General features: G+C 41.8%; 1 protein-coding gene and 1 long non-coding RNA gene across 5 annotated transcripts; one reads left to right on the plus strand and one right to left on the minus strand.

Annotated features, from left to right (window-relative positions):
- Positions 1–2,322: 2,322 nt before the first annotated feature.
- pfkpa (phosphofructokinase, platelet a) lies at positions 2,323–32,685 on the minus strand. 4 transcript variants are annotated; one of them, XM_020645387.2, is made up of 22 exons: positions 32,431–32,685; positions 28,824–28,897; positions 27,580–27,657; positions 26,613–26,802; positions 26,025–26,190; positions 25,086–25,130; positions 24,857–24,965; positions 23,480–23,575; positions 21,747–21,839; positions 19,303–19,428; positions 17,374–17,438; positions 17,029–17,098; positions 15,990–16,136; positions 14,454–14,524; positions 13,783–13,870; positions 11,952–12,104; positions 8,250–8,414; positions 8,032–8,093; positions 6,948–7,059; positions 5,038–5,137; positions 4,060–4,165; positions 2,323–3,107 (listed from the first exon to the last, which is right to left on the minus strand). In XM_020645387.2, exons 1-22 carry the CDS (start codon positions 32,522–32,524, stop codon positions 2,951–2,953), a joined length of 2,367 nt encoding a protein of 788 aa, XP_020501043.1. In that variant the 5' UTR covers positions 32,525–32,685; the 3' UTR covers positions 2,323–2,950. The 4 variants fall into 4 exon arrangements, with proteins under 4 accessions (XP_020501043.1, XP_020501042.1, XP_020501041.1 ...); XM_020645386.2 differs by lacking the exon at positions 23,480–23,575 and adding an exon at positions 24,489–24,584; XM_020645385.2 differs by lacking the exon at positions 11,952–12,104 and adding an exon at positions 10,250–10,402 and having other exon boundaries at positions 32,431–32,684.
- Positions 32,686–39,772: 7,087 nt separating this feature from the next.
- Positions 39,773–42,432, plus strand: LOC109992664 (uncharacterized). The gene is made up of 5 exons (XR_010664871.1): positions 39,773–40,290; positions 40,464–40,564; positions 41,878–41,924; positions 42,002–42,146; positions 42,286–42,432. It is a non-coding gene; the product is annotated as an uncharacterized lncRNA (long non-coding RNA).
- The last annotated feature ends 29,657 nt before the right edge of the window (positions 42,433–72,089 follow it).

The following is a 72,089-nucleotide window of genomic DNA, read 5'->3' on the forward strand; positions in this document are numbered from 1 at the left end:
CCGTCTCCCTTTGCATTCTTAAATCAACCCAAATTATCGGATTTACTAATTTCATGCACAGAGGAGAAGAGGCCAGCAACATGAACGCTGAACCAGGAGGTGCAGATTGAGGTGGGGGGGGGGGGGGTGGTGTGAGGCTGAATTAACCACGCTGCTTTAAGTTAAGGATGATAATTATTCCAGGAGGCTCTGTGGGGAGTAAAGGTGATTCAGGTAGCTTCTTTCTTCAAATTACATTTCACGTCGCTGCGCTGTAGCTGAGCGATGTCTCAGCCCAGTCATATACGCATGTAATTACTTGCAGAGAAGACAGAAAAAAGGTCCATTTACGACGGGAAAGCGGCCCAATTACATGTACACACAATTAATACACCCATGGGAAATTGAAATTGTCCTTTAAATGATAAGATTAATTCCCAATTATGCCCCCCCCCCCCCACACACACACACACACACACACACACACACACACACACACACACACACACACACACACACACACACACACACACACACACACACACACACACACACACAGTTAATCTACTTTGGAAGATTTAAGCCACCATATAGTGTCATTGTGAGGAGCAGAAGTGGACAGAGCTGATGGAGGGAGTCGTGTCATAATGTACCCGATGAACCCGGGCTGCAGGGAGGACATGGTGCTCTGTCGCCATCTGCTGGCCCAATGGTGAAGCATGATGAACTGTGCAGTCCAGCTGTGCAGAGTGAGGATGGTTGGAGTCTTTGTTTTTTAAATCACTTCTGAGCTCCTCCTGATTTTATCTGGAGGAGGTGCGTTTGTTTATTGTGTTTCTGCACCTCTTACCAGACGTCTGTGGATCATGGAGGAGTCAGAGGAAACATTTATGGAAGTTTTCTTCACTATTTCAGCCTCCACTCTGCAAAAACTCTAATCTACCATGTGTTATCTATACTGCCTTTTACCTGTTCGGGGCTGCATGGGGCTGGAGCCAATCCCAGGTTACACCCTGGCCTGTTCAACAGATTTTATTCCATCCTAATATCGATGTAAGCCCTAAAATCTCTTCTCAGTCGGGCCCTGGTTGTTTTGTTCCTCTGAGAACTCGGCTGTTTATTTTGTAGACATCTTCTGCTTGTCTCCTTTTACATCTTGGTAGTTCTGTCTCTCTCTTTGTAGTCCTCTTGTCTACGTAGTTCTAAATATCTCTGTGTAGTCCTCTTGTCTCTCTTTGTAGTTCTGTCTCTCTGTGTAGTCCTCTTGTCTCTCTTTGTAGTTCTGTCTCTCTGTGTAGTCCTCTTGTCTCTCTATCGCTCTCTTTGTTGTCCTCTTGTCTCGCTTTGTAGTTCTGTATCTCTGTGTAGTCCTCTTGTCTTTCTTTGCAGTTCTATCTCTCTTTGTAGTTCTATCTCTCTTTGTAGTCCTCTTGTCTCTTTGTAGTCCTCTTGTCTCTCTTTGTAGTTCTATCTCTCTCTGTGTAGTCCTCTTGTCTCTCTTTGTAGTTCTATCTCTCTCTTTGTAGTCCTCTTGTCTCTCTTTGTAGTTCAATCTCTCTCTTTGTAGTCCTCTTGTCTCTCTTTTTGTTTTGAATCTCTTAGTAAAGTTGTTTGTGCTTTCTTTGACCGACTCTTTTATCCCTTGTTTGCTTTAGGGTTGTTTTCTTGTCTCTTGACGAACTTGGCTTGTTTCAGAAATCATTTTGTGTTTCTTGGTTGTGAGCTGATCTCTTTTTGTACCTTTGAAATAGTTAAACTTATAGATGTTTTCTTTGTGATTCTCTTGTCTCTGTCGTCATTGGTCTTTCTTCCTCGTAGTGAACTCCAGTTTTTTTGAGTCATTTTGCTTCTTTTGTTGCTCAGCAGTTGAGTTGTTATGGTGTGGACTTTAGATGTCACCTGAATTTAGTGTAATCATCATTTCTCAGCTTTTAACCCCTTATGAACCAGGATCCTCTGGTGGAGCTCTGCTGGCTGTTCCAAGGGTCCAGGCTGAAAACTAAACGGGGGTCAGGTCTTTACTGTCAGGGACCCCAGACTGTGGAACCCTAAACCCTATCAGAGGAGATCAGACCTGCAGAGTCAGACCAACTTTTTATTTCTCCACTCAAGACACTATTTTACCGAAAAGGTTTTACCCTATGATATTAATCTTGTATTGTCTGTTGTTTCGCACTTTGTTACCTGGGTTGGAAAGTGCTATGAATCTTAAATCCAGGTGTGGACAGTTTTATCCAAATATGAAAGTTAGAGTTTTTAACTCTCCTCAAAGAGAAACACAAAAGGAAACTCTCCATTCTAAATGAAATAATTAAATGAATCCAGAGACACTTTTCATCGGGGTCTACTTCTCAAGTCTGATTTTATTCAGTGGGAAACAGAACGTCTCTTACATTTCTAGCGTGTTGGTGCAACTTGACAGACAGCTACTCGGTACAGCTGTGCCTACACTTAATAGAATATATCCATGTTCACGAGCAAAATAAACAGAGTTCAAAAGATAAATATTAGTTTCAGTGGAAAGCACAGCAGCAGTATGACTGTATTGCATCAGTGTCACATAAATATGCTGAACCTCACACCGGTTCTAGGCAGAAACACACACACTGGTTTTACAGCAGACGCAGTGTCTATTCTGACCTCGTGCAGCTCCGCGCTCGGAGCTCTCCTAAGTAGCCGCAGACAGAGAAAAAAGTGCAATTTTTAAAACAACAGTGACACTAAAACATCCAGGGCGACGAGGACACGCAGAGAGGACGTGTGTGTGTGTGTTTGATATTAGAAACACTGCAGAGGCTAGGTTACAGTCATGATTCTGTCAAAACAAGAGAGACGAGTGACATCAAAGGAAAAGACACAAACAGAGAATGAACACAGGTTGTTGTTACTGGAGCTCAGATCGACGCCTCATGGATCTTCAGTCTGACACACCGACTGGACTTTAAAGGCCACCGTATGTTTGTGGCGTCCTTCACATGGCTACTGAAGCGTCCGACTCTCTGGGCCGGTTGCGCACGACGTGCTCGAGCTGCCCGGAGTCTGACACGTCGTAGCTCGTCTTGTATTTAGCCAGGATCTTCATGAGGGGACGCAGCTTCAGCCACCACTGCTCCTTAGGGATCCTGTGACTGCAGAGAGACGAGCGAGACTCAGAACGGCAGAACCTAAACATGTCTTTAAGCACAGGAGCGGTTTAACCTGCAGACACACATCATCTGCCATGTCCGTTCTGTGTTAAGTTAAAAGTTCCTGCAGATGGTGAACCAAGGCCTTTTGTTCTGCTGGCAGCGCCCAATTTCAAACATTTTCTAAACCACAGGCTGTTTCTTTGTTCTAATAATCCTGACTGAACAGAGATTTAGTATTAAAGGAGCAGTATGTAACTCTGACACCTAGTGTTTAAAACGGGTACTGCAGTCTAAATTCTAAACATAGTAGAGAGCTGTCTCCCCCCCCTCTCTAAAGTCTCACACAGGTCACCATGTGGTGGACACTGAAGCTTCAGTGTTTCTCCAGCTCTGCATGGGTCTGTAAACCTTTCTGTGTTCTAACCTCTCTCCATTTTTCAAAAGCATCTCCAATATTGATCCTAGTTTGAGCACGTTTCTGCTCGTGGAGCTTATTAGAAACATGCAGAGGCTTTTTAGGTCAGGTACAATCACTTCTATCTGAACCACTTCTCTTGACCGCTTCCATCACTGCAACACCTGTTGACCTGATAACTGCTCTCATATCTGACAAACTGAGGGGTGTCCCAAACAGCCGTGTGGGGGTGTCTTTAAACTGCCTACCTTCTCTGGTCCAAACAAATCCAGAGCATTCAGGAGCAGAATCTAAAGTTAGAAGGAGGACATACTGGCTGCTGCATTGTTGTCAGAGAAGCCAGCACTTCAACATAGCATGTTTCCTTAATGTCTGATCATATAGTAAGATACCTTTATCATTTCACTCTCTACACATCTTACTGATTGGACCTTTACATTTTGATGGTCACAGGTGGTAAAAATCTGATATTTACAAATGATTCAAGATGTGAATGCATCAATTATTCATCGTGTCGTCAGAGACTTTCATACGTACACAAAGTCAGTGCTCTCTTTGAGTTGAACAACGGGCTGGAAGACCAGAGCCCTGCGCCGCATCCCCAACAGACAGCAGGTGTCCTCGGTGTTCGCAAACACGCGACCTGCACAGAAACACATCAGCAGTCAAGAGGTGGAAACACAGGAACTCACTTTGGCTCTCCTGTTTTTCTAGTTGCAAACATAAAGTCACGTAGAACAGACAGTCTGCAGCAGGAGGAGGAGGAGGATGACCTTCCTCTTTGAGGATTGTTAAGAAACTCTTTGCATGAACTTAGAGGAGAGTTGTGCAACCAAAGAAGGATGAAACAGAACTTGTGATGACTAGAAGGCAACATAAACAACAGAGACACAAAGAGATGTGGGGCGAAGCAGGAAACAGAAACGTGTGAGTTTATTCTTTCAGCCAATGCTCCAGTATTTCCAATCCAGCTGTCAAACATGAGTCATGAACCGGAAATAATGTAGCATGATGGCTGCTGATAAATCTGTAAATGAGGACATGTAGCGTCTTTGCCAAACAGAGGAGACGAGACAGGCTGTGTCTGTGAGGGTTTGACAGAGTGGTGACACAGACAGAGAAGGACGTGGAGCTAAAACACAAAGATGTAGATGGTCATGGAGCCAGCGTGTAATAAAAGATTTACCTTCATCTTATGTCATCCATGTGTTTTGGGAAATAGACATAAAAAAAACAAAGAGGAGTTTCAACTTGTATCTTAGTGTTCAAACACATGCAGTGTGCTTTAAGACAGACTCAGGAGTAGTTTCACACAGCTGTTAGTCTTTTCTGTATTTCTTGTTAACTCATATATTGATTAATGTAAACGATCGATGAATAACTAAACCACTTCAGCGCTTCAGACGGAGTGACTCCATGACGGCTCAGGGTAAAGTTGGGCTTCACACCTCTGCAGGGGGGGGCGGGGGATAAACTACCACAGGCTCTATAAACAGCTGTTGGAATAAAGCTCACCCTGTCTGAACGTCTCCGTCAGCTTCTTGGTCACCCACTGCATCGCCTTGGCAGAGATCTTGGTCCCAAAGTTCCGGTCGAACGGAGACGGCGCTCCTCCCTTCAGAAACAATCAGTGAGTCATTTTTAGTAGATGGACCGATCTCGATTTGTTAATCTTTCATTTCATTGAGAGTTTTCTGTTAATTGTGGTGACTGACTCAGCCCCGTTGTTTCAGAGAATTCGTCTTAAGATTTCTAAAACTTCACATTGATGTCTGTCATGTTTTTTTTTTAACATTTTCTCCATGTTAACTTTCAGTGTTCAAAGATCTGCATACACTGACTGCCAATTTCCACATACACTGCCAGCGCTGTTCGCTGCCCCTCTAGTCACTGGTTGCTTTTCCACAGCGAGCGTCACAGCCCGTCTCCTGAGCGTGCCAGCAGCGAAACTGACTGTTTCAAATACTCTGCGAGTCTATTTTCGATAGAGCACGCTGCAGGTACGCGTCAAGATGGACAGAATTTGACAACCCGGACAGGAAGTCAGACAAGATAACACACAGAGCGTCCGGTCAATGTCAAAATAAAATCCAATATACAGACTCACGATCGTATATTTCTTCACTTTTCAACATGACGTCAAAACATTCTCCAAATGAACAACAAATCTTCCTCGGAAAGTCAAAGCAACATGTTGTTTCCACATGTTTTTTGTTTTGCGTGATCTCGTAGTTCTCCTGTGATGTGTGTACAGCTGATCATGTCAGCTCTCACGCTCCATTAAAGGACCCAGTGGGGCAGGGCGTGCACCATCCGACTGAGCAAAACCCAGGCTCTGACAGAACGCAGCGCACACAGACTTTGTGGAAATTGGCAGTAAGGGAGCAGCTTGTTTTTAGCACCCTGAATGTCCATCACCTCCCTCCCCCCAGAGATATTCTTTTAATAATTTATCCCAAACACAAAAAAACACAGTTTGGCAGCTCAGCACATTTAGCTTTTGTCCAGCTGAAGGAGGAGGCTGATGAAATATATCTCGTAACACTGATGTTCTTACTCTTCAGATTTCCAGCTTCACTCTTTATAAAGACGCTAACTTTAAAGAGTAAGCAGACGAGAGCAGGTCAACCGGAGAAACCCACACACTCATCCCTGTCCTGCTGGGCGTCTCTACTCCGTCTGCTCTACTCACTTTGTAATATCTCTTAGAAGACTCAAAGCTGCTTGTTTGTGATCTGCACGTTTGATGCAATAATGAGGACGTTCATTTTTATATGATTTAATGCATTCATATTCAAACAGCGCTGGAGAAGCAAACACTGTTTGATTGGCACTGCAGGTTGTTTTTTTGCACTTTCCTGCTTTGAAGAATTCACCATTTTTATTTTTGTTTCATCTGCTCAGGTTTGGCAGCTGCTGGAGCCAATCCTTCTGTGAATTAGCCTTCAGTGTGGTGGAAATGTTTTTTCTCTTTCAGAGATGTTCCATCCTCAGTCAAGAAACAGGAAACAATGAGATGAATATTCTCCAGATTCAAACCCTGAGCCACTGGGACCCCCACCACACTCCACTTCTCTTCATTCATATTTAAAACGATGAATGTCTTGAAGTTGTTGAAGCAGCCGCGCTAAGTTTAGAAAATCTTAAAAATCACAAAACTTTCATTAAATGCTTTTTGTTTCCCCATTACTCAATGCAGATGCAACCCAATCTCCCCTCTGGGATCATCAAAGATTTGTTTGATCCACTTTTATCAGCGATATTCTCGAGACACACGCAGACAAAATACAACAAAGCCGCTCCTTGTAAAACCGGGTCATGCATATTTATGATACAAATATAGAAAATAGTTGAACAAACCTTCCTCAGTCTGGACAAATTGATCCCCCTGACGCTGCTACAGAAGGAAACGTGTGTGTGCGTACCTGCTGCATGTGTCCCAGCACGTTCTTCCTGGAGTCGAACACCCCCCTCCCCTCCTCAGAGTACAGCTGGTAGATGAAGTCTGTCGTGTAGTTCTCGTTACAGTTCTCGTTCCTAAACACACAAATGAAGAAACGGAAAACAGTTCAACATTAAAGGCTCCCACTGTCTGTGATGCTTTCAGAGTTTTCTGAGTCCTATCTTCACTTTGTTTACATCGCCCGGACGGCCGGCTGACTCCTCCCCTCGAGTATAAAAGTTGTTTAATTGAGGGACTAGAGAAAAGAAGAATAACATACTGTACTCACTGCTTAACTGTGTTTCTAGATCACGCTCATTTCAGGTAAATTTACATGCAGTGTGAAGATATGAGCATAATAAAGATCACTAGCATTAGCATGCTAACACAACAATGCAGCGCGAGTTGTTTTGGTTTCATGCTGGTGCTCAAGGGCGACATCTGCTGGATGAAAAAATCACATATAAAGCCTTTAAAGTCTACTCTATCAGTCCTAACGTGTGGTGTAAAATAAACACCGACATCGTTTTTAAAGTGACATCGAGATGAGCTGAACTGAAGATGTTAAAATCATGACATCAGCATTAGGTCAGTTTACCATTAGGGCTTTCACACTTGCAGAAAACTGCTGATATTTTCAGAGTAAGCTGTATGTGTGCGTGCGACCAGATCGACTTCAAAACAAATATTTTTTTAAGGAAAAGTTGCAGATTGTTGCTTTAGTTTGGCTTTTTTGGATCATCATTGTCTTGAATAAATACTCTGTTGGATGGAAGGTACATATTAAACAATTAAAGGAACACAGTTATCCAACAAGGTGGCCTATCAGGGCGGCAGCAGCAGACCTGCAACTTGTCAGTTGTGTCTGGGTTCTTTGAGAAGAGACGTTTGGCTTTACTGGTTCAAATGTTTGTACATCTGAAACAAAAATCAAACCTGGCCTGTAAGTGGAAGAACTTCGAGGCTGAAACAATCTTACAGATCCATGAGGTTTTCATACCGTCAACCTCTGAAAAACTAGAACTGAGGCTTTAAAAACCTGTAAATGTGAAGGATCAGTCTGTTACCTTAGGACCAGTCCTCTCTGAATGCTCGTCTTCATTTTCTCAGTCAAATGCTCCACATTTGCCTGTGGGAATAAACAGTAAGCGTTAGTTGTAGGACGGCAGACAGAAGTGAGCCTGAGAGCCCTCTAGTGGTTGAAGAGAGGAATGTCAGGTTGACAGGGAGTCGAGTTAGGAATCTGGCTCCATGTTGGACGTCTCAGAGATGATTGGAGACCTACCTGCAGGTCCTTGATGTCGAACGGCTCCTCGTAGATGTAAGCAGCGTCGGCTCCAGCAGCCAGGCCTCCCACGCTGGCCAGGTAACCACAGTAACCTCCCATAGTCTCAATGATGAACACGCGTCTCTTTGTCCCGCTGGCTGACTGCTTGATGCGGTCACAAGTCTGACACATGCACACAAGCTCACAACGTCAGTACACATCAAGTGATTATTACAACATAAGCTAACGCAGGGTAACATACCCACAGAGTCACGTCAGATTCTAATATAGAGTCTAAGGAGCGCCATAAAGGGATACTTTATATCTTTATTTATTTAACCTTTATTCAACCAGAGGAATAAAACATGTTGAGATTAAAAATACCTGTCAAGTGTCCTGACGGAGACAGAGTTTCTGATAAACAACGAGCTGCCTCACATACAAATATAATTAAGATATATAATTATTAAACTTTTAAAGACACAAAAAAACAAATTTAAACGGCAAATATCTGTCTGGATCACCCACAATTATAAATAATATATCAGGGGGAACAGCTACAGCCGGATGTGTTCACCACCAAAAGTAACTTAACAGCCTCTAAAAATCATCCAATCAGAGCAGCTCGTTAAGTCTCAGCTCTTTTTGTGATTAGCTTTTAATTATACAACAGTTAGATCTGAGAAAGATATCAGCCGATATATCGGTATCTGATTTCTCTCTCCCCAATATCGGCCAAAAGAATATCTTATCAGTCGGGCCCTCCTTTATATACTCCCATTTTTACTTTATGTGCCCCTTATTTCTCATTTAATATTTTCCTCTTAATGTTTCCGTCACAGTAAAATCACGTTATGGCACTCCTCTGACTCGGTTGATTGAAGGTCATATCGTATATATTTTTTTTAAAACATGTTCACATCTTAATCTGCACGAGACTGAACTCCCTACATTTAAACCACTCTGGGCCAACATGCTGCTTTAACTGGACAGACTGGAGTCCTGCATGAGGTCACAAGAACACATCAGAGAGTTCATGAATAATTTCAAACATAAATGTTAAATGTTGTTAAAACTATATTTTCTACATGACGTGACAGAAACACTTTATTGTGTGTGTGTGTGTGTGTGTGTGTGTGTGTGTGTGTGTGTGTGTGTGTGTGTGTGTGTGTGTGTGTGTGTGTGTGTGTGTGTGTGTGTGTGTGTGTGTGTGTGTGTGTGTGTGTGTGTGTGTGTGTGTGTGTGTGTGTGTGTGTGTGTGTGTGTGGCTGGACGAAGTTAGTGGATCTACAGAAGACGGACTACAGGAAGAACGGTTACAATCAAAGCCAGAGATCTTCTGACTTGTAGAGTTGTAGTACTCAAGACCGGCCAAGACCTGTCATGAGACCACTTTTTGAAGGCCTCTGTCTCTGTGCGGTTTAGTCTTTAGTTTGTTTTTTGGAGCTGTGACTTTATTCTGTACAAAAAGGTGACGCTGATGCTGTTTTTCGTGTCATGTTAATCCTGCTCTGAAACATTATCATCATGATGACTCTAAATGGGACAATAATTTATATCATGCTGTATCATACTATATCATACTAGTTTTAAGAAAACTTAAAACTAGTAACTTTGACCAGGAAGTCATCGTGAAAATGTTTACGAAAAGGAAATCAATCAGACTTATTTAAGTTACCAGTGAAGAAGCCCCCTGCTGGCCATTTGAGATAGTGCAAGTTTAGGTAATTTACTTCTTAATTCCCTGAGACGGCCTTTGATTATTTTGTGTCTATGATCAAAATGGTCTCATAAATATCCCATTATGCAACCTGTTAGCATCTCTGGAGCAGTGGTGTACCCCTTCAACGTGTAAAGAAATATACATTTAGGGTTATCTTACACCTAACCCTGACAGTAACCTCATGTTTTTAACATAACAGTTGAGTGTGAGCATTGGACCATTAACCCTTCACGTGTTTGTTTGTGTGCGTGCATCTTATTCAAAGGGGTCAAAGTCGGCGAGTCGACTGCCTTACCTCCACGATGGCATTGAGGGCCGTGTCGGCCCCGATACTTAGATCTGTGCCCGGCACATTGTTACTTATGGTGGCAGGCAGCATACACATCGGGATGCAAAGCTCCTCATAGGTTGCACGAGCATCATACAGCTGCAGCAGACTCTCAAACGCCTGAAGCGGCAGTATATGAAAAAATGTATTAGAGCCACAGAAAGGCCAGGACACCGAGAGAGAGAGACGTGAATCTCTCTCCATTTGTTGGAGCGTATCCTGCCATTCCGGCTCTTTCCGTGTGATAGCGGCAATGGCTTCCCTTTGGCAGAAAGTACAGGAGGATGGATGAGTGAAAAGAGACATGGAGGAAGACAAGATGGTGGCAGAGTTGAGCCACATGAAGTAGGAAGGACAAACGAAGAAGAAGAATGATGGAACAGACAAAGAAAGAGATGGGACAGAGGTCTGAGTGTTTGTGAATCTCGGCAGCAAAATGCAGTGACGCTGCAGAGACCACAGCATGTTGGTCGGTCTGCTGTGGAAGGTTTAATGATGGCGAGACGAGCACTGATCCAAGTCTGCATACAAATGAGGAGGATGAGAAATGATGACGATGGCGGCAAAGCCGAGAGTCAGGCTTAGAAATGTTTCTCTTTTTACTTCTTTAGGCCCTATATTTACATTTTTGGGGGTCTGAGTGACAGATAGGTACAAAAACTGTTACTACAGCCAGCAGGATGGAATGAGATTGCAACAGAAAATAAACCCAATCCAACTGAGTCCACTAAAGGAGTCTGGTTCACCACAGGCAGACTCAGATTGTTGAAAAACAGAATGACGTCTGACCATCTCACATCTAAAGACAGCGTGTCAGCAGCTCAGAGAGTTTTTAGTCACAGACTGGAGACTGGATATCTTACAATTTTTAGATTATTTCCCATCATGCACTTGGTGGTAATGTACAATTAGAACTTTTCGGCAGAAAAAACTAAAAAGGAGGAGAAACTGGAGGAGAGAGCCAGAATGCCTCCATGACATGCTCTGAACATGTTTGCACCTTTTTGCCGGTCAGACCCCAAAATATGATGAAATAAGGCCGAGGTTTAAGTCTTCAGGTTGGACCCTCTAAGTTAGTGTTCACTTTGAGTTATTATCATGATGCTTTTAAGTGAGCAAAAGGAGGTTGGATTAATTATACGAAATACTTTCTCCCCACAGAGAAAGTCAAAAGATTTTGAAGTTAGTTGAGCTCCTTCAATCCGAACTACGGAGCGTTAAGAGTGTATGTTATTGTACTAAAAGATGTTAGACCATGTTCTGTAAGTGCATACTGTAACACCTGCATGCTGTTAATCAGTCGTCTGGTTGTTAATGATGTGGGTGAATTCAAACACACAGTCAGGGAGGAGTTAGGGCAGGCAGAGCAAACATGGCGGTCACGGCACTCGTGCAGCTCACAGCATGCCTCCATGTTGTTGCTTACTTACCTGAGAGGGAAAGGAGGGACGCTACTCTGACGTGGAGCTATACCTTTACATGTTTCCTTTTTTTTTTGTTCAAGTCAACTCCACTAGTTCCCTGACAGTCAAATGACTGAGTCAGCGATTTCTCCCTTCTTGAAACATGATTGGCCGGCTGGTTCTCGGAGTGTTTTGTGTGTGCGTGCTTTATATCAGGGTTTGTGTTGCTAGGAGTATCTACTCTGGTTGCCCGCCCCATCACTTACAGTAGTGATGGCGTTCAGAGCCGTGTCAGCGCCAATGCTGAGGTCTGAGCCCGGCACATTGTTGGAGACAGTGGCTGGGACCATGACCATGGGCACACAGAACTCGTCATATTTCCCGCGCGCCGTTAACAATTCCAGCAGTGACAGGAAGGCCTGCAGGGCAGAGCCAAGGGCTTTAGTGTCTGCAGGGGGGGGGGGGGGAGTGTTTGGATGGAGGGTTTGGTTGAGAGGTGCTACTTGCCACAAAGGAGGGGCGGGGGGAGGGGGACAAAAGTGAAGGGTGCCAAGGGAAGGAGCCAGGTCTATCACAACGGACAGCAGCGAAACAGACAGGTACCACTCCACATTGTACAACATTATCTCTCTCTCTGACTCACTCACACACATACACAGACACACTCAGACACACTAACACACACACTAACACGCTTGTTTACTTGCATACATCACAGGAAAATAAAGCCAGTGAGCGTCTAAACGGGATTGCGTGAAATGGCTGGAAAAAAGCAGGTGCTCTCTGTTTCCAAATCACATCATTTATCAAATCAAAGGTTAAATAATCAAAAAGTCTTATGACTTCTGTTTTTGTCGTTATTACCTTAAAATCACAGAAAATCAACAGTGAACAAACTTTGACTTAAATTTATTAGTTTTTTTCAGAGACATGACTGAAGCATGATTATGTATGAAGGACAGAAGACCAAAGAAACAAGTGAGAAAAAAAATGTTCTGATAATCCATTTTTAAGAGATCAAATATTTCCTCTCTCCTGTATATGATTTATTTACAGCCCCTTATTTAAATTATTTTTAGTCTGTGAAGCAGGTGAATGTCAGTATCTGCCCTGTTGACAGACATCAGCACGGTCTGCAAATAATATGGCCTGAGCCGATATGCTGAAATCTAGTTCACCTAAGGAATGATTCAGAGAAGAGGTTTTTTATCGGGCAGATGAAGTCACCTGTTGGATAACATCTGACTTGTTTTCACGTCAAACATGAGAGAAAACGTCGGCATTGTGGGAGTCTGACACCAAAAGACGTATCGGCTAAATTGTTATTTCAAATATCGGTATCAGTGTCTGTCCTGATTTTCTCAATCAGTGCATCGCTTCAAAAAAGTGTTTCAATCTTTTTTAGCCTGTTTTTAGTCTCATTAATCAGCTGTCAGGTGAAGCAGTTTTTTTAACAGGTCAAAAAAAACCGCTGTCAGGATCATTTTCCGGTGCTACTCTTTTTTTGTAGTCGTAAAAAAAACAGCCTTGAAATTACTCTCTCCAAATCGACAGGATATTTAAGCATGGTGTGTTTTGTCTTTCTCCTTTATTACAGCTGTCGCACAGGAAGTGACCAATCAACAGACCGCTGTGCGTCTAGCTCCGCCCTTTCAGGGTCGGATTGGTACACTTGGCACCCCAACAGAAGAGAAGCAAAAAAGTAGGATTGTATGGATCAGTTTTTTTGGTACCATTCCCAACATTTAGTTGAAACGCCAAAATACAGAATCAAACTGAACATGATCGCTTGGTGGAAACAAGGCTTAAGATAATCACCATATTTTTTTCTCATTGCCTCTTTGGACTTCGGTAGCAGAGCCAGATGTCGGTGTGTTGACATAATGTGAACAGTTTGATGGAAATGAGCCAATCACAATGTTCACTGTCTTTTGCTGCACAGTACATCAAGATAGCAGTCAATTAAATAATACAAAATGCTTAAACAGTTAAAATTTAACTTCAATAATATTTGATCATAACAAGGTAAGGCATTAGAATTACTGGTATGAATTCTCAAATTAAGTATCGATCGAAGAAGAAGAATATGAAACGTACCTCAAATCCTCCGACAATTAGCAGCGCATTAATATTGTGCTGTCTCATCTGCTCAGCAATTTTGTCAACATGCTTCGCAGGAAGTGTTCTGGAGGGAGAAAGTGGAAGAGCTCGATGAGTGTTAGTGTAAAGAGAGGACATAATGCCGTAGTGTACAAAGTGTCTGTGCATAACGAATAGGTGTTAGAGTGTTTACAGGTTCAGCAGGAATGTCTGGGTCCTCCTCTGTTCTCGTCAAATTTGAGCCAGTCTAATCCGTCCCTTTCAACTAAAACATCTGAGAGCGATTTCACACCTAACCTGTTTGGTTTGGTCCAAATAAACTTGAGTCAGCTTGCCAAGTTAGAGCGCTTCGTTTGCGCTGGTGTGAAATCTGTCAATCAAACCTTGGTGCGGACCAATCAACAATACAGACACCACTCGGAAAGGTGGGACCAAGGTGGGTCTGTGGTAATGATATTATTCAGGTAGATATTGGTCGCCCTGATGTGCAAGAAACAGCGCCCTTTTTCCATGAAAAAATAGGAATTAAAAGTGCATCTTATACACCATATTTTATGGTGAACTTTAACTGATTTATCTTTCTATTGTATGTTTTTCTTATCTGCCAAAACTATTGGCTCAGCCGGCGTCTTTACCACCCGCGAAGGCCAAACGGTCACTGACTTCACCTTTTGGTTCCCAACAGGGATCCACCTTGTCCTGTCCATCCTCCGACATCAGCCCACTTGATCTCCTTTATCTGAGGGGAAGACAAGAACAACATCATCTTAAATACTTATTGTACTACTTAAAACTAGAAACCAACACTAACTGAATTATCTTCATGCTGGTGGCGCAGTGGTTAGTGCATGCCCCATGTATGGAGGCTATAGTCCTCATAGCCGGCGCCCCAGGTTTGAGTCCAGCCTGTGGCTTCTTTCCCGCATGTCATTCTCTACTCTCTCTCTCTCTCCCTGATTTCAAGCTCTATCCACTGTCCTATCTTTCCATAAAGGCACAAAAGCCCAAAAATAAATAATCTTCATGCTAACTTAACTCTGACATTCAGTGTTTCTGTGTTGTTGCTTCTTTGACGTCACACCTTCGCTCTCCCTGACCCTCTAAAGTTCAGTATCTGAAACCTCCTCCTGCAGTCTGAGCTTGTTAGCAGGAGAGTTAATTTTCCAGACACACTCTCTTACATTTAACGGATGAACGGGACCAGAGAGACCTCAGAGGTGTGCTGCAGAGAACACCAGAGTATAGAAATCCATTACTCCCGCTGCTCTAATCTTCTCAGGGTCAGTTGGCGCAGCCCGACTTCACATCCAGCCGGGACTCTCAGGGCGTTTTACTAACCAGTGATGCTGGAGACGTTTTCATGAAGATAAATGGCCCGCTCTTTTGTTAAACGCTGCTCTTTGAATGAAGGGATTTACTGTGTTCCACTGGGAAAAGGTCAGATGAGGATACGGGGGAGGAAACCAGTTTAACCAGTCATACCAGGAGGAGAAAAAGCATCTTATATTACTGAACAGAACAGGTCTGGCTTTGATACTGAAATATATAATCTATTGTCTGATTTTATTCTTTACTCAACATGTGAGACTATCTTCACATGAGGTTCAGGACAGAATCTTTCAATGCTTTATTATAGGAAGCTCTATTACAGTCTGCGCTCTCTGTTGCCCTCTTCTGGTTCATAGTGGTACTGTGATGGTTTCAGGAGAGGAGGACTGACAGTGTGGGGAAGGGGTTTACATTAATGTGGACAGATTGTGCCCAGAGTTCACCTGATTATAGCGATCGTGTCAGACTCTCATCAAGCTAGGATAATTCTCCTGTCATTGATTAAACTTGTAAGTTATTAACAATGTGTGTTGTTTACTTTGTGAGAGAACATTTGATGAGACATTTTTACATTTTTATTTTAAAAATTAAACCTCCTTAGTGTTGATGGTAGAATCACAAGATAAAACTTGAAGTACTTTGTTTATTGAGCTAAAGTGAATGTCCAATCAGTGAGCTGTGTACTGAGTGAAATGATAAAGGTATCTTACTATCTGATCAGACATTACGGAAACATGCTATGTTGAAGTGCTGGCTTCTCTGACAACAATGCAGCGGCCAGTATGTCCTGTGATTGGATGCTTGCTGTTGAGAGGAGGGATTTAGCACAGTCAGTTTTAGCTCATGTACCTGTATATCAGGGATGTAGTACCCACCTGTCCTTTGTAGAATCCCTCAAAGCCGTCACTGACAGCAAACATCTTGTGCCCCTCGGAGATCCCCACCCTGACAGCTGATCGAACCGCAGCGTTCATCCCCGCTGCAGGGGCTCCGACGTTCAACACAGCGACGTTGAAGTTGCTCTGCAGGTGTAAAACAAACATGAAATGAGACTTTAAATGTCTTATGATGACACTTCATACAGAGAGTATGTTCCAGTTGTTGGCGGATAGTTGATCAAGCTCTGCAGAGTAAATCAATAAATACACTCGGGTCGGCTCTCAGCTTCACGCTGGGTCTACAGTGGTCATCATCCCAGATGCAGGGGGAGCAGACCCCTGAGGCGAGCTGCACAGCATGAGGTCTGCCTGCCGTGCAGCCTCTACACTTCACTGATCTTCAGTGCGAGCCGCCTCTGCAGCAGGCTGCTACAGCTCCTGGCAAGGTTGAACAAGTCATCCCTCAGCGGGGGGGCCAGGTGTCATCTAATATTACCGCACAGCCGAGCCGTGCACACTGAGCTCCGTGTGGAGCCTTTCACTTGAATTACAGGCTGCTCAGCACATAAAAGGCAGGAAGGTAAGAAGTGTTTGTCATGAGCACAAAAACACCAAAACATAGCTGTCCCTTCAGTGCAGTGCCTCCAGACTCCACAGATAAAAAAAAACAGTCGGCCCAACGTGTAAACGTTTAGCAATTTGGTCAGTTTTGCTATCAAATCAAGAAATGCTCACATGTGAAATAGAGTAGTCATAAAACTCCACATTAAAGTCTAGTGAGTGAGCCTTGTTTAGCCTCAAAGTTACAGCAGCTTCATGACTGTTTTCAGAAAGCTGAGTCATTATTTGTAGGCAGATCCTTTGAATAGTGTTATAAAAAATTCAGCATCTCGAGGCCTTTAGGAGGCTAACTCATTGACCTCTAAACAACCAGCTCTCCGGGCACGGCGCAGACTGCTCCTGTGTGGAAAAACAACCGCCCACTGTCACTGTAAGACGTGCCAAAGGGAATAATAGGCGTCGTGTGGTGACTCACCGTTGGTAGTTCACATTCTGGTTTACGATGAGCCAGCAGTTTGTATGTCCTCAGGTTGTTTTCAAAACTCCTGCAATGAAACATGGGAACATGCAAGGCTGTTGAATTAACAACACGGTGTGTTTTCACTGCCATGCACAGGACAAGTCACAGAGTAAGGTCAAAACGGAAAGCTATGGTTTGAATCATTTGAGAGTGGCTGGAGAAGTCCTGTGTGTAAACTACAGACTGATGGTGATCTAAAGCAGCACCGTGATCCACTTTAACCAACAACACCTGCCTTGAGTCAACTAATGCCGATCCTCTAAAATAAGGAGAGATGGTAGGACTTGCAGTGGTTCATACCTGCCCCGAAGCTTCACCGCCTCCTCAAACCTCTTCTCATCCATGGCCTTCTGGACCTCCTGAGTCTGATGAAAACAGGAGAGAGGTTTTTTCTTCATTTTAAAACAAAGCCACTTGGGCTGTGTGTGCATGAAAAAAAGCAACAAGTCGTCATTTAACAAAGGAATTGATACAGGAGTCATTTTCAATATGAATCAAAAAGAACAAACAAAAGTGAACGAGTAAGCATCCAAAAATGGAATTAACGCAGCTTTATACGTGTGTGTAGAACATTTCAAAATATAAGATCTCTAAAACAAACACGCGTCCTTTAAAGCTGTGGTTCCCAAGAGGTGGGTCGAGACCTAAAAGTGGGTCGTTGAGACATTTCCTGTGTGTCTTGGTATGTGTCAAAGTCTGAACGCTTTTTAAACGTCTTTGTTTTGTTCAGTTTCTTGCTTCTGTCACAATTTATGTATCCTCTGAGGTCAAAACTTAGCTAAATAAATCAGATTTATATATGAAAAATGTCAGAAGTCTGGTTTGCAGTTTTTCATGGAGGAGGTGGTGGTGGGTCCTGAGGCTAGACGAGTTGAGAACCACATTAATAACAGATCTTTGCACGAGGATCTTAGGTAGCACATTTAGTCTGAAGAGGACCACAGCTGGAGACGAGACATGACGGTAAACAATTAAATAGTGGTCGCTAAGAGGAAGCCAATATAAAGAAGCTAAAATAGGACGGATGTGTTCACAATCTTTGGGCCCAGATAAACGCTAAGCCACAGCATTTTTCTACGAGCTGCAGTTAGTGGAGAGATTTTTGGGTGACACTTTTGTACTGGGAGTTTGAATATGCACACTAATCTGTTTTCACACATGCACTCTGGAAGGTTTCTAGAGATTTTCAGGAGGACTGCTCCTGAAATCCTCCTGACCTGGTTGTTCGCACATGCATCTCACAGCGGGAGACTATCCCTGTCGGACGGGAACGGGGTCAGAGGGTCTCCTGAAGTAAGACATGATTTAAAACCAATGACGCAGAAGTGGCAGACGGGGATGCAGAGTCTGCTACACGACGCTATAAAGAGAATATGTGTCTTTGTATCAGTGCTACGTGTAGTTGAAGAGAATCTCAATGTGAACTAAAGAGTGGAGAAGAACATACTGGAGAACAGGAAACATGCAGCAGCAGGTTCATTAGAGCACAGAGATGGTAGAGGTGGTGTGCAGACAGTCTATGGTCTTACAGTGATCACAGGGAATAAAGGTCACCACCCCCTCCCACTGGCTCCAGGTGAATTCTCCTGATTATATCCTGCTGTGTTCTCACATCAGATCACTCTGACTTCCTTCATAAACTAGGAGGCTGGAGAAACTCTGGATAATGTACACATACGCAGCTCACCCTGAAAACTTCCAGAGTTTTGTGCGAGTGTGAAAAAGGCTGCGGATGAGATAAAGCCCCTTGTACAGCCTTCTCCAGAACAGTTCATTCACTGTTCATGAGATCTGTCAGATTCAACCACGTGAGTCCAACAATAAAGCTTCTGTGTGCGTTTCTATGGAGATGGGCCGCTCTTACATCACCATGCTGCAGGCAGTCATCGCCAACGCTAACGCTGCCAAATGCTTCAGATAATCATTAACCAGACACAACTGCCTCTCAAACAATAAAGCTCTCATTTGAACATTAGCACTCTCCAGGCCCGATGAGCTGTGATGTTTGTCATCATTACTTAAGCTCTTACAGCCTGAGCACATCGACTCTGATTTCAGTCATTTCACAGGTTGTTTTATCTGGCTCTGCAGTTTCCCGCTCTCACCACCTAGCTTCCAGGCTTTTGTGTGTGTGTGTGTGTATGTGTGTGCGTGTGCGTGTGCGTGTGCGCGTGTGCGTGTGTGTGGGATAAATGTGTTGGCCTGTTTCCAGCCCAGTCCAGTGCCTACCATCTGCACACACTCCATCAGAGGCAGCCGCACCGATTGGTTTCCGCACAGAGAGACGACGCAGGCTGGCGTGTTGGCCGTGGTCTCCAGGAGAGCAAGGACGGCCTCTACGCCCATACGACTGGCCTGTGTGAGCAGACAGAGAAAACTGCATCATTCTCAGTATCAAATCCACATTTGCTCCTGCCTCTTATTTCAAACATCTCATCCTTTTTTTTTTTTTATCTCCTCACATATTAAGAAAAGAAAGTGACCAGATGTACTTCAGTGATTTATTTGTAACCCGATACCACAGAACAGCAGTCGTTTATTCCTGAAGATAAACAGAACAAAGACGAGGACACACTGCGAGTCATTCAAAGTTTTTGTGTAAAATTCTGTTGGCATAGAAACGGATTAGTAAAGTGTAAAAGTATTTTCTTAATATCCTTTTCTTCTCTTTTATAAACCAGTCTTAATATAATGAAGAGAAAATGAGTAAGGCCTCGTGTCCACCTAGCATTTTTTCTTCTGAGTGCCAGCCTCTTTTTTTCAGTTGTTTTTAATGAAAAAAGAGCGTTTGCAACACTAGGCGGACGCCCAGAGAACAGCCGCAGCATCCAGCGTCTTTTTTTTTGGGGGGGAGCGCTCCGCCTGTTTGTGAGGCCACTCTGAGCACCTCCGAGTTGAAAATCTTTCAACTTTTCCGAAAAGCCCTGGTGACGTTGACAGTGCTCTTTTCAAAATGTATGATATTCCCCGTATTTTAGCCACCATCCTCCTCGCTCCGTGTCTGATCGGAGCGAGGATTATTAAGCGATTAAGCTCAACATCCTGACAAAGTAGGCAGGGAAGCATCCTCAATTTTGATGCTCAAAAAAAAACAAAAAAACAATCTCAAATATAAAACATACTGTAAAAAGGAATGGAGAATGATTGGTCATACAGCAGCCGTTGTCATAGAGACAAGATGCATGTGCATCGCTTTATTACAGTGCACAAGTGCTTCATCCAGGCACTCCTGACCGCAGACCCACCCCTATATTTTTCCACCAAAAAAAAAAAAAAACGCCAGGTGGACACGGGCACTGTAATATGAGTCACACAAGTATATTTGGTTACCATTTTTGCATTCTGCATTTTTTTACCATATAAGTTCACCATTTGACGTCAATAAACCTCATCACCAGCTTCTTGCATATGTGAAGCGAGTAGTGTCTGACGCATACTCTGCAGGTAATCTGAGAGAGAGACACACACCGGCACGTCCCTCCTGTTAATGCACAGATTAAGGTGCAACATGCTATTTTAAATATGGACCAAAGAGTGACATTGTTTTAATCTCTTTGTGCAGCTTGTTGCGGCCTTTGTTCCGATGGATTGTCTTAGATTTGTAATGTCAGTAACAAAGAGCTTCCCGACACCATGAGACTCACGAGTAGAACGGAAGTGAAAAAGGAAGTGGTTGAGAAAAAACCCTTTGTATGATTGGTTGGTCATTTTCATCCTTTCAGTATTACTTTCCAGATTAACACTTTCCATTCTTATAACTGAGGGGGGATGTTTGCCCTGAGATTTCTTTTATACAAAAGACAGAAAGTTTTTAGTAAATGCTCCATTTTATCTTTCCTCTCTGCTTCCATTTTTGTTGCTTTGTGGCAAATACGAGGAGATTTGTCGACACCGTCTGTGTTACAACGCTCCAAATGCTGAGCCACAAATCTGTTAATGTGCTTAACCTAAAACCTGGGACCACACACAGACACACACACACACACACACACACACTAACACACAGGATTAAACAGGAAGTTTTCACACTTCCTCTGTTGGAAAAGTGACAAAGGTCATAACTGAGTCAAAGGAAGACCGATAAAATGATATCTGGAGAATTTTATGGTTTTAAAATAAATTTTCTGAGTGCAACAAGCAGTTTTAGTAAAACATCATTTTACTTTCATTGGCTCCACATGTCCATTACTCCTTTCCAAGAAAACACCTGCTTGGAACTCTTGCAGCAACTGCTTAGCGGTCAGAAAACTGTTTTACCTTCCGGGTGAAACACCGACCAGGCACAAAGGTTCCTACCTTGTATAGAGGTAACCATTAATCATCCAGTGACATCTTTCACACCAAACACCACATATTATTAGGGATGTAAAGATTAATCGTAAGGCAGTTAAAAATCGATAAAAAAAAAAAAAAAAGATTCACATCAGTACTTTGATAAATGAATCGCAGTAATATCGTGAGTGTCAGCAGCTGAAGAGCAGAGGTTGTTGGTTGTAACAAGCAGGCGTTGTCATGGCAGCTGCAGAGGCCAAACCATACTAACAAACGGGTTTGCAGCCCCGCTCGCCCAAACGAGTGCAAGAGCCAAAGATATTACGAGATGCATTGGTGTTTCCATGAAACGAAATGTTTTTGTCTAATTCATAAATAAATACAGAAAATGTTGCACTTACCAGGATGCGGTCAAAAGCAGAAGGGGTCCCTCCTCTCTGCACGTGTCCCAGGATTGTCACTCGTGTGTCAAAACCCAAACATTTGACGACAAGCTAGGAGGATAAAATGTAGCCGTGTTAGGAATTATTCTCATGATATATTTTGAAAAGTTGTTTTAACAGGACAAACTACTGATGATGTGACACGACCTGCACGGGCAAGAATCTAGAGGTATGATCCAGAGGTTACAATCCACCAATTTTGATTATGTAAGCACGCTGATAAATCATGTTTTTACATATATATATAGAAATATATCCATGGTTTATAAACACACTTCTATGTGCAAATAAATTTAGGAAAACCTGTTTACTTTTATGCTTTAAAAAAAGTCAAAGAAGTGGATTAGAGAATCAATCCTCTAGGGCTGTTTCGGTCTGAATACTTGTGTTGGAAATGACTTGGATACGACATAAAATGCTAAATCGCTGTTTGCACTAGGAATGCAACAATTCTCATTCTAGTATTTAGTTGTTGGGTGCGGCATCCACAGTTCAATACACAAGTGTAAATAGCTGTTTTCAGCAATACACACAAGACCAGTGGTGAGGAGAGGCAGTAGTATGACGAAACACTGACATAACAAATCAGTGGTGTAGGGACGTTTCGGTTTTACGCGTGTCGCCAACTCAAATGGAAACACAGAGTTAGCAGGCTGTCGCTCAGCCACCAGCTGATCCCTGCATGATGCAGACGGGGTGAGAGTGAACGGAGAAGCAACGTTTGAAACAAAGCTACCATACACAATGAAATATCAACACTACAGTTTCTGTGTAAAATTCCATGAAATCTCTTTCTGTTCCAGTAAAATTTACCTAAAACTCTTAAAAAAATGAAAAACAAACAGCACAGGCTCTCAGAACCGTAACCAAAAAAAACGAGGTATGCATTAAACCGTGGGCTGACTGTATTGTTGCATCCCTAGTATGCACTGATCGTATGATTAGTATCAGATTGGTAGATGGTATCGTCCGTATCACAAAGACATTGTCGTGCAGAATCTCTACACCTTTCATCCCTCGTGTTAAATGACACAAATTCACCTCATGCAAATCAGTCATACGTGTAAGAGTAAAGAAATCTCTGCAAACAAACTACACTATGAAACTACATTTTAAATAATGCATAAGAACACACAGAGGAGGACAGACACGTTAAACACTGAAACACCAAATACAGAAGAAAAGCTGAAGAGAAGGGGAAACAGCAAAGCACATGCAAGCCATTCTAATTTTTCAGTCATGTTAGCAGGGAGCTTAAAACTAAACTTCACAGAAGATCCCAAGCTGAAAGTTTAAATAAAGATACTCGAGGAGATAAAACTCATCATAAGTTGGCCCTCAAATGAAGGACGGTTAGTGCAGGGTCAGGGCACACTATGATATGTGGAAATAAAGAGTGTGAGGGCAGACTATGATATGTGAAAATAAAATGTGTGACATTATCAAAACATGAAGTACAAGGTTGTGTGAAGTAGTTTTTCATGAAATGTCTGGGTGTGAGGTTTAGTAACGGTGTCTGCTCAGGAGTATGGTGACAGCATTCTTACCAAACTAGAGAGTGATTCTGACAGAGCACTCCAGAAACACAGCGACAGAAGTCAAAGCCACACCAGGGCAGCAGTACAGTAGTAGAGGTCAAACAGGAGGGAGTCAGAGCTCGAACTTGCCACATGTTTACACTCTGTACTCACATTCTTGATATAGTCAGTGGAAATGGGCTTGTTGCTACCATCAATCGCCCCTTCGGCTACAATAATGATATTCAGCCTTTTCATCCCTGCTCGGTTCTACAAGGAGGGGTGGTGGAAAAACAACATGACAGAAAAACTGAGACTGTGGCTGTGACATGGGCTCTCAGAAGCACGGGAGCCAGACGGCGCCAACAGCCGAGAGCTGAGGACAGATTGGTTCATAGTGAAAGCAGCTGGTGTTTACACTTTGTAATAAGCTATATTCTAACGACCTTATTACTCGTCTTCACTGTAATGTTGTGGAGACATCATAAGGCTTAATGATTACCTTGACTGGAGCAGGATGGATCAATGTCCGCTCATACTAAACCTTTACTCCACTCATTTTAAACCTGGGCCATCTTCTTATATGTCTTGAGTTCAGTGGTTTACCCTGAAGAAATGCTGCTCTTATGGACTCCCCATCATAGAAAGGAGTAGATAAAAAAAGATAAAGTCCCCTCTGCGTTGTTCTCCCGATAGGTAAAATGTCATTAAGTGCCCATTCAGGTACCCTCCCCCAATGGGTGAAACTTCAGTTAATGCCCCCTCAGGTGCCCTCCCATTGGTTGAAATGTGATTTAATGCCCTCTCAGGAGCCCTACCGATGGATAAAACATTGAAACTTGCCAACTCAGGTGCCCCCCCCTTGGGTAAAAATTCCCTAATGCCCTAACAGGTGCCCAGCCCCTTTAGGTAAAACTTACTTTAATGCTCTCTCAGGTACCCTACCGATGGATTAAACGTCATAAAGTTCCCTCTCTCAGGTAAACTAATTAGTACATTTTGAGAACCTCTGAAACCTTAAGAAGTAAAAATGTGTTGTAAGAAAATGGCCCAGGTTGAAAAATGTCAAAATGTCCCTTTAACATTTTATTTTAAAGCTATCTTTCATGGCAGAGAATCTTTTAGTGGCTCCGTCGGGTCTCCATGCTTCTGGTTTCCCCTTTCTTTGCACTCAGGTACTCACTTCCTTGACAATACTAGAAGTAATAGGATTCCCATGCCTGTCAATGGCTCCCTCTGCAACTATGATTATGTTCAGCCTTGTGCCCCTGGAGCGGGTCTGAATCATAAAACAACGATGTGTTTCCAAAACAGGAAAAAAAACCATGATGAAACAGCAGATGACTGAGACTAAACACATTCCTTCATATCAATCCTCTCTGATAAAGTAATCAGGATTCAGACCTTGTGGGGTAAAACAGAAAAGCTGTGCAGAATCAAAACATTATTGTCAAAGGAAACAACAAACACAGCAGGTGTCATATTAGCGTTGACTCAAGTGCAGTACGGGTTCACTGGGTTTTCTTTGGAGAACAAATGAGATCACATTACCGCAGACAGTTTCTGACACATCTTGTCCTCCCAGCCGTCCTCTGGGGGCATCTCAGGGATCAGCACCCAGTCTGCCCCACAAGCCAAGGCGCTCACCAAGGCCAGGTAGCTGAGATAAAGACACCCAGACAAAACATGCATCTTTGCATAAACAGAGTTCTTAGAAATCTCTGCCTCAGGAATTTTGTTTTTATAAGAGTTCATCAAAGTCTATCTGAATCCTTCTTACCCACAGTGCCTGCCCATGACCTCTAACACAAATGTTCTCTGGTGGCTGAAAAATAAGAACAGAAAAATATGAATTAGCAGAGAGTTCAAGCCGAGTATCAGCACTTTTTTAATTAAGACTTTGAGGTTGTTTTAATATCTCTGAAGGTAAAAACAAACAAACTATGCTGTGGCAAAAGGCATCGATAAACCAGACTGCACTAAACACAGTTTTTGAGATGTGTAGCATTTGAAAAGCTGGATTATTTTGTGCAGTTTATATAACTCTATTCACATTAATGCCAAATGGTTTGAGGCCAAATCAAGCAAAAACAAAGTCCCCGTGAAATAACATCCAATCATGAGAGCACTGAAGAGACCATTTTATCAGTCTAATCCCTGCAATCGTTTCATCTTTCTTTTTTTGGATTATAAGAATAACTCTGCAGAAAACTGTGTGGATGTCGTCATTTGTAGTGTATCTGCAGCATCACATCGCCGCGGCAACCTGAGAAAGTGCTGAGTGTTGATGACTGACAGCAGGCCTCAAGGCCATCCAGACATAAGATCCATTTTGAGCCTGTTTTCTTAATACAGTTCTGATTTGAAAGATAATAAATTGAGCTGCTAGCCTTAACTGATTGATATGTTTGGTGTGCAAACCCAAACCATACGGTTGCTCCCTCCCCCCGCAAGTACTGCTCTCAACTTCCTTGTTTGAGCACGGTTGCGTTCACATCGCTTGGGACCGTACTCAAGTACACATTAATCACACTGATCAAATAACCGGAATTTGGGGTCAACTGAACCCGGATCAGGACCCGGGCCACTCATGTGAAACCGACCTGAGAAGTTGGAAATAGTCTGAAATCATTACTGTTCCTTTGCCTGGAAATAAAAAGTTGGAAGAAAGTAACAAAACGTATAAAAATTACAGAAAAAATATGAATTCCCCCCTCACCTCTGTGCAGTTGTCATGATTGCGTCCACCACCTCGATGATTCTGTGCAGAGCCGAGTCGGTGCCGATTGTCATGTCAGTTCCACAGAAGTCGTTATCAATAGAGCCGACCATCCCCACGATGTGGAGGGCCGAATACTTCTGAACCGCATCGGCTTTGATCAAGCCTGAAAGGATGCAGAAGTAATGCAAAGAAAAAACGTTAACGATACATTTTAGACGGCGACTCTCAAGGTTTCTTCTTGGGAAAATATAACAAAATGAGCAGCAAGAGGAAGTGCTGAGCTCAGGGGACAAACTAAGAAACACTGAGTCTGAAATGCAACTGCAAGTTGCAGAAAAAACGGCGTCAACATCTGGTAACACAGCATGACATGGATCATTTACAAACTGCAGAGTTAGTGACCTCAGCCTGAACCATGATGGTCTAATAGAGACAGAGTATGTGGGATGTGTGAAATATCTAACCTGCAAACAGTAAGTGTGGAAACAGATTTAGACTAACCACACAGCACCACACGCTGAGTTTGCAGAGTTTTAACCAGAGTCAGCGCACCATAAATTAAAAGAATGAGATTAGAGACGGCACCTTGCTCCACCAGCTCCGTCAGCAGCCCGCTCCACTCCTCCCTGAAGAGATTTGCTCCCGTCAGACTTCCATCTCCTCCGATCACACACAGGTTGGTGATGCCGTGCTGCACCAGGTTGTGAGCTGCCTTCAAGCGTCCCTCGTGGCTGCGAAACTCTTTACAGCGGGCACTGCCGATAACAGTTCCACCCTGAAGACGACAGGTGTCAACATTTCTTAAGCCCAATTGACATGGGACTTTTTTTTCTTAATGCTAATGTGGCTCATCGCTTCTCTCTCTTACTTCTCAGAGGATGCTGTAGGAGCTGAATCAGTGGAATGAGAAATACTTGGTTGTGAAGGCAGAGTCCAAGGACATTTTGCTTAACTATGACTTGAAGCACATCCTGTATATGCTGCCAAACAGACTTTATCATGATTACTGAAGCTGCTTTTCTATCTGTACCTGTGTTAGGCTAGCAGCAAATTGCTGAGGAATTATTGATTTTGGAGATGCTGTGGTCATAGCTTTCATCACACCCCTAAAAAGCCGACTTCACTGTTCAACACGTCTTTTGTCCTTACTCAAAAATCCAGAGGATGCATTTAAATAAAGAAGATTCTCCAGGATGAAGAAGGAGTAAGGAACATATATTAGCATAGTACCCAAAATAACTGCATCTATTTATACCTTGCAGCAGTTTTCTGTTCAGCGTCTGGCTTGGGGATAATGTGTAAACACAGCTGATAAACACACTGTAGCCACAGGGATGTTAGGACAGGAACTCTTTAACCACAACAGCCTTATCTGTTTGCTGCATGACTCGTATGTTCCTCATTATGCCTCCTGCAACTCGTACTCACTTCCATGACTTTTCATTTCAAGTTATTTGTAATGCAGAGCTCGTGAAAGTAAATCCACGGTTGAGTGAGACCAGTACAGTAATTGCATTAGATGTGTGGAATGCATCCCTTGATAATAACTCACCACTTGTAGCATGCTGGAGACACTTTCCCATGTGGCTTCCTTTATATTCTCTCCACCGTCCACCATACCCTGATATCCCTGATGAAAAAAAATCATAGTTGTTTGTAAATAAACACCGGAGATTTCCAATGAAGTTAAAGCTACAATCAGATATGTTCTTGTGTTATTAAAGGGTTTAATACAGACTCTTAAACTCTGTTCATCCTCATCGTGTCCTGCAGAAGTGTGAAGAAGAACACACTAAGCACCTGAGTGGGTGGCATGTTTCGTACAGTACGAGGCTTCTGCTAAAGCCTCAAGTCAGTTATGTAACATCGCACTGCGTGAGGAGGTTCATGACACAGATGTGCAGGGAGAAGAGGATGAGCATGCAGAGCTCGGCCGTTGCCTGAGCTCCTTTAACATCTGCTGTGGGAAAAATAAACATCCCTCTGTTTACAGAACCAGAATTATAGAACCGCCATTTTTACATCTGTTTACTGACGAAGAGGATGAAGACACTAAATTAAAGTCTGCCATTCACTGCTTGTATCGGACAGATCCGCTGCCACTACTGTATGTTTTATGTAACCAAATGTTGTACATTTTAATCTGTTTGTTTACACAAAGGCCCAACTGGGGACACGAGTTGGAAATTAGCAATATCTATATACTCTTTATGCCGCACATCAGTTTCATGCTTTGTATGAAATTATGTTAAAGTGCATTGTCCCTATTAAAATAAATAAATTCAATTCAAATTCAATACTTGAAGCCCTTTTCTGCAACCCCGCCATAACAAAGCTCCACCATAATTACGCCACACACAGTCAAACATGCACACACACACACAGCGCTGTCTTCCCCCGCTGGCTCTGCCGATATAGTCGCTCCCCTGTAACGCCTCTGTTACTACCTCTGAAGGCGGCACAGAGGGGGATCTCGTCATTTAACTTTTACTTTATTAATCCAGGAGGGAAATTCTAGTTTACACTCTCCGTTATTGACAGACATGTTCCTAACACACCCGAAATACACACATGCACAAACATGACCTGTGGACATGCTTTATAAATGTCCGAGTGGGGCTGCTACACACTGCTACGCATGAGGCACGCCAGAGGGTTCGGTGCCTTGCTCAAGGACACCTCGACAATATTCTGTAAGTGACCTGGCACGATCAACTTTCAATTGAAGCTTTGTGAGTTTCTGGTGGTTTGAAAATCTTGTGTCGTTTCAACCTTTAACACAAAGTTTGGGCTCACCTCATGAATGAAATAAACTTTTGCTCCCACATATAAACCCATTCGAACTACGGCACGGACAGCAGCATTCATCCCTGGAAAAAAAAGAGAGAAAAGATTCAGAAAAATTTTGATAAAACATACTTTCATGCAGCTTTGCAGTGAGTAGGGGGATAAAAAAAAGAAGCTGTGCATTAAAGATGGGGAAATGCTCTTCAACTGTAGCAAATTGTTGTAAAAATCCTGATTTGCATGGATATTTATTTAATCTCTATCCCTGTAAAACTTTAATTTCCTCTCTCTTTAATTTATTGGTCTTGAATGTGTGTGTAAGTGCAGCATATCTGTGTTTGTACTGTCTATCAGCAGCTTGGGACAAACTGTCTTTCTACCCAGAGCTCAGCCCAACACACTGCCATGTTTAGTCAAAAGCTCTCCCAGCTCCTCCCGCAGCCTCCCAGTTACTTTGTGGTTAGTCCAAGTGAACTCAGTAACCAATAGTGCACTGCTCTGTGACTTGAATGTCAATGGCAGGAAAGCTAAAGCCCAGACAGCAGGGATAATAGGTAACGCTTTACACAGAGAGGGCTGACAGAAACTTGGCTGTCTAGAAGAGATGTAAACAAGAGAAAGGAATGAGTTTCTTTTTTCTCTCCAAAAAAAAACTGCTGCAAGCTCTAGTGGTAGCCGAGCTGTGCTGTTATGTAGCGAGACAGATTTTAGGGACCTGACACGGCTGAGAAGAAAGCAGTGAAAGTGAAAAAGACAGCTGAACTCAGACGGTTAACCGTACTGGAAAGTAAAAACTCCTTTAAGTTGAGATTTTCTTCAAACATGGTCACTCATAGCCTTTTGAAAGTGGCCGATTATTTAACATACTGTCGAGTACAAACAGCCCATGGCCCTTTTGTCTGGCTACATAACTGTCTTTAAATGAACAGCCTGGTTTTATCACCAACAGAGGCAACAAAGCAGGTTTAGAGTGAGAGGGTCAGACAGAACATCGAGAAAATATCAAAGACATGCATCCTTTATGTTTCTTGTTCTACTTTTTAGCGGAAAGTCATCAGGTTCGTCCCTCTCTTTCTGCAGGACTGACACTTTCCCGTGGAGAGGTAGTGAAAAGACTAAGCCAAGGCTACACAATACCCTCTGACACAGACATTCAGCTCCTGTCATGCATGCCACAGCCTCATTACTTTCTCTGGGGCCAACTCCATGTGTTTTTTTTCCTCTGTGTGTGTGTGTGTTCATGTGTGTGCCACAAAGGAACCTGTCGAATACCAATTCATTTCTTGTGAGTCACAGAGAGCATTAGTGTACACACGCTTTCTGGAAAGTAGCAATTACATTTATCACAGTCAAACTTCATGTTAACAGAGACTGCAGAAATTAGAGGATGCATGTTAATGACAACCTGCAGGATGTTTGTGTTAGACCTTTTGACATGCCACAGAGGGGAAAACACAGGTGTAGTCAATAAACTTAATGATGGAGAGTATACAGCTAACAGGACGCTTGGGTTGTGTCTCATCATCGAGAGGTAAAACTAAATTTGTTCAAAATCCTTCAATCTTCATGAAAACAGCTTCTAGATTTCAGTAAAAATGGCCCCCAAATAAAAACTTTTCTGTGTTCCTGTGTTGACGCTGCCCCTCTTGTCCGTCTGAGAGCAGTCGAGCGCCACTTTCCACCAGCAAAAAGCTTGATGGTCTGCAATGCATGATGGTCTGAAGACTTCATCCTGGTTTGTGTTGAACAATGCACAGCCCCTTTTTAGGCTCATATATCAGTGTCTCTGTCGGCTAACGTTCATGTTTTCCTTGTTGTGGTTTCATGTAAATCCGTGTGTGTGTACCACCAACCTGCCAAAGGACTACAGATGGAAATCAGCCTTTGGCTACCACTGATTTTCACAATGCATTGTGGGATACAATGAGTGCACTAAATATAGGGTATGGCAAACTGGTGTATGTAATGCACCATAAAGTGAGTAGTGTGTGATAGCAGATATAGCCTTGGAAACAACTGTCAATATCATTAGTAACACCTATACTTTATAATATTACGACTCACTTCCTGCAGTTTCTGTTTGCATAATTTTTTCACTGCGGTGAACACTGAAGCAGCTGCCCTCACCAAGAACATATTTTAACTTGGTATGCAGTTTGCATAAAAGGGGGGACATGCTACAACATCACAATGTTGCACCCTGAATTTTTTTTACCTGCCACTTTTATTAGAGATGCTAATCCATGCTGCACTCGATTGAAGAGACACAGAGTAAAGCACTTTAAGCACACAGCCTATCACTGTGTGTGTAGGTTCTCAGTCTCATAGCTTATCATTGTAAACACTGACATGAGGAGGGGCCTCGTTTAGGACTGCCTGACTCTGCTCATAACGTCAGAGCGGAACAAGCAGGAGACCAGGATTCAGTTTACGTTGACTGTCGTCACAAACCCTTCCTGTTGAGTTACTTTTATTTACCTGCCACCGCAAACAAAACCTTTGGCAGGTGCTAATTTCCAATCCTGCAAAGAGCATGTCAGTATTTTATTTTTTTAAAAGAGTGACCAGTAGATTTTTTTAATCCACCCGTCACAGTGGCAGGAAGGCAAAAAAGTTCATTTCCAGCCCTGATTTTGACATTCCTGTATTTTTGGCATATTAAACACAGATAAAAAAATGCTTAGTATATAAACGGCAGCTCTGAAGAGAGACTGCAATCAAACTGTTTAACATCAACAAAATAAAAACAAGAGATGTTTCACAGTTTAATAGACAAATATTCAATGAAGAAAATGATATAGTTCAAACATCTTAGTTTGAGTGGTTTTATAGGTGAAAATAATGAGTGTTTTAACATTTTTATTACGTTTATTTGTGAAAAAATACTCCTCAACTCAATGAAGCACTAATTAGTAATGAAATGTGGTCCTTTGGCATGTTGGTGGTGGGTGTGTGTTGTCAGTGAAGTAGTGTGTCGGTCAAATGAAGAGACGAGCCGGTGAGCACGTCACCAGGGTTTCCTCCGTGACGTCACGCAGAACTGATCGGAAGAGCCGGAGCAGAGCGCTGTATGCGGCTCATCACGTACACAGGATACAAGACATCCACCTCTGACCCCCTCTCGCTGCTACCACAACCTCCACTTGTATATCATTAATAATAACATGTTAAGATGCTGAACTGTGGACGACCAGCTGCACGGTGAAAACCCGCAATGCAGACTGTCACTTTTTCATCAAAGTTACTTAAAGGGAGATTAAACTCGTGACTAAAAGTGTTCGTTGTAATGGAAATTTTTTTGAAACTTTCCGTCCTCTAAGCAGGAAAAAGATGCCACAGCTCGACCTTGCCGTCTCTTTGAAACATCTGCCTTCAGATCAATGACACTGAAGGATGCTGCTGCTAGCTAGTTAGCATCAGGTTAGCATGCTAGCTGGTGCGCTTCAGCGTACTGTCACGACCTTACACTTTTAAATACATTCTGCCCGCTGTTAAGCACTTTGTTATAAGAAACCCCTCATCCCCTCAGTGGCAGGACATGATCCAGTAGCTGGAGAGGGGGTATTTTCGCCCTCTACGGGCCTGTCCTCACTCATACACTGAGAACATTGTTTACCTTGAGCATCTCCTCCGCTCGTCAGAACCGCGATAGCTTTCCCCGCTCCCGACAGGTTTTCAAAGAAGATCTTCTTGCTGTCTGGCTGCGCCATTTTCACAGCTTTTCAATTTAGTCCCTATTCCAATGCGATAAAGTAATACAACAGGACCCGCAAGAGTATAAAAATTGTGCTGAAATGATGAAGGGCAACTCGCGTCCGCCCCCTCTACCTATGAATGCCCGCTATGCTCTTCTGTCTGCTCCCTGTTCCGCATCTAGTCGTCGATTTGTATGGCGCGTGATTGACACCGATGTCACCAATAGCATTTAAGTTCAGGGAGTTTGCCTCTGACTTTTAACCAATAGGAAGACAGGTGGATGATATGTGGGCGGTGCACACAGCAGGAGGATGCCAGTGCAGAGCTTCACTTATCAGTGATGCTTCTGTTTTACTGTATTTACGAGTAAAGTGTTACAACTAGAAACATTACAAAACTGTCAATTCTTGAGAGATATAAAAATAACACAAGAATAGAAAGAAAAATATATTTTACATTGTTTTAATATAAGTGTATTACATTCCTCAACCAAACAAAACAACTACATTAAATACCACCATAACATATCAAGTCCCACTAGGACCAACATGCAGAACTAACGAAAAAAATGTATCATGGCCTGGATTTGAATCCATCCTGTGGTTCCTTTCATGCATGTCATTCCCCACTCTCTCTCTCTCTCAGATAAAAGGGGAAAAACACACAAAGACAACAACATTGTTGCTGCTCTTTTTAATTTTTTCACAAACTTGTGTAACTGTAAAAAGCCATTGTTATGCCTTTATTGCGTGCATTTCTTACTTATTCATCACTCAGTGTCTAAAAACTTTTTTTATGTTGTTCTAAAGACGAATAAATATACAGCCAATTATTATTTGTAAAGATGGCCTGATGAATACATGGTCTCTCGAGTGTCTTAGTGCTTAAAAGAGATGTAGCAATCAAAATTTAAAAGATTAAAGCACATTTACTCTGATATAATTACAAAAAAATGGTTCAGTAAAATGACAAAAGGGATATACATAAGACATGAACCCAAACACTCAAGCCTCTGAAAGACAAACAGTCAATAAAGATTAAACATAAGATAATAGTAAACAGTAAAGTCGTTCTTGAAAGCTGACTTGGATGTAATCCTGTTTTGATGTTTATGCAGTGTTAGAATCGTTCTAAAATTAAAAAAGGACATCTGGTTGAATGCCTTATGGTAAAGGGTCCAATTTCAACCGACCTATTGTTTAGAAATGCATTACTGAAACAATCCACTGCAGCCCGAATGACAAGGAAATGTGCTTATTGCAGTTATCAGCCTTAAAGCCTTAAAGCCTTTAAGCCTTTGATTTGATCCAGATCTAGTTCCATTTTCCCAAAAGCTGAAAAACAAACAGAGACAAATATTGATTACTGTGCTTTTAGCTCTTTTGCTGCTTTGTGTTTCTGCACATTTGCTTAAAATCTCTTCCAATCCTAAAACATGCAATGAATGAACAGATCACTGAGCAGCGAGGTTTTAGCTCACTGTCTCTATCTAGTGGCACGACGAGCAAATTACAGGTACCAAACTTGCTGCTTTAACAGACTCATTATTGTCTTGGGGCTGAACGGTGATGCTGTGTAGTGCTGTTGTCTCACAGAAAAAAGGTTCCATCATATCACCAGACCAAACCGTGTTCATGAAAAACCGACACTCCTTCTCAAACATTCGCCAACTTCTCAATATTCTTTCCTCTCCAGCATCAAGTGAGACAGCTGAAGTGGTGATTTCTCTGGATGCGGAAAAAGCGTTTGATAGAGTGGAGTGGGGGTACCTGTTCGAGGTGCTTAAGAGATTTTGCATTGTGTTCAAATTTATATCCTGGATAACGCTTTTATATTCATCACCTAAGGCCTCTGTAAGCACTAATGGGTTGAAGTCTCAATATTTTAAACTTAGCAGAGGTTCGCACCAAGGGTGTCCTCTGAGCCCGTTGATGTTCGCAACTGCGATAGAACCCCTATGGATTGCACTTAAATCCGCCAGTTTTAGTCAAGGTATCCTTAGATGTGGCTCGGAACACACACGTTCTCTTTATGCAATGATTTATTATTGTTTATCTCTGATCCGATATCTACTATTCCCCAGACAATCAAGCTACTAAATAGGTTTGGATCTTTCTCAGGTTATAAACTTAACTTTTCCAAAAGCGAATACTTCCCTGTAAACAATCTAGCCTTTCAGATCCCTAAGAGGCACCTCTCCTTTAAGATGTCTAGAATCAGTTTTAAATACTTACTTACATACTACGTGAATATTTGTCGAAAACTATCAGACCTTTACAAAAAGCATTTTCCTCCCTTAATTGATCAGCTCAAAAAGGACTTAGGAAGGTGGAACAGCTTACAATTATCCCTTGCTGGAAGGGTTATCTGTGTAAAAATGAATGTGTTTTCTGTATCTCTTCCAATGTCTTCCAGTCTTCTTACCTAAATCCTTTTTTTTGTGCAATAGATAAACTAATTACCTCCTTCCTTTGGAAAGGCAAGACCCCCAGGATCAGGAGAGAGTTCTTACAAAGGCAGAGATCTGCAGGTGGATTGGCACTACCTGATTTAAGAAACTATTACTGGGCAACAAATATTCACAAAATTTCACTCTGCGTCCAGGAACCAACATTCAGCTGGTGTTAACTTGAAGCCAAATCCTGCCCCTCTTCCTCACTCTTGGTTATGCTAAACTTCCCATACGACCAACCCAATTTACGTGTAATCCAGTCGTCACTTCCACTTTAAAAATCTGAACTCAATTTAGACTGGCCTTTGGGCTCCAGGGATTATCTAACCATAGCCCGATCCATAACAACGATCTCTTCCTCCCTCCTGGCACTGATATGGCCTTTTCTTTATGGCAGACCTCAGTTCTTGTCGTACTAAAGGACCTTTATGCTGTCAACATTTTTTGTAGCTTCAGTGAATTGTGTGGAAAAATTTAACTTGCCACATTCTCACCTCTTTCGATACTTCCAAGTCCGCAATTTTGTTAAAGCAAATAATGCCTCCTTTCCTAATACTCCTCCTACCTCTATAATTGACTCAATCTTGGATATGCCCACAAATCAGAAAGGCCTCATCTCAAAAATCTGGGATATCTCTAATATGCCAGCTCAGAGAAACTTCTCTGGACAATATCAAAAAAGACTGGGAGGAGGAACTTGGTAAAGCTATAGATGGCAATGACTGGTGTAGTGTTTTAGCCCGAGTGAATGACAGCTCGTCTTGTTCCAGACTTAAACTGATACAACTTAAGGTTGTCCATCGCTCCTATTTTACTAACTACAAACTCTCCAAAATGTACGCCAGTATCTCAGACACTTGTAATAGATGTCATATGTCTCCAGCAAACATGTCACACATGTTTTGGTCCTGTCCCAGCTTGCATGGTTTATGGACAACTATGTCTAAACACCTTCCAACGGCTTTAAACATGTTGCTGACACCATGTCCAGAAATTGCTATTTTACTGTACTGCCAGTAATCAAATAATCAGTAGAAAAATGAAGGACTGCATTGCCTTTGAATATCTTCTAGCTCGCAGAAGAATATTATTGGGATGGAAATCACCATTTCCCCCCAAAGCTTCGGACTGGTTAAAGGACCTCATGATGTTCTTAAATTTGGAGAAAATAAAGTACAACTTGAAGGGTTCATGTGAAAAATTTGTATCTGTCTGGGGCCCTGTGCTCAATTATATAATAGATTTAAAGACACTACAGGACAGTTGATTCTCTATCTATGCTCTGTATAACAATGTAAGAAGGAAGGAATAGATACATATCACTGTTATATCGTTGTTTTTTTCATTTTACTATTATATATTTTTTTTATCATTATCATTATTTTTCTTTAGTATTATTATATTATATATTTGTTTTGTGTGTGTGTTTTGTGTTTTGTGCTTGTCTTTTCTTTTTGTCCCCTGGTATGGTTATGTTATTGTAATTTATGTGTCTATGTGTGTGTGCGCATGTCTGCCTGTGTATATGTATGGGTGGGGAGGGGGGGTATGTGACATGTTACCCCCCCAAAAAATGTCCTTAATAATTATTGTATCACGATACCTGTCAAATTAATAAAGAGATATTTAAAAAGAAAGAAGGTTCCAGGGTTGAATCCCCGGGGGTTCTCTCCGGGTACTCCGGCTTCCTACCGCAGTCCAAAGACATGCTCGTTAGGTTAATTGGGGACTCTTAATTGCCCGTAGGTGTGAATGTGAGTAGGTGTGGAAGAACCCATGAGAGTTATCAGAGAAATCTGATAAAGGAATCCTTAATATTTCAGCTCTGCAATAACAGAGATTAAAGTATCAGAATATGAGAGAACATTTGTGGCACATCGAGGTATCTCAGACTAATGAAGTTTAGTGTGAGAATGATAATAAATTATTTCTGCATCATGACAAATGCATAATAACCAAATGTAATGTATTAATGTCTGCGGTAACACTTTATAATAACCATCATCTATAAAGGGTAAATAAGGGTAAATAGATAGTTAATTAACCATTAGTTAATAGTTATTTACTGTTAACAAGTGATAAAATGATAGTTAATAATGTTTGCTAATGATTTGTAATGCTATAATTTATGTTATGTTAACAGTTTATTGATGCACACATTATAACATTTCATACACTTTATAAAGTGTTTGTTAATGATGACCAAATCATTTATAAACCTTTAAGAGATGGTTTATAAAACATCTATAAACATTACAGAGATACATGGACCAGATATTTGTTCATGGTTTGTAAATGTTTTATAAAGCGTCTATTAACATTATTTGGATGGTTATTATAAAGTTGGAACTGAAGATTATAATCCCTTACTGATACTTTGTAAAGCATCTATAAATATTTTTTAGATAGATAATTCATATTTTATCAATGATTAATAATTGGTTTATAAACCATCTACAATCATTATCTGGATGTTATTGTAAAGTTGGAACTGAAGATTATAATACTTTGTAAATATTTAATAAATAATGTGTAGAGCATCTATAAACATTATTTGGATAGTTATTATAAAGTTGGAACTGATGTTTATAAAACTAACAATTGTTTTATACATGGTTGATAAACCATTCATAAACAATATGTGAATGACTATTCTAAACCTGCAACTAATGCTTGTAATATTTGTACAGGGGTCCAAACTCATAAGAGATGAAAAAGGTGACATGGATCCAAACTCCCTAGGGTGGTCCGGGGGCATGCTCCCCCGGGAAGATTTTTTAAAAATATCAACTCTAAAATGTTAATTTACAGACGATTTTTAGCATTCAGACTAAAGAAGCAGTGCAAACAATAAGAAAAACACAATTGCTTGTCTATATCTATGTTCTGATCTAACTGTTTGATAAAGTTTCAGTGAAACATGAAGAACCCGTGCTCCCAACCTTCAGTCCCTTTTTATAAATGGGATGTATTTGCAGAACTGGGCTTACCATGTTCTACTAAGGGGTGATGTGAAGGGCAGTCACTATGCAAGTAGCTCTCAGAGCAGCGTCTGAGAGAGCGTCATAATGCAGTCATCAAGTATGGCAATATTTTCTCTTCTATCATTAAATATGTAACATTAGCTCCTGCTGATTTTCATTAAGTTTATATTCCCTCTCTTATTACATGTGTTGACCAGCTGTCACTTTAATGTTGCCTGAGATAATAATGAACCAGAAAGCTGAATGAAGTTACCTTCAAGCTAGCACACATTTCTCTCAACAAATTTACCTATAGCTACCAAACAGTAAATATGATCAGACAGCATGTTTAACAGAAAGGCTGGCTTGCTAGCCAGACTTCAAATCTTTCCACAGTGTTTTCACGGGAAAATAATGTTATGTAAATTGGCCATGTGCTGCACATTGCGACTCATTGAATCAGGTTTCATGCTTCTTGCGGTCGGCGCGGCGATATTGCGCAATCGCGAGAGGAGGGTCTGTGGAGGGTCTGAGCGCCCAGCTCAACCTCCGAGATTTTTGTAACAACGCAGACGAGTTCATGCAGACCGCGTTGCAATGATTGGCTACAAGGCCCGGGAGAGTGGCCTACTTTCTTCAGGCCATATTGAGCGCTGAGCACTCTGACCACAGTCAGTTTGCAGTGAGGGGTTCTTGAACCGGCACGATAGACTACATACATTTTGAGACCTGAGCATACTGCCCAACTTATGAAGGAGGTTATCGCTGGGAGTTTTGTTAATTACTTTTTATCTGATTCCCCCTGTTAGATTTGCTCTAGGGTAACTCTGCTTCAGCATTTTTAGATTAAAAGTGCATAGTGAAATCTAATATTTAATCCAATCAGGCTATGGAAGCTAATTTCCGCCAGTTAAAAATATTAAAATTGAAACTTTGTTGAGAATTTTTTTATTGCCCATTTTATGTCGAGATGATGAGATAAAAAGTTAATGCACTCCAAAATAAATAAATACAAGTATTTTTTGCATTTTAGGGTTGCATTATGTCCACTCTGGTGGAAATTTCTGTAACTTCTTCAGAATTATGAATTTAAAATAAAATAATGTCACCTTGCATGTCCTAAAATTGCAAATTGCATTTAAAACTGGTTACCTGATATAATTCATGCATGGAAGGGTTAATATGGGCAAAAAAATTTTTCAATAAATCTGTTGGGAAAGTTATAGGCTACATGCAGAGTGTTTTCATGGTCAGAAGACGAGAAAAGAGCTGTGAGTCCAGTCCATTTACCATTTTTTAAATAATGTAGTTAAACAAACCAAAGACTATTAAGTGCTTGGGTGGAAGGAGAGCCTCCACGGAAGCGTCCTCACTAGAGATAAGCTCCCGTGTTGGGTAGAATATGATAAGATAGAATAAGATAAGTTAAGTTTAGATAAGTTTCGATAAGTTTCGATAAGTTAAGTTAAATTTAGATAAGTTTAGATAAGTTAAGTTAAGTTTAGATAAGTTAAGTTTAGATAAGTTTAGATAAGTTAAGTTAAGTTTAGATAAGTGAAGTTTAGATAAGTTTAGATAAGTTAAGTTAAGTTTAGATAAGTGAAGTTTAGATAAGTTTAGATAAGTTAAGCTTAGATACGTTTAGATAAGTTATGTTAAGTTTAGATAAGATATTCTTGCAGACTAAGGTTGTGATGTGTGATGTAGTTTTCTCTCTTCAACTCTTTGGGCACTTCCTGTATGGTCTGATGACTTGGCACTTGATAACATCTCGCTCCTCTTTAGCTCCACCCTCTCCTCCAAATATGGTCACAGAAGAAAAAGTTGAATTTCAAAAATGCATTTCAGCATTATAATATTCATCTCCAGCATACGTCGTGGTTCACATATAGCGCTCCTCCTCAGCTCCTCAGCTCCTCAAAACATGTTCACCTGTGGCTCCAGGTAACAAAAGGCTTAAAAAGACAACAAACCAAAGTTTACATCACAGTGGCTACATCCATTTTAACGGTCTATGGTTGTGATGTGCTGTGATGTTATAACTCTTCTATAATGTGAAGAAAACTAGCTGTTTTAGCAGCTAATGAATTAATAAGAGGTCCTGACTTTTGGTCTAACTTCTTGCTCCTCACCAGCTCCTCCTCACAGATCACAGAAATGTGAAAATGAAAGACCCAGGATTTCATTGAATAATTTAAACACTGTGCTCATGGTATCAGTGTCTTTGCTCACTGTACCTGGTATACTGTGTTGTTCTGTGTTTTAACACTGTTACATTGTTTGGTCGTACAACTTGGCTTTTGCCAGCGCTTCACTCCTCTTCAGCTCCACCGTTGTATTCAAACATGGTCACCTCCGTCTCCAGGTAACAAAAGGCTTTGACATGGCAACAAAATAATGAGTTCTATTACAGTGGGGTCATCTATTCATTTAACAAATCTATGGTTGTGATGTAATGTTCTGTTATCACTTTCTTTAGGCAGCTAATGAATTAGCCACATGCTAAAGAAGCATTTGCTAACCTCTGCTCCTCTCCAGCTCCTCCTCCAGCATTATACTGAACATCTCCTGCACAAAGTTGTTCTCATGTAGCGCTCCTCCTCAGCTCCACCCTCTCCTCAAGTCACCTGTGGCTCCAGGTAACAAACGCTTCCAAAAGGCAACAAAAGCGAGGGTTATATCACAGTGTTTACGTCAATGTTACAGTCTATGGTTGTGATGTGTTTGTGATGTTATCACCTTCTATCACTTAATGCAGAAACTCATTCTGGAAACTAGCTGTTTGAGCAGCTACTGAACTGATAAGAAGTAAGGACTTTTGGTCTGATAACTTGACATTTGCTAACTTCCTGCTCCTCTCCAGCTCCTCCTCCTCATGTCCAAATATGGTCGCATCAGAAAAAAAACCTGAATATGAAGTATGATAGAAACATAATCTAAATGTACCTGGCTTGTTACATTGTTTGAATCACTCTTGCATGGTTATCAGGATTGTGTGATGAGAAACCTGTTACTTTTAGTTCCTGGTACCTGCCATTCTCCTGCTGCTCTAACCTTTGAAATGAATGTGGGTAAGGGGCAAGTCAGCTGTTTTATGAACTCTTGCATCTTAGATAACTTCAGTCTCATACCACATTAATGTCATGAACATTGTGCTTACTAGCTATTTATCCAGGCTATTTGGTTATCTGGCCTCTTCTTGTATTGGCATTTGGTTCTAATGCACCTGTGTCTCCAGGTAACAACAGGTCACAGTGACAGCATCTATTCATGTTATTATGAACTTCTGGTTGCTCTCACTGTAGGCACATAGCAGTGTGTTTACTCACTGAACATGAATCTTGTTTAGTGTTTGTCATTTATTGTCGCAGCTCTTGTTTGAGATTCAGGTTCAGGCTCCCTCACCAGCTCATCAACTAACAACGGGCTCAGACTGTCTGATAACTTTTTGATACGTTTCTGTTGGTAACCTCTGCTCCGCTTCGACTCCTCCTCTCATCCAAGTACGGTAAACTCTGGATCTTAAGGCCTTAACAATAGAAAACTGGAAACTTGAAAACATAGTCAGGGGATATTAATGTGATGTTGTGATTTTTTCAGATTTTATGTTTTTTCACATCATGTTGTGTTATTGTGTAAATATGTAATGTTGTGTTATATTACGTCATGTGTTGGCTTCTATTTTGTTGTTATTTGATTTTTTTCAGATAATATGTTTCTATATTATATTGTGTTTATGTGTTATGTGGTGTTATTCATGTCATGTGTTGTCTTGTTTTGTTGTGTTTTGTTGTGTCTTGTTGTGTCTTTGTGTGTTACGTTGTGTTGTGATGTGTTGTCTCGTCATGTGATCTGATCTGATGTGATGATTAATGATGTCACATAATATCAGGTCATGTGAGCTACATTTTGTTTCATCAAAATGAACTTTTTGGTTCATTGAATGTCCCAGCGTCTCTTTGATTCATTCCCTCAGCGGACAGGTGGGATCTAAAAAAGGTGAGTTTGATTCCTACACAATGTTTGTTTTCAGCATGGAATCCTTTTTGATTCTTTTTTTTGTTTTTTTTCTTCAGGAACAGGAGGTGAAATCTAAAGAAGAGCCGTGAACAACAGAACAGAGGAGACAGGAAGCAGCACAGAGGACACAGACAGGATGAGGCTGAATGAACAGACCGACAACGAGAGAGAAGAAGAAAAGACGAGAGACAAGTGTCAATGGTAACTTCATGAAAACAGCTCTGAATATATTCTTAAGAAAACATTGCTCACTTTGAGGAACATTTCTCTGACATTAGATGAACTTCATTTGATTTGTGATGTATGTCCACTAAACCATTGTATTGTTTGTTTGTTTCAGCTGAGACCTCAAAGCAAACAGAGGACTCCATTTAAAGAAGAGACGGACGAGTTTGGAGACAACAAGAGGTCGGCACAACATCTAGAATCAGCTGCAAAAACAGAGTTTGCAAATCAAATCTGAATAAATATAGAGCCATGAATAATCTCTTCTGTCAACTGTTGGTATTTTCTCTTTATTTTGATGTAGGGGTCATTTATATATCCTTAATAATATCACTTTATTAAGGAAAAAACAGGTTTTCTCAAAAATGTTTAATATCCTGACTCTGAATTATTTAATTTGAAGAATCTATAAAGAGCTATATGCTGATGTTTTGAGCCGTGGTGACTGGTGGTCTTCTATATTCTGAAAAGTATCTTAAGAGATATACTGTATGTTTTATCTATCATGAACTTCACTACTTCTGTCTTACAGTACGCTCTGTACATAGTCATGGAAGCACCCTGTGATTTCAGTGAGGTAGTATGACACATGACATATGAATACAAGAGGCTTTTGGCTACATATTAAACCCATCCTATGATTTCATTTTTGTAGGAAAATATGCAGCAAATAAGGCGTTGGTACTTGGATTGGCCGGCCCACGGACTAATAGAGTTCACCGAGTGGCTCACTTACAAACTCATGAAACTCACCCTAACCCAAATCACTCAAAGACAACAACAGAAAGTTAACCCTTAGTAGTGACTTGATGAGACAACTAGATATGATTGTATTTGTTATGTTTCAATCATCTTCTTTAGGCATAAAATGAGTTCTAACTATCTTTCAATAACTTGAGTTACACCTCCACTACATATATGTTGTTTTTAAAATAGAGGAGTGTTTTTAAAATAGAGGAATGTGTCATAGTTACCTGGGCTACATTTAGCAATATCATCAAGCAGGCATCCAAAAGAAATATTATATTGTTTTTTACCCAGCCATTCATTCCACTTTATCACAGTCAGGTGATTGTTTATAAACCAATTATTAATCATTGATAAAATATAAATTATCTATTGTTTTATAAACCATCCCTTAAAGGTTTATAAATCATTTGGTCATCATTAACTCTTTATAAAGTGTATGAAATGTTATAATGTGTGCATCAATAAACTGTTAACATAACATAAATTATAGCATTACAAATCATTAGCAAACATTATTAACTATCATTTCATTGTTTGTTAACAGTAAATAACTATTACCTAATGGTTAATTAACTATCTATTTACCCTTATTTACCCTTTATAGATGATGGTTATTATAAAGTGTTACCAAAATCAGTTTAGAAAGAAGTTCTCATTATCTTAAAAGAGCTGCTCGACTCTCTCTTGTGTCTGTGCAGCTTTTCTCTCTCTCTCTCTCTCTCTCTCTCTCTCTCTCTCTCTCGCTCTCTCTCTCTCTCTCTCTCAGTTCAATTCAATTCAAATGGCTTTATTGGCATGACGTTAAACAAAAAACATGTTGCCCAAGCAAAATATACAATACAAATATATATAATAATATGAAATTAAATAATGACGTGAAACACAATTACATAAAAGAGTAATACAAATTATTTACAGATGAGTAAACATGTCTTATATTGTGACCAGACATGTATTGTGACATGAAGAACCTTGAATATAAATAACTTACATAGAACCCTCTCTCACTCGATGACATGCAGACACATATTCTGCTGATATCTCTACAGCTCTCTTCTCCCAGAGTGATTCTCATCTGTTCCTCTTTAGGGAGGGACAGAAAGCCGGGGATTTGATCATTAAATCTGGGAAAGGAAGTGTCTCTAATGTCTTTATATTTGGGGCAGCTAGTGAGGATATGAAGTTCAGTTTCCACCTGTCCTGTTCCACAGTGCACACACACACTCTCTCTCTCTCTCTGTGGAGAGGGGATTGCTTGCTTTACATTAGCGTGCCTCCTTCCTCCTCAGGCGCTTACAGCAATCATATGGTTTCACTCCATGGTGCTGCTGAGGAGGCGGCTTTGCTGGAAACTGAAGAGACGACGCTGCCAGCTGGAAACTCCAGGAGAGCCTCTTCATACTGGATCCGATCTTGTCTCATATGAAAGCTCTGTTATCCGTTCAGTTATGTCATCTTCAGGAAAATGTCATCCAAGTTGTTGTTTTTATTTATGCAGCAGCAACATAATGCACGCAGGTTCACATGATTATGTCAACATTAACTACAGCATTAAAGACAGGGTTGGTCATTTCCTCCAGATTCACTTTTTTGGATTCTATTTGAAATTGTCTTTAGGTCCTGACAGAAATTAATAACTCATGTTCTCTGAAAAAGGAACAAAGACAATCTGTCATCTGTATCAGTTTGTAAGTCTGTAAAAACTTCAACCAATGTCTGCCACGAGGTACCAATCTGATGAACCAATCAGACGCCTCCCTGTCTCCCTGCTCGCTCTCTACCTCTTGCGTGCTCTAGCTCACACTCAAAGAGCGTCACCGATGACTTTAGGAGTTTATACTGTGAGTTTACGTACCGCTGAATGAGACCTGAGACGACGTAGTTTCTACACAATGTAAGAGATGAGCTGAGGTCCACTTCTGGAGGGATGGAGCTCTGTATGTAAGTGAGGGGGCGTGGCTTATGAGGGAGTACAGAGGGGAGGGGATGGTTGCAGATGAAGCGCTAGGGGAATGCTACTTTCAAAATCATGCTAGTTTTAGAAATTGACCAACCCTGTCTTTAAGTGAAAGGTGGACATTTTAAGCTTTCAATAAAACCATCAACTCATACAAGTGTGAGAAACATTATCGGTCACATCGAGCTGCATACAGTGCCGAAATCTGAGCTGACGAGTAGGTTGCCATCAGCGTTGTTTCACACAGTTTACCTGCACGGTAAATAGACTGTGTGTGTGTGTGTGTGTTTTAAGAGCCGCCTCTGTGTCTGCATGTCGGTTACACTCTGTTAGCTTCATCCTTGGAGCCTGTAATGGAAATGATCCTGAATGGATGAATACACTGCAGCACTGAAGGGAAATGAATGTGTTCATGTCTGAAGGTCTGGTGTTGGAGGAGAGGTTTAATGGTGTGTTCAGAGACTATAAGCCACAAAGAGTGCAAATGTGACGTGTGGGTTGCAGGTACAGTCTCCCAGGCGTGAGGCTTTAAGAAAGGTTTGAACCACTGCAGTGACCTCTTGAGAGACAGCTGAGCTGGAAACATACCTCAGAGAGAATAGACAGTAAAACAATCATTCTGCTCCTTCCATAAAGATAACATTTATATTCCAGTTTTATTGGAAGATCTGTTTTGTCCCCAGTTAATCACTAGAGAATGTTTGCAAATCAAACACATTTTCTGTACGATGGACCACAGACAGATATATGGAAGAGGATTAAGCCCACTGAAAAGAAATGTTTTGGTTCTGCCTTTTTTTTCTTAAAGAATTCTGAGAAAAAAAAATCTGAATTCTGACTTCCATCTCAGAATTCAGATTTTTTTCTCAGAATTCTGAGATTAAAATCAGAATCCTAAAAAAAAAAGTCAGAACCAAAAAACATTTTTCAGTGGATCTAATCCTCTTCCTTACAGACATCCGAAAAACGCAGCCGAAAGAAAAAACAGACTAAAGGTCTTCGCACATGGAGTACTTTCTTTTTTCAGATGATTTTTTAGGATTGGTAATGTTATGAAAAATGTTTCACACAGAAATCTTGCAACCTTGATGAGTCTGATGCGTCTATTTTTCTATTTATTGAGGAGAGTTGCAGTGCAAGACAAAATGGAGTCATCAAGCAGTGAAGATGATTTTGTGGTTATTTCATGCCTTGAAAAAACAAAAAAGTAAACACTGGGTCCATCCACTAAGTCATTTTTTTTGTGTGTCCATCATGTTTGATACCCAAACTTTCCAAAAAAATAAAAAATAAACATTTGTGAATGTTTTGGCATCTGTCTAAATCGTTTAGGGTTGTTTGACTATTCAGAGTTTGTGTCTCTACCTCAGCCACTGTTCAGAATTCCTTTGTGTAAATTGGTGTTCTTTTAAATGTGTGGTTCCAGTACAACGTATCAAACTGGACCACTGAAATCCTGAAACACACCGGGAAGTGATCTGAATAATTCTGCAGCTTCTTTATCAACAGGTGGAAAGGTCTTTGCACTCTGAGTCCTTTTGTTCTGATTCATTTTTCAAATCTATAATCCAATAAAAACATTGAGAACAGAAACCTTGTACCTTGGCGTTTTTGACCAGTGTACATGAGGCAACATGGCCAACACCAAGTGAGATCCTATGACCTTAATATAGTATCAGGCTTTAATGGAAACCATGGAGGTTCTCCAGCAGAGGTCACTCATCAAATTACATCTCCCGCTTCTAATTTTACTCCAAAGCTTCCTCCCTTATTGCATCGCTGACTGTGTCCCTGGGGGAATCAGGTCCCAATTTGAGCAGGTTTGTGCAATACAGGCTCCCGTTGATTGTTTGTTTATTGGCTGCAGGCTGTCGGTCAGGTTGCTCGTTTCTGTTAAGATGAGGTTTTGTGCTAAAGTTTGTGTCCTAAAGGGGAAGAAGTGCAATCTGTGTCACTCCCAGGAGAAGATCTGCTGCCTGACAGATGAACTACACCCAGAAAGTTTATGTCAAGGAAAGTTTTTCAACAAGTATCTGCTCATTGTGACGGCAAAATGTTTTGTTACCCTTAAATGAAATCATCCTTTGTTTTATTTTTGCTATTAGATAAGTTTGACCTGCATTTTAATTATTACAAAAAACGAGATAATCACATAAAACATAGAACACCTGTCTTCAACTTTTTTGGAGTTGAGTCAAAGAAACAACCTCTACATGCAGTGCTGGCTTCTCTGACAACAATGCAGCAGTCAGTATGTCCTCCTTCTACCTTTAGATTCTGCTCCTGAATGCTCTGGATTTGTTTGGACCAGAGAAGGTAGGCGGTTTTAAGACACCCCCAAACGGCCGTTTTGGACACCCCTCGGTTTGTCAGATATGAGAGCAGTTATCAGGTCAACAGGTGTTGCAGTGATGGAAGCGGTCAAGAGAAGTGGTTCAGATAGAAGTGATTGTACCCGACCTAAAAAGCCTCTGCATGTTTCTAATAAGCTCCACGAGCAGAAACGTGCTCAAACTAGGATCAATATTGGAGATGCTTTTGAAAAATGGAGAGAGGTTAGAACACAGAAAGGTTTACAGACCCATGCAGAGCTGGCTAATGGAACGTTGCGTGCACGGAGTGTGTAGAAATTGAGGGTTAGAGCATGTTCTCTTTGTATGGATGTTGCAGTCCTCAAGGCGGGCGGCCCAGGTTAGGATCCAACCTGTTGGTCTTTTCCTGCATGTCATTCCCCACTCTCTCGCTCTCTCTCTCTCTCTCTCTCTCTCTCTCTCTCTCTCTCTCCCTGATTTCTGATAATTCACTGACTCTATGCACAGTCATTCTCTAAACAGGTGTAGAGGATTTTGTTTTGCAAACATTTTGCGGTCTTGAGTTGAACGGTAAAAAGTTTCTCAGTGCACCTTTCAGACTCTTGATGGCGGACTCTTTTCTGCAGCTGATGGTAAACGCAGAAACCATTCTTAATATGCCGTTTTAAATAGGTTTAATATTAGAAATAAGCATTATCTATTTTTATGTCTTTGTGTATTTAACAGGCAGTTTAAATTGTCAGCATTGTCCCCACTAAGGAGAAAAAAACACACACCTTGTCTGAGGGTTAATGGAGGTCACGTTTGGTGTCGGGGACGTTTATTTTCAGCAGCGTGAAAGAAAAGATGAGAAAAGTAAGAAAGCGAGCACAAAGCGCTGCTTTATAATGTCAGCTAATAGTGAAGAAAGGTGCTGAACTGATTTCTTTTCCTCTCTGATTGCCACACGGGAACAAATGAGCGAGCTGCCAATCTGCTGAGCTGATTCTGTCGGGGCCTCAGGTTGCTGATTAATGAAATGTGGGAGGACAAAAAGACGGCTGTGAGCGCCGCCACAGCCTACCCACAATCCCTCACTGCTTTTTCTGATTGGGCTAATCACCCTATTGTCCCTTAGCACTTTGAGTCTGGGATTTTAAAAAAGGGCGACGAAAGGAATCACACAGGGGGGAAAAAAAACAGCTTTTTCCCTTTTTATCCCCTCCACCATCTCGCCGTTTTCTCCTCTCCCACATCATGCCGTGCACCATTACCTCCAGTTTCTCCATAACGCCTCGTGTGTCATCCATCTCGCTCTCTTTAATGGCAGCCTCATAATTATTTAGATGATTATGTGTTGCAAGCCATTTAGCATGCTCAATGACACATGTTTAATTTATTTGCTGCCGCAGCTTCTCATGGAGGAAAAGAATCGAAGGCGGCGGCGATGCTCTCTGCTGCTGGCGAAGCAAATCACTGCTAGAAATTGTTTGATAAATTGCAGCTGTTGATATAATATGCTATGCCACATCAAGGAGCTAATGTGATACAAATAAGGTGTGTTTTGTGTAGCATTGCAAGGCAGCGTTTGCTCGGCCTAATGGTGTGTGTCTTGGTTGACCAGTGAACCCGCAGAACATGACGCACCATTGAGCAAGCTATTAGGACGTGATAATGGGAGAGGATGCAGGATGCAGGATGGAGCCTCGTCTCCTTCAAGGATTCTCAACAACTCTCCCTGAAGGGAAAACAGGACAACATGCAGAATATCTAAAATATTTTCATTTCTAATGCAAGAAAAAACAAGCTCGAAAAGTTAAGGATGATTGCAAAAACCAAATATTTTGTTTCTGCAAAATAACAAATGTAATATTTGGACTTCAGCATGTGGAAATATAAATGAATGTCTGCAGTAACATCCAGGAACCACTAGAGAGCAGTATAACCTCATTGAACTGTAACAGATTTATTCCTCCTCATTCCAGAATCACTTTAAGGCTGTAATAAATATAAATGTTGTTGTTGTTGTTTTTTATACAGGTGATGCCTTTTATTTTATCATTCTATATTTAAATACAAACTGATTTATTATATTTTCTGTTAAGCTTCACATAACGTTAATTATTAAGATGGAATGAAAATAACTTGAATCTTATTTGTTGTTGTTGTCATTAGTTACTCTCATTTGTTCCTTGTTTTTGTGATTTCCTGTTTTATTTTGATAATTGTACCCTTGTTTGTCTCGGTTTCCTGTCTATTTTCCTTTTGATAATCCTGAGTTTAGTTTTCAGAGTTTCCTGTTTTTGTTTCTCTGTTTGTGGGTTTAGTTTGAACGTTTTCCTGCAGTAAGCTAATGTTTTTGTCTTTCAAACTTTAGTTTGATTAAATCCTATTTGATCTGTTATTGGGTCCATATCCTGGTTTTTTAGACCTATATTTGGACAATCAGCTTTCTCCATCAAAGGAGGTAAACTCTGGAACACATTAAACACCTGAAATAAAATTAATCTCAGTCTTAAAATCTTTTACAAAAAGGAGAAATGCTGAAAGTAAAGCAGAACTGTGCCTGCTTTAAAATCTTAAATCTGTACTTTAAACTGGTTTATAGCATTTGTATTTTCATATTGTTGTACATGTATTTTAATATATCCTCATATCGTTTGATGTGATCCACTGTTGTACATTTTTACTCTGTTTCCCTAAAGGCCCAACGAAAGACACGAGTTGGAATTAGGCAATAGTTATAAACTCTTTCTGCAGCACTTCAGTTTCATGTTCTGTATTTAAACTATGTTAAATTGTATTACTAATTTTCACGCGTACAGTGTGAGCTCTCAGGTCGTGTCTGACAATCTGGTTGTTCAGTGTGAGCACCTAAATCTCAACGTCTGGTTGGGTGTCATAAAGGATCCAGTCATATAGTGTGAGCTGACATGCCACCCCGACGAGCCAGGCCTAAGGGAGTTTTTTTTAAATTTATTATTCATGTTTTAATGCAGAACCAGGAATTTGTGAAATCTGAATTTTGGAACATAATATCGGTCCAGAATGAAGCTTGGGGACGTTTTCAGAGAAGAAGAGGACATTACTCTTCACTTGGAGGGAGGAGGGGGGGCAGGAGGACAGAGGATGGGGGGGAGAAATAGGCCTGAACTGACCACAACACAATCCTAACAGCTTGCATTATTCATTATTTATTGTTAATTATCTATTTATAATCACAAAGGACAAATACAAAACAACATAACTACTGCTACCTTTTTTTATTGATGCTGCTATTTTATTATAAATCTGTACCGGTATATTTTATTTAGACATATCTATTGCTGCTACTGTGTACAGTATATTATTTGTATACAACTTGTGTTTTTATTTTATTCTTTGTATCTGTGTGCTGTTCTATCCTTTGGTGTTACCTGCTGCTGGAATCTGAATTTCCTGAGGGAACCTTCCCAAGGGATTAATAAAGTTCCTATCTATCTATTTAGTTTAAAGCACTTCGGATGACATGTACAATATTTGTAAATCTAGTGAGATTTATTTTCTATACTTTCCCGTGAGATAACAAAACGTTTAGTGAACCAAACATATCAGGCAGATTTAGAACATGTCTTCAACATGTCTGAGGTGTCTTCTTTGTGACGTCACTGCAGGGCGGTCAGCACAGATTTTTGCTCCTTCACGTTTCAGATGAGCACAGCTTGCAGACGCAGCATCGGGTACGGCGAGCTGCAGCAGCGTCCTCCTGACGGGCGCTGAAGGCTGTCACTGCTCTCCCTCTCCGCTCTGTCATCTCCAGCATCTGCTCCGACTTCTGGTTTGGAGAAGCTTCTGGAACAATCACGCACTTCTGTGGCTGTCAGCACCTGGTGTTCCTGTCTGCTTCGCTGCAACATGACACACAGAACCACGCACATACAAACACACTAACACACACTCATCAGAACACACGTTTAACCATCTATACTCCAAACACAAACAAGCAGGCGTGCTGTTGTCAGTCTTTTCCAGTATGTTTCAGTTTCCCTGCTGCAGCAAAAAAACAATATTTCCACCATTTCTCACAGCTGGTCAGCGGCGTTATTCAAAGAGAGGTCCATGTTATGAAGCCTTTCTTGTATTTTTGATGATAATAAAGCATCAGATTTATCCTCCTCTAAGTATTAAAATATATTTGTTTTTAAAGCACAGTTCGGCCCATCTGGATTCACGCTGACCCAGAAAACGACCATCTACAGACAACAGAGCGTTTAGTCTTCTCCGGCTGATTGTTAAAAGAAACTAAGCTGCTTTTATTTTGATTTCATGGACTTTGAGAAGAAGTCAAAAGTCACAAACAGCTGAAAGGAGGAAAAGAATGAAATTTAGTTTCTACCGCTTTAAAATGTAAAGAAAAAACATTTAGAGGAAACTAAACACCGATGTCATTTGATAAAAAACTTCAATCTGATTTTAATCTCATGTACTCGGGATAATATAACTTTTAAAGTAACGCTGACTCACAAGGTTCATGAGGGTTCAGCCCTATGTTCCCTCAGCCCTATGTTTCCTCAGCCCTATGTTTCCTCAGCCCTATGTTTCCTCAGCCCTATTTTCCCTGAGCCCTATGTTCCCTCAGCCCTATGTTTCCTCAGCCCTATGTTTCCTCAGCCCTATTTTCCCTGAGCCTTATGTTCCCTCAGCCCTATGTTTCCTCAGCCCTATGTTTCCTCAGCCCTATTTTCACTGAGCTCTATGTTCCCTCAGCCCTATGTTCCCTCAGCCCTATGTTTCCTCAGCTCTATGTTTCCTCAGCCCTATGTTCCCTCAGCCCTATGTTCCCTCAGCCCTATGTTCCCTCAGCCCTATGTTCCCTCAGCTCTATGTTCCCTCAGCTCTATGTTCCCTCAGCCCTATGTTCCCTCAGCTCTATGTTCCCTCAGCCCTATGTTCCCTCAGCTCTATGTTCCCTCAGCCCTATTTTCCCTGAGCTCTATGTTCCCTCAGCTCTATGTTCCCTATGTTCCCTATGCTCTATGTTCCCTGTGTTCCCTATGTTCCCTATGCTCTATGTTCCCTATGTTCCCTCAGCCCTATGTTCCCTCAGCCCTATGTTCCCTCAGCTCTATGTTCCCTCATATCAGCCCTATGTTCCCTCAGCTCTATGTTCCCTCATATCAGCCCTATGTTCCCTCAGCTCTATGTTCTCTCAGCCCTATGTTCCCTCATATCAACCCTATGTTCCCTCAGCTCTATGTTTCTTCAGCCCTATGTTTCCTCAGCCCTATGTTCGCTCAGCCCTATGTTCCCTCAGCCCTATGTTTCCTCAACTCTATCTTTCCTCAGCCCTATGTTCCCTCAGCCCTATGTTCCCTCAGCCCTATGTTTCCTCAGCCCTATGTTCCCTCAGCCCTATGTTCCCTCAGCCCTATGTTTCCTCAGCTCTATGTTTCCTCAGCTCTATGTTCCCTCAGCTCTATGTTTCCTCAGGCCTTTGTTCCCTCAGCTCTATGTTCCTTCAGCTCTATGTTCCCTCAGCTCTATGTTTCCTCAGGCCTATGTTCCCTCATATCAGCCCTATGTTCCCTCAGCTCTATGTTTCCTCAGCTCTATGTTTCCTCAGCCCTATGTTCCCTCAACTCTATGTTCCCTCAGCTCTATGTTCCCTCAGCTCTATGTTTCCTCAGCTCTATGTTTCCTCAGCCCTATGTTCCCTCAACTCTATGTTCCCTCAGCTCTATGTTCCCTCAGCTCTATGTTTCCTCAGCTCTTAGTTCCCTCAGGCTGCACTGTTCCTACTTCATTCATCCAAAAGACTAACCAGGCAGATTTCTGACTGGAAATAGACATTCAGATTTTTAAATTTTCATTATTTTCATTCTGCAGGGGGATGATTGCATCGACTTGCCTCACCTCCGAGAACCACAGCCTTTCCTTCAACCTTTTCACAGCTGGACTGAAACATTGATTCAGAGAGAAAAGACGATAAATAAGACAATAAAAGACCGGGCGTAAGAGGAAGGACGATGTGCAGATTCCCAGTCCGTTGTATGTCGGGCTTCCTCACGCTCTTCAAAGTGGATTCACACTCCTCAACAAACATGTTTTCCTTCCTCTTTCTCCGACGATTCCAAACACCTTAACCACAAAGCAAAGAAGTAAAGTTTGAAAAATCCCCCTTCCCTTATTTTAGCTTCTCTGAAACACAGATTCAAGACTCCGGACGTATTTTTTTAACCCCTTACAGTAACTTTGCACTTTGTAAAGTGGGTTACTGAGTGTCTCATCTTTTCATTAAGGATTAAATGATGATTGAAAGTCCCCTCACCTGACTGCTTATGGAGATGTATTTCTGATTGAAGTCTCTAAATCAGCAGCGAGGCCTGTAATCAACACCTGATTATACCATGCAAACATACAGTGACCCCTCTGCCCCTCCCCCATCCCAAAACCATCCCACCATTTGTTTCAATTAACCAGTTAATGGAGTTACAGTCACTTAATGAGCTATCTATGCTATCCGCTTCTTGTGTGCTTTTACTTTTTCCTGCATCTCTCCATCAACCAACACTTCCTAACCTTCAGTTAGAGGCTGATCATCTTTGACGTCATCTTTTTCTCTGGGATTGATTAGCCGGTCTGAAAATGGTCTAAGCTGAGACTGTGGGAGTGAAGTCCCCTTCATGAAGGTGTAGGGTAGAAATACAGCGGCAGGCTTTGGGACAAACTTCCCTCTCTCAGGTGGAAACAGGAACTGTGTGTTACCATGGTTACTCAGTGGTATCTTGCGGGAACAGTTTTTTTTGTAGCTAATGCATTCTGTAAAAATATTTATGTAGCCTAGATTCTTCTTCTTCAGTTATATTAGTGTAGACTTATAACAAAACTATTAGATTGAGCCTACATTGTTTATTGTAATTTATCATTTCAGTTAATTTATTGTAATTTCATAGAACAGGGTGTCCTAAATTAATGCAAAGACAAGGAGAATAGTGTTGAACATCAGAGAAGCAAAAAGTGTATTTTTTATTGTTGAATTGAGATTTCACAAAGACATCAAAAGTAGAAAAATAAGAAATAAATATTAACAGCGAAAAGTTGTCTGCAACATGATTTAATATTCTTTTGTTTTTGCAACAGTCCCTGTAAATATAAAACACTTTACAATAAATACATATATTTGATCCTCAGTACACATTTGAAGTTGTTAACGTCTGTATGACGATATTAAATGTCTATCTTAGTTGGAGCAGTGTTTGAACTCACAGGTTGCTGTCTCCATGACGACCGGACACAATAGGCGTTGCACGTGATCCGAAAATCGGCATCGGTGCAGACTCGCTGGTGGAGGGTTTTATAACCCACTACCACTCCCCGCTAATTGGTTTGGGAAGGACTTAATATGGCGGACCCTCCGCGAGGACGCACAAACAGAGGGGTAGTGGGTAGGGAGAGGGTGTAGTGGCTGGTTTGGAAAAGACCCCCGTCGTGTTTATTTCCTCTCAAAGATCTGGAGTTCCTTCATCACTCTGATCAACAACAACTTGCACAACACTGAGGTATTTTTCCAACTCCTGAGTCAAAATAATCTTTGCTGTAAATTCAGATCTGGGGCATGCAAATGAGCATGTTCAGGTTTCTGTTTTATGCCAAAGAAAGACGCAAACAGAGGAAAAAAGGTAAGAGCGGGGAGCCTGATTGAAAAGTCTTCAAACAAGATGGAGAAGTGTCGGTACAAAAAACAGACAAGTGCTACACCTTTTTCTGTTAGTTTCTGAACATTTTATGTTCACATTTGTTATGAAGAATGATTAATCTGTTTTAAAAGATATGGGCACCAAAAAAAGAAAGGCTGAAAATATAAGCTCGAGTTAAATTGTACTAAAAGCAGAGGAAATGAAAAGTTCAGCTCTTTCTCTTTCTTGCAGACAGATTGATGAGAAGATCAAATCCACTCTCAGGATCTTTGTTAAAGTGTCTTGTATTTTTCAAACCTGGGCCCAATCATATTTGGGGACTAAATGACCAGAAAGTAAAAAAGTTTTGGATCCACACAGTTGTTGCTTCAACCTGCAGACATAAAACAGACTGTAATGGCTGCAATGCAGTCCTTGGTTGCAATGTTTTTGTCTCTGACAGGCTCAGATTAAACACCTTGAACTCGAGTCCGTTTGTCAAGTTAGTGATGTTTGTTTGTGCTCATGTGAGAGCTGATCAAACTCTGGACCAAAAAACTCTACACTATAAACTCTACACTACAACACTACACGTTTGAAAATGTGGATCTGTGTCCCCTTTTGGACTTCAGGAGTTTCTCCTCTAGCTTCCTTGTATTTTTTCCACAACAAGTCTGAGTGAGTTGATGTGCGAACGCAACAGGATAAGGGGGAGTGATGAGTGTCTGCACACCACCTCTACCATCTCCGTGCTCTAATGAACCTGCTGCTGCATGTTTCCTGTTCTCCAGTATTCTCCACTCTTTAGTTCACATTGAGATTCTCTTCAACTACACATAGCATTGATAGAAAGACACATATTCTCATTATAGGGTCGTGTAGCGGTTGTCCGCTACTCCCACGTTGCAAAGCTGTTAATTGAAAGATTTAAGGACTATCTGTATCCATATTAAGACATGTATGCAGAATAAAAAGTCACACTGACTACAGATGTGTTCACAGAAACTTCCTGCTGTTAATCTAAGATCTCCAAAAGCAGAGTCAGATTCTACTTTCATCATATTGCCTTACTTTTGATTTTAGATATGCAGATCTGTCCCTGATGATAATTAGCCAATATTTGATAGTTTTGAGCAGGGCTGGAGTTGTTTAAGAAATGTATGCAAAAAAAGTAGAAAAAAATATCAATCTGTTCTATTTTTATAGCAGTTTTTGTCAATTGGACATTTTCGCCCTCCAATGTCCAAACAGGGAACTACATTTTAAATCTGACGCTGCACAAAAACTAACAATGCATCAAAGTCAATATTTTGGATAATCTTTGACATATCCAAGACTGATTTTTTAAAAATCCCCCAGCCACCATTCTTAAATAACAACAGTGACATCAAGTAATCAAACTGGCATTTAACAGGTTAAATTTCTAAAAATGATTGAATGTTGGATAGTTTTGAGCAGGGCTGGAGTTGTTCAAAAGATGTATGCAGAAAAAAGTATTAAAAAATATTAATCTGTTCTATTTTTATAGCAGTTTTTTGGAAGTGGACATTTTTGTCCTTAGTGACTTAAGAGGGTAGTAAATGAAACTGATGCCTGAGGGTTATGCACCAGCATGAAACCAAAACATACTGCTGTTTGGCCACACCTCCATTGTAATGAAGTCTCCGCTCTCCTCCAGCGACACACCCCCCTCTTGCGTTTGCTCGAAGGAGTTAAGCGCAAGTGGCGGACAAACTTGTCCTCGGCTCGTGAGTCCTCTTATAAATTCCTCTTCAATGTGCTTTTTTTTCCCGTTTTTCTTTGGTTTGCACTTAATGGCTGGCTTTCCCAAAAATCCCCCAGGCTCAGGAGGCAGGGACAGGTCATTGTAATTTTCCTCCTGCAAAGGATTTTAGTGAAATACTGATTACCTGACAAGAGGGAAATGAGAGCACGGCCAGTGTTAGCAGGTTTTTTCTAAATCTGAATTGACAGGGCGGAGGTGGGTGGTTAAGTTCAATCCACTATTGCTGATGAGCGCGCTGATTTCTATTAACCTGCAGCCTGCAGATCAAACAGACTGTTCCATGCTGCTGCAGCCAGGAGAGAGAGAGAGAGAAAGAGAGAGAGAGAGAGAGGGAGAGAGAGAGGAGAGGGGGGAGCCGTGCCACCAAACTTTTATGACACAGAGTCTGCTTAATGGGCTGAAAGATTCTCCCCATTTTGCCCTGCGCGGAAATAAAAAGAAGCCGGTCGGTGCTCAGGAAAAATGGCCACTTCCAGTTAAGTCCCTCAGCGGATTGGAAATTAGGAAATTAAAAGCCAAGTGATCAATCATGGAGGAGTATGTGCCCCGGTGTGAAACGCCCCAGTGTTCCTGGAGCGATGACAAACTTCATGTGAGCAGTTAAAAAAAAAAGAAAAAGGAGCATCACTTCCTCATTAGCTCAGCCACGCCTGGACGAGCACGAGCCAAACTCAGCCTCAATTATCACATGTTCCTTCACAGATTTAGCTCAAATAAGCTGCAATCGTTCTTATTTTTAGGTCGTAGCAGAGGCAGGTTTGTGTCTCTCTGCAAACTGACACAAAACATGTCATAACCCAAAGTGATCGCAGTGATTTCTGTTGATTTCTGTTCACACCACATCCCGTTGTGTCCAACCAGACATGAAGGCTCTTGGCGGAAAACATCCAAACAAGCTGTGCTAAAAAAGCTCAGTGTTTGTCTCCCAGCATGCCCCGCTCTGACAGCTGCAGCCCCGGCACCCGAGCACAGAGAGGCAGGACGGGAGCAGGAAGCCCCGACAGGAGGAGCAAAACGGCGGCCGACGGGGGGAACATGTCAGCGTCTGAGCTCCGGGAGGGTTAGGGGGAAGATTATTGATGCAAAGCAATCATGACAAACAAGATGCAAATTGTCATCGTAAACAATCACACATCTCTCGCAGCTGACAGTCGGAGGTGTCTGATTGATGCTGAAAGTGAGTCAGAAGTTTGGCAGCGGGATTATCTGAGTTTACAGCTGGAACTTTTTTTTGATTGACGCAGATGAGAGACAAAAACAACAACAACAACAACAACACAGGGAGAGAAATCAACAAAGACATGAAACCAAACGGAGGGCGGACTGTTTTGTTACTTATGTGATCTTCACAAGTCTAAAGAAAATATGAATTAAGTGTAAAACAACAGCTGATAGCAACAAACCTTCCCCGAGCAGAACCTCTCTGACACTGTTCACACATATTCACACCAACATGAAGAGTTCAGTGTTCAATCAGTCGATGAAAAGGTAGATCTCCTGGTGTTCAGTTGAGGCAATACTTGCATGTTGGCATCACTTCCTGCTCTACTATGTTCCTCCTGTCCAGTACCTAGGTCCAGGTACTCGAGAAATCCTGATGTCTTGGCTTCCCTCAAAATCTGGTATCAGCTCTGGTGTCATTTTAAATTCAGTAATGTTTCAATATAAGAATGGCTGTTGATTTTGAGCATTTGAATCTTTGCAGGCTTTCAAACCATTTATAATCAGAAGAATAGCTCACAGCTAACGGCTCAAATTTATGTTTCAGGGCTCCAGAGAAATTTGAGTGCAGGGACAGATCTGCATATCTAAAATCAAAAGTAAGGCAATAAAATCTGACTCTGCTTTTGGAGATCTTAGATTAACAGCAGGAAGTTTCTGTGAAAACATCTGTAGTCAGTGTGACTTATTATTCTGCGTACATGTCTCAATATGGAGACAGATAGTCCTTAAATCTTTGAATGAACAGCTCTGCAATCAGAGGAATATTGGGGCCGACATCAGTGGAAGTGGAAGTGTTGCTGGTCGCTTCCAGCAGTGATGTGGGATTATCTGCGTCTGCTGAGACTCTGCGCTCTGCTTCTCCTCCACTCATGCAAACCGCTCCGTTAATGACTCAAAGAGAAAACACTCCAGCGCTGACACATTTCCTCTCAGGTGGATTGTTCCCGTCCTGTGTGGACTCTTCGTTTTCCCCAGCATTCATTCTGGATCTTGTTGGTATAGAAACTGGAGAAACCGGACGTGTCTTCTCTTTATTTTCCCAGACGTGATAAATTATAGCCCAGAAATAGTTCATGAATGAATTTTTTGATGGTTTTTGGTACCAGTGAGAGTGAAAGAGCTGAAATAGGCTCTGTGATGAAAATAGAGCCTGTGATGAAAGGTGTGGGCAGAAACATATTTTATATAAATGGTGTGTGAGGTGGAGATGAGCGGTGAGGAAGACACAGAAGGAGTAATGGCCGGAGAGAGGATCAGTGTGTGTGTGTGTGTGTGTGTGTGTGTGTTGCGTGCTGATCATTCATGATGGCACCTCAGAGGCCGTCCTGTAAGGAAGAAAAATGAAAACTATTAAAGGCTCGCTGGGCTGTGTTGGCTTTGGTGTGTCAGCGATTATTAGGCGGCGACAGCAGTCTTTACAGGAGAGAGAGAGAGAGAGGAGGGAAAGACACCATCCTCCTCCTCCTCCTCCTCACACTCTGATGCTGATCTGATCGGAGCTGCTCAACTTTCTGTACGGTGTGTCTCTGAGGGTTTTCTTTTATCAATGGCTTGTTGAGTTTTAAAGCACCAGAGAAGTGGTAATAAATCCATAAAAATCTGTTTGTCTGTGTGCTTTTCTCTCTTTTCGGTCTCTGTGTTTTGGAGTAAATCAGTCAGAGACTCTGCACCGCCTTCAGCTGTCAGTCAAACCACCGTGACCTCCTTTTCTGGGATTTTCTGAAGATCACATCAGAGTGTCTATAAATTGGCACTTTCTTCTCTGTCTGTTTGTCAGTGGTGTTTGTATAACTCCTACTAAAAGCACATTTTCACCAAATTGACTATAAAGTGTTTCTAAAAGTGTTTCCATCTCGGTGCCTTCATCAAGTTTTTGGAAACTTCACTTCTGTGGGAAACCTAACAATGACAGTCCTGCTTTCAGACTGAAAGTGCAGGTGTTTCTTACTTTCTCTGTGTGCACTTTCTGGAAAATGTGTGCAGGGCTCAGTAATGTGCACTGCATTCATTTTCTCATCAATTTTCAAGTATTGAAATAGGACCCTTTTATACTCTGAGATACCTGACACGAGCTCAGAATGATGCACAACTAACACGGAAGAGGAAGTCAAATCAGGGAAGTGTTTGTTCAGTCCAGTTCAGTGCAAAAAAATCTCAACAAATACAGAGGAGCAGGCGATGGCAGGGTCAAAACACAGACAGAGATCTTACACAAGGAGTCACACACTCTTTTTCAGCCCTGCTCAGAACAGGCTGTTTTTGTGTCTGTACCTTTAAATATGTAAATGAGCTGTGTCTGACCACGCCCCCCTCTCTGGAAGGGCTTGGGTGTCTCAGGCTTATTGTTTACAGTGAGAAGGCAGACTCAGAGGACAGAACAAACACCTAGCTGTGGGAGTGTCATTCACCTGGCGGAGAGGTTACTGCCCTTTGTGATGTCATAAAGGGAAAATCTCCAAACGGCCTGTTTGAGCACACATTTTCTGAAAAGTGGAGCAGGCAAAAGACAGAGAAGATGGACTTTTCTCATCAATGGGGGGTTTGAAGACAGACTAAAGACACATATTAGAGTTAGAGGAACATGGAGAAGTGGATTTTGCATCATATGTGACCTTTAAATGACCGTTAAAGCAACAACAAAACAGATCAGAAAAGAACTACAAACAAGTTAAAACTTTACTTTTTGAACTTGAAGAAGCACCAAATATGACTCAAAGTGTCCACATGAGGTTTATAAACTAACAGTAAAAGGTTAAAGGTCACCATGTTTGTCACTCGTAGGTTTTAAAAAGATGTCGATGTCGTCTAAAGTTTATTAAAAAATGAAATAAGTTTATATGTCAGCAACACAAACAATGACGTCTAAAGAAGTTGCAGCAGATGATATCTTCCCTCAGTTGTTATAAACGACACGATGAAGGTCACCATGTCCATTAAAGCTCAGCCTGCTGGTCACATTCCCACGTTACATTATCACACCTGCAGGTGGGTTTGGCGTCCTTGTGGTTGCAGCCCCTGCTGGAAGACGGATCCCCGACGGGCCGACCCTCATTACTCATTACAGTGTTTGAGGACTCGAGGGAACACCTGCGACACTTATAAATGACTTGCTTGTACAGTCTGCCTCGGGCTGAGCTGTTACCAGGCCTGACCAGATGGCCTGTGATCCACTCTCATGTGGTGCAACACACATGCATTGTGTCCGGCGCCCAGGGGCCCGTTTACACGTGTATTACACGGTGAAAGAAATGCAGCATAACACTAATATAATAAACATGTTTCCTATAAAGCTAATTTAGGAGAGATTTTATACAAGGATGAGCCTGTGTTGTCTCATATGATTGACATCGTCCTAACCAAATCCCATTCATAAAAAGACGAATTTTAGGAATGCAAAAAGGTTAAAACTTTTGTCAGATTTTGAGGAAGAGGCGGATTGTTTCTGTCCTTTAAACAATCCCTGCATCATTTTTCTCAATCTCATATCCTTGTTTGTTCTATTTGGAAAACAAAGTGAGACAAAGAACCAGGAGCGTCCATGTTTGTGACAGTAATCCATGGCCGAGTGGAGAGGTGGCAACGGAGGTCAGCGAATGTAAACGCTGCTGTTATTCGGGTGGTGTTAATCCCTCAGGCACGACGACGGAGCATGCATCAATCACAGCCGTGTGTGTCCAGAGGTGAGCCAACAGGCATTAACCTTGAACCAGAAGTCAAAGTCTGCCTGCTCCCCCCCCCACCCCTCGGCCACGAGACAGACCACCGTCATGAGCGCTCGCTGAAATACAAACTGGAGCTCAGCCAGAGTTCAAGTGAAGCACAGAGCTGTGATGTAACATGTTACCTTCATGAGTCTGTTTTGACATGGTGTCGGAGGAACATCTCAGACGGGCTGCTGGGCTTTTTGTGCCTTTAATCTAGAGATAGGACAGTGGACAGAGTTGGAAATCAGAGAGAGAGAGAGAGTAGGGAATGACATGTGGGAAAGGAGCCACAGGCTGGATTTGAACCTGGGCTGCCCGCTTGGAGGACTACAGCCTCCATACATGGGACGCACGCTCTAACCATTGCGCCACCAGCGCCCCCAACATCATTGTAATTTTGACGTTTTTTGGGGGTTATTTTTTTCTTTATTTGATAGGACAGCTGAAGAGAGACAGGAAATGTTGTGGAGGAGAGAGAGGGAGACAACAGCCGTCACCCGTCTGTTCCTGCAGGGGGCGCTGGAGTCCCATCGGTGGCGGTCTCCATGTTGGAAATGCTGTCTGTACATGGGGCGAGACAAAACTGTTAGGCTATCCAGTGCTCCAAGGGCTCTTCAACTTTTAGATGTTTAACATGTTAGCTGCTAATCTCTGAACCAATCAGCCTTTTCCTGTCAACCATCCCATCCCTAATGAATAGCAAGACGAGTGTGCTGGTTTCATGAGAATAAAGTGACCAGATGTCCCTTTTTGACTTTAGATGTTTTTACTTTCACCTTTAAAAACATGCTATTAACCTTTTGGCGATTTCAGGATGCTAACAGGTAGCTAGCTTACTCCTTAACTCATAAAGTACTCTACAGTAAAACAAATATGCTGCGTGCATAACATTCAGATTGGCAAAATAATTGCCCCCCATTCTGGTGAAATGGCCTTTATTCAGCCATGATTGCATGTATGAATAGACGTACACTTCAAGACCTTTTATTCAGGACTTTGAACACACCGTCAGCCTTTAATTAGAATGGTATGAACGTCATATGACACATAGAGGCTAACAGATATATTTGTTTCCACAGAGAATAAGAGGATTATTTCTCTTCCCACCTCTAACCGAGCAGCTCTGACTCTTCTGTCATTTCTTGTTCTGATGTTTTGAACACAATCATTTGTTCCTTTTTTTAAATATCTTGCCGTGTTTCAGAGACCCTGGAGCAGTGAGCGATGTATAGACAACTGTTTGACCGTTTTGTCCTATAGATTACGTTTTCCTACGCTGAGAACTTTTTGCCTTGTGGCTATTTCAGAGAAAGACTAAAGTGACTTCACAGCTTTCGATGTAATCATGCTTCCTCAGCAGGCAGCATCAGATAGGCTCCCTCACCTTATCAGTGCAGGCAGGCGCAGGAATCAGCCCGGCGTCTATGGCCAGGAGGAAGGAAAAGGAGTAATTCACGGCTGTAATAACAGCGGTTCAACAATTAGAGAAAAAGTGTGAGACACAGAAGGAACAAACGTACACCCTGGAGGCTTCTGTGATTGGAAAAAGAGGAAAGAGGAAATGAAGAAACAACCACTTTTGTAAAATATCAAGAGCAGATGAAGAAGATAAGCCCGTGTTTGATTCCTCGGATTGTCAAACGGCTTTTTGTTTCTTGCTAACTTCTATAAATTCTGCTTCAAAAGAGAACATCAACCTTTATTAATCTCTCTGAGATCAAAGTTTTTAGATTATTATGTGAGAGGAGAATCATTTCATCTGGCAACAAAAACAACATCGCTAAAAGCGTGCGCACTAAATGACATCAATTAGCTCGAGGTTGAACTTCTTTGGCTTTGACGGGACCGTTTAATCTGCAGCGTTATTATTTCAAGTATTGTACCATTTCAATAAACGTGAATTCTGTTATCCGTGTTGGAAATAGATTTAAACATCTACTTCAGGACAATTTAAAGGATCAATCAGTAAGATGTGTCGTGAGTGAAATAATAAAGGTATCTTACTATCTGATCAGACATTAAGGAAACATGCTATGTTGAAGTGCTGGCTTCTCTGACAACAATGCAGCAGCCAGTATGTCCTCCTTCTAACTTTAGATTCTGCTCCTGAATGCTCTGGATTTGTTTGGACCAGAGAAGGTAGGCGGTTTTAAGACACCCCCACACGGCTGTTTTGGACACCCCTCGGTTTGCCAGATATGAGAGCAGTTATCAGGTCAACAGGTGTTGCAGTGATGGAAGCGGTCAAGAGAAGTGGTTCAGATAGAAGTGATTGTACCCGACCTAAAAAGCCTCTGCATGTTTCTAATAAGCTCCACGAGCAGAAACGTGCTCAAACTAGGATCAATATTGGAGATGCTTTTGAAAAGTGGAGAGAGGTTAGAACACAGAAAGGTTTAAGGTTTAAGGTTTAAAAAGGTCTGATTTTAGTAAAGAACATCCAGGATTGCATCATTCAATTATTCAGAAACAAAAGGGTTTAACATGTCTTACATTTGGGGAGGAGGGTGGGGGGGTCATTAAGGAAGGGTTGAGGGTGTCCATGCAGAGCTGGATAAACACTGAAGCTTCAGCGTCCACCACATGGTGACCTGTGTGAGCATGGACTCTAGAGAGGAGGGGGCAGGGGGAGACAGCTCTCTGCAATCAGTGCATTACTAATTTTAAACACTAAGTGTCAGAATTACTTGTACCTAATGGACATAAGAAGCAATGCAGATTTATTGCACTTACTCCTGCATTATCCATTTCTTATATACAGTTTATTTTACAGCCTCTGTCCTTCACAGTGATAACAGAGTAAGTAAGAAGGTCAATACAAAATGTCAAAGATGGACATAAAGGGAAGATTTTAGAGGAACATTTGGAACATTTTAAAATCATCATAAACATCATAAAAATAGTTCCATCCATGCAACTAAGGGTTAAAAGCAGAGATAAACAGATTCAATTATTACCTCATTGAACAAGGATTATGTTAAAGAAGAGTTTTATTATAAAACTGTTATTTCATTTCCACAATATTTCTTAAATACATCAGTTATCGACGGGGCTGATGCTGCAGTGAATATGACGTGAGGAATCGGAGGTGTCTAATAAGGTGCTGAGAACGATTATCCACTTTGAAATGCTAAACGGGACGGAGGTACAAATTAGCCTGGAAATGCCTGCTGCATGTAATTAAAGGCCCCAATGAATTCCAATAATCAAATGGGCCATCTTCTGAGAAAACTATTACAGGGGGGGATTATCAGTGTAGCTGGTTTCACTAATCACTCACTGACAGGCAGTCTGGGGTGTTGCTGTCACACACACACACACACACACACACACACACACACACACACACGCCTGAAAATGCATGCATGCTTGTAGACAGACTGGTCCACACACGAGCAGAGACAGTCAGTCAGTCAGTCCTATTGATGTCAACCTTTTGCTCTCAGTTATCATCTGCACACAGGCAGGCTTCATATTGAATCAGAGCGACAGGGTTAAATAAAACTGGAAGGCTTTCACTTTCAATGTCATCCCGCCTCAAACGTGCACGCCTCGACCGAGAGATTCAGGAGATAGAGGGCCGCTGGATGTCGACACGCAGAGACAACATATGCAGCGGTCTGTGTGTGTAAAAACAGAGTCTGCACAGCAACATGCTCTCAATCCGCGCTGATTGTAAAATTTAAATAATATCCTGTGTGATTGCAACATATTCCACATAGTTCTAGTTCTTGTGCCCTTTGTTTTCAAATACGACACCTTAAAAAGACAACAGGGGATAATCTGAAACAGTCCATAACAGGTACCTAAAAACAGTTCTACAGATGCTAAAGTCCGACTTAAATACAATTCAGAAAGGTAAAAAATAAAAAAGAGACCCTAAAAGAAAAACTGAAAGGAACCAACGTAGTGGAATGGGGGAAAAACAAGAAGAATGTACAACATGTTCCACAAAAATATATCATAAATCCAGTCTATCCTGTGTAAATGTGTCTCTGAGTCCTGACTGTCTACAATGAGTGAGAAGCTTGAGTCCTGCTGGCTGTGTTGTTGTCAGTGTCGTGTTTACATGGACGGGACGGCCGGCTCCTCCCCTTGTGTATAAAAGCTGTTTTAGTCAAGAACTAGAGAGAAGAAGAAGAACATCACCGTCATTCTGTGTTTTTATTAGGGTTACTTAGGGCACCCCATGACTACATCCAAAGGGTACCATGATATCGTCCGCATGAGATGCTAAAGTGACGCTCTGATTAACGGCAGTATTTTGCACATTTGTACGATTATGTGGAAATCTTTCGCATGCTGATGATACGATGAACCGTGAGCTCGTGTTGCTTACTCTGCACACATTTTGATTTAAAAATTATAACTGTATTTATGATGCGATAGAAAAACAGATAATGTGCTGCCTGATCTGATCCTTGTTCTTCACAGCAGTCGGTAACAGCCACACACACACACACACGCCTGCACACAATTTGTGAGCTGTCAGCTCCTCTGCAGCACTGAAGGACCCTGGGAAAATTAATCAGTGACATTAAAACACAGAGCAGGATGCGTCACGCTTTGATGCAACCCAATGTGTTTATTGATTAATAAACGGTCAGAGGATTCCATTTCCCAGATAAACCGTCTCTGCTCCTCTTTTTTTTGCTGCCGAAGAGGCTTTTCCCCGCAGGACGAATGTGTTTCAGCTGAGCTCTCCCAATACCCTCTCCATTGTTTTTATGTACTCGTGTTTAGCGCTCCCCAGGCTCCACTGACTACCTGTCTGTTTAGAAACCTATAAACATAAATCACACCGGTTAGAGACTCTTTCATAAATTCCTCGGCTGCTTCAACAGATGGATGAAACTCCATCAGGTCTTTTATTTCACTCCTCTCTTTTCTGAAAATGAATTTCTGCGCTCGCAGCATTCAGAACATTATTGGTATCTTTACAGTCCAGATGAAAATCTGCGGTGGTAAGCCAAGAGTCACGGCGCCACGCTCGTGTTTTATGTCCACAGCACGCACACTAGATTGAAATCATCAGATCAGACGAACATAAACTTTTTACAGCAGTTTATATCGACAGATATAAAACAAAGACCAGAAGGCCAAACTCTCCATTTGCTACCTTCCTATCAGAGGAAAGAAGCAGCAAGATCAGAGGGGCGTGGCCAAATCAAGGCTCGTCGCAACCGATGAATTGTCCTTTTGATCCTCGCATGTTTGGTGTCAATATCATTATTTTACTTGTTGTGTACTTCTACAGCTTACAAACAAGGCAGCGGACAGAAACACAACTGAGCCCCGAGGCAAGTGGAAGTGCAGCTTGTGTAACTATGGCAACAACTCGAGTGTCTTCATAACGCCTCATGAAGAAGACAAACCCCACGCAGCCAGCCGACCACGTCTGTCATCCTCCATGTTTAGTTTTTTCTCCTGAAGTCACGTTTGATCGAGCAACTTTCCTCCTTTCTTCCTCCATGTCTGTACGACGAGTTGCCAATGCAGAGAGCGCCCTCTGCTGGTTAATAAAGTTATATTTGTGTCCCACTGAAAACGGCTCCACAACCCACTTTTGGGTCTCGACCCACCAGTTGAGAACCACTGCTTTAGAGTATTTTGACTTTGGTTACTCATTTCTGCTTCACATTAATTTAAGAGAAGATAAAACTCTTCTATTTATATAGACGGACGACTGTAAATAGATTGCTAAATATGAATTGAGCTCCAGATGTCCCAGAGAAAACATTGTGTTTATCCTTCTGTCCTCATTTCACCTCATTTTCACACTCACACAGTAAACACAAAGCATGAAGTGTCAAGGCCATTCAGATGGATAAAAAGCCTCCAAACACTCTGACCTCAATCTTTTCTCTTCATCAATATTTCCATCTGGCAGGCAGCTTTGGTTTCAGCCCTCATTGTGTTTGTAAGTCATAATAAGTCTCTCTCTTTTTTCCCCTCACTGGTCTTTTAGCCCTGAGGTTTGACCTTTGTAGTCCACCAGTAGAGAATCTATGTCACGTCCTGCGCTCCCATTTGTCCCCTTGCCGCACTTCACTGGGAAAGATAATTAGGCTTCAAATGAAGCGCCGCTCATCGTGTCGGCTAATGTTTCACACCTCCCTCTCTTGTGTGTGTGTGTGTGTGTGTGTGTGTGTGTGTGTGTGTGTGTGTGTGTGTGTGTGTGTGTGTGTGTGTGTGTGTGTGTGTGTGTCTCTCTCTCTCTCTCTAAGGACAATGTGGAGGGTCGATGGATCCACGCTCACCTCTTATTTACAAGATTCATGTTTATCTAATGCAGAATCAATAGTTCAGCACCAGGGAGAAGTTAGGGCTCGACTAACAATCACTGAGAGCTTCTTAACGGCACGTCTGCCTCTGCTTTAGAGGGCCGTAAAGGAGAGCGATCGGCACGGAGCGGCCCTCAAACTGCGACGCAGCCTGATGAGTGAAAACACTGAAGGATGAGCCGCATTCATCCACCGTGTTCACCTGCATGTCTGACACCAGGAAGACTCACTGTGACTGCTTTTCTGGCCTCTTGGGGGCATCAGACACAGATTGACAAACTGAGGTATGAGGACCCTTTCAGACACTGACCATGTTTTAATTAAGGGAATTATTTTTTTGAAGTTTCTGTGAGGAACTTTTGGGTTGTGTTGATTTTGGTGACCCCTTGTGGACAGAGCAGTACCTCTTCTCTTTGCATGAGTAAAGCCTGCCTCAGGCTCAGACAAGAGTTTTAAAATCAGGTAGCATTGACCACACGAGGAGAATCTTAGCAGCTCTTCTTCTCTATAGTCTGAAGCATGCTCCTCACACTACAAGGTATGAAAACAAAGCTCCATCACACACTGCAGGACTTTATTAAGATGATCGTGCCCGGCAGGGGAAACACACAACCTCACTTGACTTCATGCAAACAATTGGGGTTAAATTATTAATTTTGCTGCTTTGCGCAGAGAGGCAAAAAGTTAAACACATAATGAGTTACAGTGAAGAAATCTCTGGGTCGTCTTTTGTTCAGCGAGCGCTGGAGGTCAGATTTGAATTGTTAGATGCATTTCAGCCGTTAGAGTTGCGTCTTGCCACTGGTCGCCATTTCTACTTTCCTCCCTTGTCGCCTGCAGTTCTTGTCACATGCGACTTCCACCAGTAACTTTCATGTTGTCTTTTTCAAGATTTTAAATCCTAAATATCAGACATGTTTGATAAAAATCAGGTGGCACTGATTCTCTCTGCACTGATCAGGGAGGTTCAGATTTGATCTTTCTAAAACTCACACTAGAAAATAATCTGGGAAGATAATCTTTTTTTTTTTTGGCAGCCTTGGGTCGTGAACACTCCGACGATTGACGGGAACGAGGAATCAGACCTCAGATCATCTGATTATCCCACAGCCTGAGCCAGGCTTAAGCTGTTAGTTTAGCGGGTTTTTTTTGGCGTTCATGTTCAAGTAAAAGCAGAACATTTGAAGACACAGTTCTCGAAGCTACTGATAAGTTCTGTGTGTTGTAAAACTTTAAAAGACTATTTGGCTAACTTCGATGATACTTAAATTGCGTCTCTTCATCATGCAAACCCTCGGCCCCGACACGGCGCTCTAATCTCCTCTGGACCTGTAGAGACACCTCCACCTTATTTCCTGCTTCCTTGCACTTTGAATAGATCAGCACTTAGAAATCTGCCTCAGCGGCTCTGCTCGGGGGCGTGCATCATTTGGCCCCAAAATTCACTTTTCCCCACCAGTAAGCACTTATCTGCTTGCACCCCGCTGAACCCCGACAAAGACCTCGCCATCTGTCAGTGTCGCTCGCTGCAAAGTGGCTGCGATTAATTGAAAAACAATGGCAGGGCCAAGTGGGAGGGGTCAAAGCAATATGCATCGTGGCCTCGCCGGGTCACCTCCTCATTTCCTCGTTTGAAACGCCTCCTCATGACATTAGCAGCCGAGATGTCTGAACATATCGAGCCTGTTCTGGTTAACGTCCCCCCCCCCCCCTCCCTAGTTTTTATCAGGCGGACAGATGCAGGAGACTCAATCTGTCTCTGTCGCTGTCAGACACAGGGAGCTAATCAATGCTGAGGGGGAGAATGTGGAGCTGATCCCAGAGGACAGGAGGCCGCTCCTGTGACAAAACTCTGCATGAGTTATTTTGCTGAAAAAAGAAAAGTGATGGACAGAGAGAGCGAGAGAAACACAGGAGATTAACGGAGAAAGTGAGAGAGCTGGGTACGATACCCCTCTGCTGCTGAAATGTTATTTCTAATCCTGAAGAAGTCTCACACTCCCCGGCCTGAGCACAGAATCCTTCCTGCATGTGATGGGTTTTCCTCGCCGCTGCAGCCTCAGCAGATCGAATCGTGCTGCACACGTGCTTTCAGGGTCGACTGAGCAGCTCCTCGGTAACCAGGTGGACTGACCCTGTCTATATGCAGACTTACAGCGCGCTCACTGCCCTCCATGTCTGTTCTGCTGACACCGGGCCGCAAAAGGCGATGGATCGAAGCGACGCAGCGTCTCCATCACTGCCGAGCTGGAGCTGGTCATCTTTACGCCACCAGCAGACCTTAGCATCTGTCTTCACCTGATGGATCACAGGTGATAGAGCACACTGACTTATATCTTGTATTTTCCTTACATGCACTCTGTGAGTAGTTACACACACTAAGATTATTTTTTTCTTTCTCATAGTCCACTGCACAGTTTCTTTATTACACCTTTTGTACATTTTGTGTTTATTTATCTTTATTTTTTATATTTTACATTTTTAAATTCTATTTTATATATTGTAATATCTTTTTAAACTGTATTATTTAAGTTGTTGCTAGTTCTGCTTTATTTCCTTGTTAATTGTTTAACACCAATACACCAAGTCAAATTCAATGTATGTGTAAATGTACTTGGCAATAAACCCCGATTCTGATTCTGATTCTGATCATAGCACACACAATAGATTTTTCTATTTTCTCTATTTTTAACGGGATGTGTCTTGTCGAGGCGGTCGCCATGACAGACAAGATGTTTATCGTTGGCGTGGAAACACCAGATGTTACTTCAAACACTGCTGTATAATGAAGTGTGAGCTGCTGCTGAAAGCTGCCGTACTGTTACTGTCTGTGCAGTAACTTATACTCGGATACATTAGCTCGTCTGTAAACATATTCTCTTCCTCAGGTTGGTTTAACCCGGTCGTCTTTGCTAAGGTCAACTTGGAGTACACTTTCACCAGGGGGGGAATAGCAGAGAGAACTCCCATGATTCCCCGCCCTAAATCTCAGAAGCAAGAACTTCAACATAAAACATAAAGAACTAAACAATAAAAATAAACACGAGGGAAAAAAGAGTAAAACATAACACCTGCTTTGTTTCTGGAAAAGGAAAAGAAGTAAAACGTGCAGTAAAAACGTTTGAGTGGTAGTCCCATCGTTAAACGGATTTGACTTCATGTTAAGAACGCAGGAGCACCAAGATGAACAAATCAATGACTTAGATTCTGCAGATAAAGAATCACAGCCATGAAAATAATCAAAGACTCTGTCTGCAATATTGTTTCTCTTAGAGCAGATTATATTCATGCACTCAAAGAAACAAAACCTCTCTCTCTCCTTTCTCTGTTTTTGACCTCTTTTCTCCGTGCAGACCTCGAGGCCTTCATGGCTACTTTTCAAACTTCACACTTAAAGAAGCTGAAAAGAAAGTTCACCACAAACACCACACAAGCGTCTGCTCTTCACGTCCTCGCCTTTTAAAAATATCCCGCTCCAAACGACATCTTTAACTTCCTTCTTCGCCCGTCATGAAAGGATCTCGTAATGTATTTCTGCTGCTCTGTAATTAACATTAAATTTATTCATCTGATACTCGTCAGCCTGCAGACAACCCGTGGTTATGTCAGGCGCTGTGCTAAAAAAGATGGCAGAGGGGCTCAATTACCTCCGACAGAACAAAACCAGTGTCTGCAGAGCGGCCTTAAACCGCGTGATTTGATTATTCTGCACAAGCAAACACATGCAAATTACATTTCAGTCTGAAGTTGTTAATTTCTAAGTGTGTTGATTAAATGTGAGAGTGTGTCAGATATCCTGCCAGGTATTGATGTGGATTTTAAAAAAACATGAAAGAGAAGCTCGACATCATCAGGAGAGAGTGTGTCCACCCTGATCTGCTCTCATTCTCTGCCTTTAAATAAAAACCAAAGGAGGCCAGCCGGGGTTAACCTTGGAGGCCGTTTTTTACAAAGTGAAGGGAGATAAAACATGAGCCGACCTGGTTGCTCGCTCTGCCATCCCAGCCTTTGTTTTTCTCGCCGTGTGGATGGCCATCTGTCAGCCCTACCTGGAGAGAGCCAATGATTTCTGCTCGCCTGACTGAACACCCAGCAAAGCAATATTTCAGATGTTGGCGCTGGAAAAAAAAGACCCATCTCGGAGGATTTTTGCTTACTGGAGTGATGTGGCGGTGAACATGAAGAGTGATGGTGTAGCGAGGCTGTGATGGAGCCCGAGCTGCAGACAGTCCAGTTAACCACGAACACCAAACAAAGGGCCCGGATGA

This window comes from Labrus bergylta, chromosome 20 (assembly GCF_963930695.1).
Source record: "Labrus bergylta chromosome 20, fLabBer1.1, whole genome shotgun sequence".
Taxonomy (NCBI): Eukaryota; Metazoa; Chordata; class Actinopteri; order Labriformes; family Labridae; genus Labrus; species Labrus bergylta.

Excerpts from the sequence above, each read along its gene's own strand:
- pfkpa (XM_020645387.2), bottom strand. The coding sequence starts at position 32,524 with ATGGCGCAGCCAGACAGCAAGAAGATCTTCTTTGAAAACCTGTCGGGA. Across the intron at positions 17,439-19,302 it reads TGATGGAGTGTGTGCAGATG|ACTCAGGAGGTCCAGAAGGC; the intron begins GTAGGCACTGGA and ends TGTTTTCATCAG. Across the intron at positions 7,060-8,031 it reads CAGAGAGGACTGGTCCTAAG|GAACGAGAACTGTAACGAGA; the intron begins GTAACAGACTGA and ends TTGTGTGTTTAG.